The 72,089-nt window shown below is 23.6% G+C and overlaps 1 long non-coding RNA gene across 1 annotated transcript; it reads left to right on the plus strand.

Annotated features, from left to right (window-relative positions):
* Positions 1 to 38,397: 38,397 nt before the first annotated feature.
* On the plus strand, positions 38,398 to 39,156 carry LOC145847963 (uncharacterized). The gene is made up of 2 exons (XR_014371642.1): positions 38,398 to 39,001; positions 39,081 to 39,156. It is a non-coding gene; the product is annotated as an uncharacterized LOC145847963 (long non-coding RNA).
* The last annotated feature ends 32,933 nt before the right edge of the window (positions 39,157 to 72,089 follow it).

Here is a 72,089-nt window from a genome sequence, read left to right on the forward strand (position 1 = left end):
TAAAATACCACCATAAATCGAAGGGAGCACTAAGAAAAAACTGCATTTTTACAAAAAATTGCTGTAAAAAGTTTTTTTATTGAACACTAAACATTGAATTTTGTATAGATAACATGGTATTCAGCTTAAAGTAAGTCACAGAAAATCGTTCATAAACGATGCATCATATTATTGTGAAATATCTATACATAATTAATCTTTTCAGTTGAAGAATAATGTTAATTATTACTCATACTATTAGTTATTTCAGGGTTCTCATTTAAAATAGAATTAAGTGTTATCTATATTAAAATTTTTTTAATCGAAGGTTTTGATGCTTGTTTACTTGTTTTTCAGAATTATTGTAATATTATTTCGTCCACTAACTTTAACAACCATTACTTATCTAAACATATAATAATTAAAATGATTTAAAAACACCAATAACAACTTAAAAAATTTTGAAAATCATTGAATTGAAAGTTTGTACTGTGAAGTGTGAAGTCAATCGAACTGAACTGTACTGTTTGACATTAGCTATCCACTTATGTAAAAACAGGGTATATTGCATACCATAAATTAAAAGTATTACAGACTATAAACGTTAAAGTTTAAAAATATCTAAAAATTATTTTCAATACTTAAGATATTTAATTTATCTAAAAATTTCTAATACCCAGTTAATTTTGCTATATTATGTTGGGAGAAAGATTATATGTATTTCAAACTTTAGTTTCAATTTATAAAATGTTTTAAAACTACAACAAGAGACATAAATAATTTGAGTGTTACATTTAATGTTTAGAATCTAGCAGATTGTATATTAAGTATATCAATGTAATTTTTATAGCTTTAAATAAATTTTTGAATACTCTAGTATAAACTTTATTCAACTCTTTTTACTTTCTTCATAATTCATCAAATATTCCTAGCTCTTTTTTTTCAATAAAAAAAATCAAACTAAACTTCAAATTTTTTTATTTCCATGGAGCTTTAAAACACTACTTAAATTATTTTAAATAAAAAAAAGAAAACATATAGAACAACAAACACATGCTTTTTATTTTATGTTCACAGCAAAAAAAAAGAGTCGTGAAAAGAATGTAAAATAAAGAATTAAAGAAGAAACTCAACCTTAACAATTTCAGGGTTAATACACATTCAAAGCATTCAGGATAACACATAATATTAAAAAGGAAATTTAAATCTCAGGATGACTAAGTGTAATATTTTAAAATTAGAATCAGGGTAGTTAGAAGATTTCTAAAACATTTCAGATAGTTTTTTAGGTTTGAGGTAAGTTTTCTATATTCTGTTATTTAAAAACTAATTTTTTAAAGATTTGATCTTTATTCATTTTCTTTTATAGTTTACTTTTAAAAGAATTAAAAAGGATGACTTGGGACAGTTTTTTGTTTATCAGGATATATTTCTTTGGCTTATAGAATGGCAACCCTGCAATTCACATAAACTTATTAAGTTGAAAAAGTTTCTAAGTGAACCTTTTTGATTTTGTTTTAAATGTTTTTTTCATAAAAAGTGACTTTACTTCAAATATAGTTTAAAAACTACCTTACTGTTTAAGAAAATGTATAGTACTGTTAGATTTGTGTTCTTTATAACTGTTGGCAACTTTAAATTATTTCATTAGTTTAAAATATAACATAAAAAAAATACAAAGCACTTTACCACTTAACTGCAATTCTAAAGAAAACCAACTTTTTGTTTTTAAAACCGATAACAAAAAACAAGCTTTTAAAAGGTGTTAATGAAAATTTATTTTTACGAGTATGGTTTATCTTAGAAAATTATAAAAACAAATAAGATTTTTAAAACTTATTAACTTTAAAAAAAACACTCAAAAGCTTATATGTGTTCACTAATTTTTAAACTACTAAAACTTTTAACTTAATATTTGTAAATACATATATCAATTTATACTAAGTATATAATATTATAAGTTATAGTTTATAGAATTTTCCTTTCTACAAGTATAAAACTAAAGCTCAAAATTACAACACCCGTAAATACATTTATAATAAATTGATTTTTAGCCATAAAACAAGTTTCTGTCCGGTTAAAATAAATAAACTAACAATGGTAAATACCAGTGAAGACACTTTCAAATACAAGTTACTCAACTCTGGCTCGGATGAATTTAAATTTATAAAGGAGTTTTTCGATGTTGCCACACTGAATACTTCAAAACAAATTTTACAAATTTATGTAGTTTTTGAAATAAATCCAACGAAATCAATAGATAAAAAATGCAACAATTTAATGCTTTTTCATGGCACAAATAAAGAATGTATAGAGGGGATATTGAAAGAAGGTTTTAAAAAATTTGAAAATAGATTGTTTGGAAAAGGCGTGAATATGACTGACTGTTCTAGTGTTGCCTTAAGGTACAGTACAATATTTCAGAGTTATAGAAACTATAAAATAAAATTCGTTTATGTCAACGAAGTACTAAAGTCAGAGACGCTTAAAAAATATACTTTCAACCACTCAACTGTTAGGACTGCAACAAATACTAAACCCGAGCACCCATTTGTAAGACATGCATATATGGGAAGTCAGCAAATAAGTGAAGATAATTACAAAAAAGATGCTCAAGGAAGAAGATACAGAAACATTGCTCATAGTGTGTATAACTATTTAGATGAATATGTAGCAGATGAAAGTATAACCATACCTAGGTATCTTTTAATAATTAAATGCTAAAGTAGAGCTCTTTCTGATAATATTGTTTCTATTTTAGAAATATTTTTGTTTCTCAACCACTTTAAATAAAATTGTTAAGTAAGTTTCAATTATTTGGTGGAAATAAAGTTCATAATGTTTTATTAAATAAAATGAAACTAAGAAAGCTACTTTATAGTTTTAATTTCTTATATATAAATATGATTAAATCGCAGTGACTAAAAACATTCTAATAAAAATATTTAAAAAGTCTTATTTTCGGACTAGAACTTTTTAGTTGCTATCATTTTACAGACCTAATTAATTTAAATTTTTTTCTTTTTATAAAAAAAAAGTACAAAACCTTGATTTTTAACTTATTAGTTCCTAGTTGATGTAAACTTTTTTTTCTTATGTTCTGACTGAATAACAATACTTTACTATTTTAACTTTTACAATAATGAAAAGTGTTATTAGTTTGTTCTAATTATATTAAATGTTTTTTAATGTAAAACATTTTACATATTTTTTATCATTTAGCACCATTTTTTAGCTAATAATTAAAAATTGTCTTACTTTATACTTGTATTTCGCTACCAGTTGAAAAAAATAAAAGCGTTATCTAAAGTTTCTACAGTTTTAAATATTTCTCGTTAAAGTATAATCTTTTTTACTCGTTCAATTATTTGCATTCTTTAGCTAAAATAAATTTTAAACATTCAAAAAATAAGGTCATTTCTTGTTAAAATTTATTCTTGTTTTACTTGTTTATTTATTTGCATTTTTTAGCTGAAAAAGTTTTAAACATCCAAAAAATAAGGTCATGATCTTTTTTTTACACTAAATTAAACAAATTGTTTACTTTACAACAAATATAAGTATTTATATTGTAACTTACGTTTAAAATATTTATGAAAACTCTGAGGACTGTTTTTTAGACTTATAAACAAGCTACAATAAAAATTGTCAGTAACTTTACCAATGTCTAAGCTTTAATATTTAAATACAAGATTTTTAAGTTAATGTAAAGCGCTAAAGCAGTTTACAACAAATTAAAATTATAACGCTACACATTTTAGGAGCATTTAATAAGCTGTGGTACTTTATTATTTTGTATAATTTTGTAACTCGTTATCATTATAGGAAAACTAATAAAGTTTAACAAATATGACTTGTAATTGTTAAGTTTGAGTAATTAAAGAAAAATTCTATACGTTAACCAATTAAAGAATTACAAGTGTAAAAAGCAGGAAGGAGTTAAATATGCACTAAATGTTTTCGCACGAAGGGTCAATAATGTAATGAAGGGTCAGTAATGTACTTTTGCGCGAAGGGTCACTTTTGCTTGAAAGTAAAAATAAAAATAAGTAGTTTATTAAAAAAATACGATAATGATATACTAAATAAAAAATAAAAAGTTACCGACTGAGGGTAAGGGTTAGGGGTGAAAGTGATAGTAAAAATACAAAAATAAAATAAATAAAACAAAAATGAAAAACAAAAAGAAATAACTTTATTTTTTCTCATCCATGCAAAATTGATGCCGTGCATGAGTGTCTTTGTGCAAAAGTGTCCCTTAATGCATATTTTGTTCTACCTGTAAAAAGCAATTAGGTTTATTATTATTTTAAAAATCAATTCGGTTTCAAAACACTTATATTAAGATAAAACATACTAAACTTATATATTAATTTATTTTACTTATTCATTTAAACTAAAGGATTTTCAAAAAAAGTACTTTTATTTACATATTTTAAATATTTAACGCTTGCTATACAAACACACTGATCCACATAAAAAGAAGAACTACATAATAAATTATTTGTATTTAACCTAGAAAAATGTAATAGATTAACAAAATTATGTAAAATTTGTAGATTAAATTTTTATTTAGAATAATCAACTCAGAGCTGATCATTTGTTTTAAGTTGTACAAATAGTTAAACTTTTTGTACACAAGAATGAAAATAATAATCTGGTTTAAAACTTATAAACTAATTAAAAAAGTTAGTCGATACCGTGGTTTCTTAAACTTCTTTAAATGGCCCTTTCGAGGTTATTCCAAAAGTTTATAAGGCCAGGAGCAGAAAAAGGACCAAAGGGGGGACATGAGCAGTAAAAAGCCACAGGGCAGCCAGAAGGTATTAATTTGAAACTTACTATAGATATTTTGACGCTGAAAATGAAGAGCAAAAAGTTCTTAGGTGTATTTAATATCAGTTTCGAAATTTAAACTAAATATTATGCATTACGAAATTTTGAGTGCCACAAGCCGTAAAAGGCCATATTTTAAAACTTACACTAGATACTCTGGAGTTGATGAGCAAAAACAAAAAGAGCTTTAATTGGAATTTTTGTGAGATATTTTGTTGGAGGAGCTTTTCTTAGTTTTTTGTAAAGGGAGCCTTTAAAAAAAAAGTTTTATGGGGTAATTATATCTTATTAATATGACCTGCCTCCTGATAAAACTTACCTATTATAATTTTTTTTTTAAACTCCTGGTAAAACTTACTGTTTCAAAATTAGTATATACTAGCTATGATTTAAAGTAAAAAATGTTTTAATCTGTCTCAAAACTGTAAGTTACCCTTTTTCAAAGATTCATAGTTGATTTCCCTATGATAAATTAAACATAAATAAAATCAAATTATATTTGTTGTTACGAGTTTTATTTGGAAAAGATGCTTGAGAGCTAAAAAATCGTTGCTTGCAAGTGATCTCTGTTCAAAAAATAAAAATTTTATCTTTTAATTAAAAGAAGTATAAAAAAATATAGTAGAAATGCAACTTTTATTATTATTATTCATGCTAGTAACAAAAGTTTGCAACTCATTTTTGGTAAAACATGGTATTTATAATGATATTATCTTTTAATATAAAAAGTTTATTTAACAAATGTTTTATATATATGTGTACATATGTATACACTTACAAGTTAAAAAATAACACTTTTAAAATCTTTTTTTATACGAGGTTTCAACTAATTATACTTACTCATATAAATTTAGAGACTTATGTTTTTTCTATGATTAATAACTGCTTATGTTCAAATGAAGTAGATGTATATGAATTCACACTGGTACTTGTGTAAGTTCTGAATTTGGGCTAAAAGAAAATTATGCACAATAAAGACTCTACACAGGTATCACAAACTCTACACAAACATGAGAGAATTGTGTCACCAGAAATGCATCATATTTATGAGCTGTAAAGTTATGACGTCATCAAGTTTTCACAACAAACTCTTTATTTACAGTGAACCGACGCGTATATATACGAGGATTGTTACTATTCCTTTTGAATGTGTAGCTGGCTCTGTACCTCAAACATGGCAGATACAGAACCCTATACATGTTTTTGTTTTTTTTAGTGCAATCAGTTAAAAATAAAAACTAATTTATTTTCACTAGAAACCATTTTTATTTATTTTAATAAATTTGTTAAGATTAAAAATATGTCAATATTTTTTCTAAGTCATTAAAATAAAACACTAAGAGACGTAAAGTAAATCAAAGTCTTATCTTTTTTTTAACTATAAGAAAATTAAAATAATTAGTGTTTTTTTCGGAATAATCAGAAAATACAACTTTTATTGTTATAACAGAATACATATGTTTAATTTATTTTTTTTTTAATTACTTATTGTTCACTAAAAAAAAATTAATTAAAAATGAAAGAATAGCTTATTGAATTGATCAAGTAAATTAAGAAAACGTCATTTACTTTACCATACAACTAAGAAAATTATAAAACAACTGCTGCCCACGAAGGATAAATCTGCGGCCTGCGAGCACGTTTCTTTTTTGAATGGAATGCGGCCTCCAAAAGAAAATTATCCGGCCTACGAGCATGTATATGTGACCCGCTGAGTCGAATCTAAGTCAAATTGATTTCGGTAATTTGGTTAAACTTGATTAGTTCCGTTTTAAGTCCTTGTATAACAATTAAAATAAATTAGAAAAATTTCTGCTTTAACTTAAAATTTGAAACTAGACAGACTAGCATTTGACAGGTGTTTTTTTTTTCCTCAGTTTCATAATGACTTTCTTCTTACAACAGCAAGTTATCATCTGAAAACAAAATGTAAAGAGTGCATGGATTTAGTAAGATATGTGTATAATACCTACTTAGTAAATAAATTAAATGCAAATGTTTTCAGTTTTCTAACTAATTAATGTACAAGTATTAATTAAAATATCATTTCTTTACAGTTTGGGTATTTGTTTAAAATGTGTTTTAAAATTAATTTTTTAATGATTTATCACTATAATTATATTTGAGTGTGCAAAAAAACATTTAAAATAACATAATAGTAAGTAGTAAAGTTTATTTTGTTTTGGTTTGACACATTATGATTTGTTAGAAGCTTTCTGTGGACTCTAAAGTACTTCCTAAGTACACCAATGTACACAGATGCTCATTTTTTGAACCATTGTTTTATTTGATACTTAGTTAGAATAAGAACATTTTTTTAATACTAATGTTTATATAACTTATATCTTACTGTGTACAGACACGTTAAAAACAATAAATATGACATAAATTAAGACAGTTTTTGTATGCATTTCATTTTTAAACAACATAATTTGGAAAAATAAACATATTTCTATACTTTGCATACTAACATACATAGGTGCTGTTTTTTGCTTATTTAATACAAACTATATTTAGGGATGGTAATATTATTAAGTTTGTATAGCCGTGGTGTAAGGCTTGTTAACTAAAAGATATTTCGTTTATTAAGTTTCTTTGTACGACAAGTCCTAAGACCAAACTTTGTGAGCGGTTTATCATCATTCAATAAACAATATAGATAATTAAAGGAAACAGTTAAAATTAGAGCAAATAAACAATTAATGTTGTCACACTCAGACTAAGTCAGATTAGTATGAAGACTTTTCATATCTCATACCAGTTTAGGCATTATTTCAGTTTTTAGCTTCAATTGTTTTTTTACTCGATAACACCCTTAGTTTTGGATCACTGACGCTGGCTGTTTTGCTTTGAAAAGTGGAAAAGTAAACTAATGATGTATGTTTTGTTCAATTCACAGTGTTGGTTAGAACTATAATATATGTTAGTATTTAAGTCTGCAGCTGCTAAAATTTAAAATGTTATGAGTGTGAACAATAGGTGTTGCCAAAAATCTTGAACTCATAAAAAACTTGGAGTTTCACAAATTAGTACTAAAAAATTAAATTCTGGAAAAAACTGTAATTAGAAAATTTTTAAAAATTTGTGGAATTTTAAAGAAGTTTTCCGTGTAAAGTAATGAAATTTTGATTTGACAAAAAAATCTATTATACAAATATTTGTTTTTGGTTTCACCTTTTTTTATTAAAAAATTTTAAGTAGCTGACCAGTATTTTTTTATCTGGCTATACTATTTAAGACAGTTTTTTATCTTAAACTTAGTTTTATATTTATTTTAGACTCAAAAACTTGTACTTCAAAAACCTGAAAGCAATAGGAAAACCTGGAAATTTTTTTTAAAAACCTTTGGCAATCCTGGAACTGTTTACATTCTTTCAAGGGTTTAAAAAATAACACATATATTTTTGTTTGACATACTTTATGTTTATACAACACAGGAAAAACATTTTTTTAATAGGTAATAATGAATGTTTCAAGTATAATGACTAATAACTTTAATTTTATAATCTTTAGCATCCCTTGTAGGTAATCAGATTTATATGGTTTCGCAGTACAACTTTTTTTACATTGTATGTAAAACTTAATACAGAAATTATCATAAGAATCGTTGTAATGCACAGTAATTATTTATGCTACTTTATAATTTTCCTTAAGATTTTTTTGTGATCAGTCTGTAGTTACTGAATATAATCATGTCCTTTTTTGAAACTGACTTAAGCGATTTTTCTTTTTGTTGCATGGAATAACTACTAACTAATGTTTTTTTTAATAAAGGTTTTTAAGTTTTTTCATTTTAAAAGAAACATTTTTTTGCACATAAAGAATTGCCAAAATGCTTGTGAAAAAATAAGTTTTTGTACTTCATTAATGGCTTAATTAGTTTTTATACTTCTATTAAAAGTATTTAAGAAACTTAGTTGTCCAATCAAGCTGAATTATAATAACTATTTTGCTACAAAATTAATTTACTGTGAATAAACTTCGTTAATTTTCTTATTTGTCAACTTTATTTTAAAGAGGTTTTAAAAAAAACAGGCTGGTTTAAAATATTGAACAAGTCACACTAGGTTAGATCTATTTAAAACATTTTCAGAAATTCAGTTTTGTAAAATATTTATTTCAAACACTTTAAATAAATGTTAGAATTCCATAACTATTTTTATCACTGTAGTGTAGTTCATTAATTGTATTTTTTTTAGCTTATTTAATATTAATTTACTTTATTTAATGATGATATATTAGTTAGGTATTTATGCTTGATTAACGGCATTTTTAAAATATTTTCAACTTTTAATAAGCTTAGGCTAGTATGATGTAACTCAGACATTTTTACTTTTAAAGTGGCAACAATGTAAATTACTAGTATAGTACTAATAAGCTATTTTATTTAAATATTTGACTATTAATTATGTTAGAAAACATTTTTTACGATTTTTATGATTTTTACCTTACAAGTAGGTATTAGTTTTATTTAGCTAAATAGTTACTGTATTTTTTTGAGAGTGCTAACTATTTAAAACGCATAAACTGTTTTCAAAAGTTAGTACTTTTTAAAGTGTTTCATAATATAGAATATGTATAAAATACTTTCAAATGTTTTTCAAGCTTGGTCTGTAAAGAGGGTTAGGTTGTAAGTAATATAACAAAAAAAAATAGGTTTATTTGATTAAAGTATTACAGTAGTACAAATTTTTTAAGACTTTAGTATATTAGTCGTCGTAAATTTTATTCCAAAAAATATGTATATCTAGATTTGTGTAGCCATTAAAAAAAAACAAATAAAAGTGAAATTTTCTTTAGTTTTACTAATAAAAATATAAATATTATTTTTAAACCACTACAACTAAATTTTCGGCCCGCGAAGATTTTGGAATCTTAAAATTTGGCCCTCGAGCCCAACTTCTTGCCGAACCCTGGTATAAACAAAAATTTATAGTTTTTTTTAAGTTTATAGTAAAGCTATGTCTTAAAACTGAAAGCAAGTAAAGTGGTTATCATGTTGTTCATAAATTTAAATGAAAAAATATTTACTAACATTAAAAAAAGATAAATGTTTAAAAATATACTTAGTTTATAAGTTATTTAATGTGACAAATTTAGTAATCTATTCTCATAGTATAGATGATACAGAAATTTATTAAGTTAGGAGCCTTTATAGTATTTTTTTTCGATTAGTGAATTATTTAATAAAAAATAATCTTTGTTTATATCCTTTATAGAGTTTTAAAGTCTATCACCATATATACATTTTATCTATTAATATTTCTGTAGTCAAGGTTTGGATTAATAAACTGGTATTCTCGGTATTAATTTTATTTACAAAAAATTAAAGTTAGTCATTTTTATAGTTAAATTATTTTTAGATTTACTTCATTTTTTGTATAGTTATTTAATGTAACAAATTTAGTAATCTATTCTCATAGTATAGATGATACAGAAATTTATTAAGTTAGGAGCCTTTATAGTATTTTTTTTCGATTAGTGACTTATTTCATAAAAAATAATCTTTGTTTATATCCTTTATAGAGTTTTAAAGTCTATCACCATATATGCAATTTATCTATTAATATTTCTGTAGTCAAGGTTTGGATTAATAAACTGGTATTCTCGGTATTAATTTTATTTACAAAAAATTAAAGTTAGTCATTTTTATAGTTCAGTTATTTTTAGATTTACTTCATTTTTTGTATAGTTTCTGTTTTGTGCACATGTTTCTCAAATCTAAAATAGCATTTAATGAAGTTTACATATACAATTGATATGCAATTATTTAAGTTTAAACTAGTAATGGAACATTGAAAAAAAACAGCAAATGATTAAAAAAAAGGAAAACCTAAAACCATATAGTTTAATTTTAAAAATAAAAATATTTACAAACGAGTTTTGCAACAGCTCTACGTATAATTGTATTTACTAAAGTTTATTGCACTGTAACAAAATATGAAATTTGTTGTATATTAAGTGACCGCCAGGGGGCGTCAGACGATTGTTTATCAGATCAACACACAATAAAAATATCAACTCACTAATGTGTGAAACTAAGATCTAGGTAAAAAATAAATTTGGTTTAAATTTAACTTTTAAACAAGCTTTCATAGCAATGATTTTGAATCAACAATGTATGTACTACTTTATTAACAAGTTTATTATGTTTGAAGATGAAATTTAATATGACTTATAACAAAAGATAGATCTTTGTCCAATATGTTCCTACTAAACATGTTAGTTTTGACAACATGTTTCGAATTAGCCGTCAAGGTAATTTCAAAAGAATGTATTGCTTATTCAACGGCAATAAAAGCACTAAAAAAATCAATCAAGAGAACTTGTCAGAGACAGAAGCTTTCAGTTGTGGAGAATTGGTATACAAAATTAACTTATATTGTAATTTATTTTACTTTACTTGGTCTCAATGTAACATTAACATCACAAACAAAAGATCTTGTCTTTTTGTGGTGTTTTCAGAACATATTTTATTTTTGCATCAAAGCTGTCAAAATAATTATGATGTTGTACAAATTAAATACTGTAGCGTAAAAAATATTTGTTAGTTATGATTTAAAAATTCATACCTTAGTAGTTTAATAATTTTATGTCAGCTAGAACGTTCTATTTTTACACCATTATTTTTTGTTAAATATATAAATATAATAATAAATAAACATAGAATACTATTTTAAAGAACAAACTTGTTTTAAAAACTTTAATATTTTAATTTTTTATATGATATTTTTGAACATGATATAACATTTTTATATAACATTTTGTTTTCAATATTTAGTTCAGAAGGTAAAATCATAGGTTATGCAGTGTGAATCAAATTAAAACTAACTCATTTTATTTGTTATAGTTAAAGTTAATTAATTTTGTTAGTTTTAGTTTGACTTATAAAAAATTTGTAAACAGAACTTCCTCAGTTTCACATCTCAAAAAATTAATGGAATTTTCCGAAACCAATATTTGTTTTAAATTATTACTAATTTAAAACTACAAAAATTACAATATTAAGTAAATTAAAAGTAATACTAAATTAAAACTAATATAGAACTAAACTAATAGTATGTAAGTATTGTCTAACATAAAAACTAATAGCTTAGAAATATAACTATTAGCTTTGTTGGCAAACAGTAAAAACATTTTGTAAAATCAAAAAATTATAAATATATAAAAAACAATTGTTTAAAAAAGAGTTAACAACAATCTATAAGCAACACCTTTTCAATGATTGTAGTTGTGTTAGAAAATAAAATGATAGTAAGTGTAAAACTTTATATAGTGCGGAAATAAAAACTTCTTCATTAATTCAAAAACTTCATAGAATTACTTCATTTTTTGTATAGTTTCTGTTTTGTGCACATGTTTCTCAAATCTAAAATAGCATTTAATGAAGTTTACATATACAATTGATATGCAATTATTTAAGTTTAAACTAGTAATGGAACATTAAAAAAAAACAGCAAATGATTAAAAAAAAAGAAAACCTAAAACCATATAGTTTAATTTTAAATATAAAAATATTTACAAACGAGTTTTGCAACAGCTCTACGTATAATTGTATTTACTAAAGTTTATTGCACTGTAACAAAATATGAAATTTGTTGTATATTAAGTGACCGCCAGGGGGCGTCAGACGATTGTTTATCAGATCAACACACAATAAAAATATCAACTCACTAATGTGTGAAACTAAGATCTAGGTAAAAAATAAATTTGGTTTAAATTTAACTTTTAAACAAGCTTTCATAGCAATGATTTTGAATCAACAATGTATGTACTACTTTATTAACAAGTTTATTATGTTCGAAGATGAAGTTTAATATGACTTATATCAAAAGATAGATTTTTGTCCAATATGTTCCTACTAAACATGTTAGTTTTGACAACATGTTTCGAATTAGCCGTCAAGGTAATTTCAAAAGAATGTATTGCTTATTCAACGGCAATAAAAGCACTAAAAAAATCAATCAAGAGAACTTGTCAGAGACAGAAGCTTTCAGTTGTGGAGAATTGGTATACAAAATTAACTTATATTGTAATTTATTTTACTTTACTTGGTCTCAATGTAACATTAACATCACAAACAAAAGATCTTGTCTTTTTGTGGTGTTTTCAGAACATATTTTATTTTTGCATCAAAGCTGTCAAAATAATAATGATTTTGTACAAATTAAATACTGTAGCGTAAAAAATATTTGTTAGTTATGATTTAAAAATTCATACCTTAGTAGTTTAATAATTTTATGTCAACTAGAACGTTCTATTTTTACACCATTATTTTTTGTTAAATATAAATATAATAATATATAAAACATAGATTACTATTTTAAAGAACAAACTTGTTTTAAAAACTTAAATATTTTAATTTTTTATATGATATTTTTGAACATGATATAACATTTTTATATAACATTTTGTTTTCAATATTTAGTTCAGAAGGTAAAATCATAGGTTATGCAGTGTGAATCAAATTAAAACTAACTCATTTTATTTGTTATTGTTAAAATTAATTAATTTTGTTAGTTTTAGTTTGACTTATAAAATATTTGTAAACAGAACTTCCTCAGTTTCACATCTCAAAAAATTAATGGAATTTTCCGAAACCAATATTTGTTTTAAATTATTACTAATTTAAAACTACAAAAATTACAATATTAAGTAAATTAAAAGTGATACTAAATTAAAACTAATATAGAACTAAACTAAAAGTATGTAAGTATTGTCTAACATAAAAACTAATAGCTTAGAAATATAACTATTAGCTTTGTTGGCAAACAGTAAAAACATTTTGTAAAATCAAAAAATTATAAATATATAAAAAACAATTGTTTAAAAAAGAGTTAACAACAATCTATAAGCAACACCTTTTCAATAATTGTAGTTGTGTTAGAAAATAAAATGATAGTAAGTGTAAAACTTTATATATTGCGAAAATAAAAACTTCTTTTTAGTTCCAGAAATTATAACCATTATAAGTCGTGAGCTGGCTAAAGTTTATTAAACAACAAAATATTAATATCTTGTATTTATATGAATAGTCTGTTTTAATTTCTGTCACGTTTTAATTTTGTATCTAGTTTTTAGTAAACATTCTTTTTTAATTTAGTTTAACTTTTTGAATAAATATCTTCAAAGGTTTCAACCATAAAGCGTTGTTAAATGCATGAACCGAATAAATATGTTAAGAAAAAAAGTCCTTACAAAATAACGATTAAAAACGATAAAAACAAAAAAAACTAAATTTAAATTAATAAGAAACTGTTAAATTTTTTTTTTTAATGCGCGGAAATAAGATATTATAATATAGTAGAAACAGTAATTTTTATTTAAATAAATTAAAAACGTATTTAAAAAACTTTGTCAAAATTAAAAATGTTTTTTAGTTTTTATATTGTTTTAAATTTTTCTCATCAACTATAGTTTTTGATCTTTACTGATTAAATTAATTTGGTGAACCGGAAAGTTAAAATCGATTAAATCAGTTTAAACTAAACCATTCTTTTTCTACAGTTTCTACATTCTAAACCACAAAAAAAAACCTAATGGCAAATTTAAAACGTTTTAACAAATTTGTAAGCATTGCTTTGTATAAAAATCAAATAAATTTCGAAGCACATTAAAAATTACTGAGCTCGTTTTACCTGTTTGCATAAGTTATTTTTCGGAAAACAACGATTGAATTGATTTATTTAGGGTCAAACACAGTTTTATTTTTTGTTTTATATAATTTAATATAGATCAGCAACGTCAATCCGCAAGAAAGTTCCAGAAAGTTAACAGAGATCACTTGCAAGTAACAATTTTTTAGCGCCAAATTTTTTAGCTCAAAATAAAACTTGTAACAGCAAAGATTTTTAATTTTATTTTTGTTTAATTTATCATCAAGAAATTAACCTTAAATCTGTAACAAAGGTAACTTACAGCTTTAAGACAGATTGAAACATTTGTCACTTTAAATGATAGCTGGTATATACTAATTTTAAAACAGTAAGTTTTACTAGAAGTTTTAAAAAAACATTTATAAAATAAATTTTATTAGGAGGCAGGTCACATTAATAAGAAATAATTACCGTAGTTGATTTTTATCCAATAACTTGAGTAAAAAGATGTTTTGTAATGTAATATTTTGTAAATAAGAAAAACGATAAAACACTTATTTTCTCATTATTTTCAAAGTAGAGATATAAAGCAAAACACCTAGTAAGTACGTATTAGTTGTGAGTATTGAGTAAGATTAAAAAAAATAAGGTATTTACGCTAACAAAACCATATTCCTAGAATTAAAAGGTCAAAAGCTACACAACTATTGTAAAAAAAAAACATGAATAAAAAAATTACATATGTAAAAGTTACGGACTGAAAGAAATGGTTAGGGATTACGGTGAAAGTAAGAAAAAAAAGATTAATAATATCAACAATAAACAATTTTTACAAAAATAAGTACATTAATAAAAAAATCAACCCATGCAAAGTTGACCCTTTAAGCAGAGTTGTTATTTTGCAAAAGTATCTACGTGCATACTTGACACCTACACCGTCTTAAAAGGTACTGAGTCGTTCAAAGAATTTTTTAATATAGGAAAAATTGTTTGAGTATAGTTTAGATAGGTTAAATGCTTCCTTTTTTTTCCTTTACCTTTTTATAAGTTTTATTGATAATTACGGCACCTAAGGATAAATATAGCTGCGTTTGTAAACTGAGTTCTGATAACATTAAATAGAAAGAGTTTGTAGCAAAAAATATTATGTTTCATTTATATTTAGACTATTTATAAAATATAATTTAAAAACTAACATTTTTTCTTTAAGCACATTTACAAATTAATTTATACAATTTCTACAAATATATTTACTATTTAAACTAGACTACTAGATAACAAATCAAATTACTTTTAAAATCTAATTAAATAATACCTTAACTAGTCTTGTTCATAAAATTTCTAATATATTAATCATTGTATCAAACAAATTTAAATTATACATTTTGCTGTTTGCTTCCTGGTTTATCTTGTTGTTATTAAACCTAAATATATAGAACATGGTTTCCTAAAATTTTTTAAAAGGCTCCCTTTACAGAAATTAAGAAAAGCTATGCCCCTCCAACAAAATACCTCAAAAACTACCACTAAAGCTGCTTAAAAATATTTTCTTTTTTGCTCATCAACTCCAGAACATTGAGTGTAAGTTTTAAAATATGGCCTAGTGACTATTCCTTTTACGACTTGTGGCACCCTAAATTTCGTAAAATTAAGGATATTATTTAGTTTAAGTTTTGAAACTGATATTAAATACATTTAAGACTTTATTTGCTCTTAATTTTCATCTTCAGAACATCTAAAGTAAGTTTCAAAATATGACCTTATGGCTACCTTGTAGCTTTTTACTGCTCATGTGCCCCCCTTTGGCCCTTTTGGCCCTTTTTCTGCTCATGGCCCTCTAAAGCATTGTAATGAACTCAAACGGGCCTATTGAATAAGTTTATGAAACCTTGGTATCGCCTGACTATTTATTTTTTTTATTTAGTTTATAAAGTTAAAAGGAGATTTTTTTATTCTGGTCTACGAGAATGTTTAACTGTTTGTACAACTTAAAACAAATGATTAGATCTGAGTTAATTATTTAAAACCAAATTTATTCTACAATATTTACATAATTTTGTTAATCTATTACATTGTTCTGCGTTAAGTATCAATAATGTATTATGTATTTCTTCTTATTATTTGGATCAGTATGTTTATATAGCAAACGTTAAATATTAGTTTTTCTCAAGCTCCTTCATTTTGAATGTATAAGTAGAATAAATTCATTCATAAGTTTTTAATAAGTTTTATCTTAATATAACTATTTTGAAATCGAATTGATCTTTAATATAACAATAAACCTAATTGTTTTTTACAAGTAGAAGAAAATATGCATTAACAGACACTTTTGCACAAAGACACTTATGCACGGCATCAATTTTGCACAAAGAAACTACTTTTCCACGAAAGCAATTTTGTACGGTTATTTCTTTTTGTTTTTCATTTTTCTTTTATTTATCTTATTTTCGTATTTTTAACTATCACTATTACCTCTAACCCTTACCCTCAGTCGATAACTTTTTTTTTCTCTATTTATTTTATTTTTTATTTACTATTTATCATGTGGATCGTATTTTATTCCTAATTGTTATCAGTTTTTTGTTGCTTATTTTGGTTCCCATTATCACTGTTACCCTTAACTTTACTTTCGGTTGATAACTGTTTTTTTTATAATTTATAATTGTATATTTTTTTTTTAATTTTAGAATTTTTTAGTCAGTTATTTATTAACTTTTATTTGCTAGAACTGTTACCCTTAACTGTTACCCTCAGTCGGTAACTTTTTATTTTTTATTCAGTATATCATTATCGTCTTTTTCTAACAATTTATTTAGTTTTATTTTTACTTTTGTGCAAAAGTGAACTCTGGTGGGAAAGTAACCTTTCGCGCAAAAGCACAATACTGACCCCTCATTACATTATTGACCCTTCGTGCAAAAACATTTAGTGCATGTTTAACTCCTTCCCGCTTTTAACAGTTATAACTCTTTAGTTGGTTAACGTATAGAGTTTTTCTTTAATCATTCAAACTTAACAATTACAAGTAATATGTATTAAGCATTATTATTTTCCCGATAATGATAATAAGGGTACAAAATTTAAATAAAATAATATAATACCAAAGCTTCTTAAATGGTCCTAAAATGTGTAGGGTTATAGATTTAATTTGTTGTAAACTGCTTTAGCGCTTTAGATTAACCAAAACCTTATGTATTTAAGTATTAAAAGCTTAGAAATTGGTAAATTTACTGACAATTTTAATTGTAGCTTGTTTATAAGTCTAAACAACAATCCTCAGAGTTTTCATAAATGTTTTAAACGTAAGTTGCAATATAAATACTTATATTTATTGTACAGTGAACAACTTGTCTAATTTAGTGTAAAATAAAATCATGACCTTGTTTTTTGAATGTTTAAAATTTATTTTAGCTAAGGAATGCAAATAAATGAACGAGTAAAATAAGAATATACTTTAACAAGAAATATTTAAAACTATAAAAACTTTAGATAATGCTTAAATTTTTTTTTAATTGGTAGCGAAATACTAGTATAACATAAAACAAGTTTTTATTATTAGCTAAAAATGTAGCTAAATGATTAAAATGCGTAAAATGTTTTGCATCGAAAATCATTTAATCTAATCAGAACAAACTAATAATACTTTACATTATTGTGAAAGTTAAAATAGTAAAGTATTGTTTTTTAGTCAGAACTTAAGAACAAAAAGTTTACAACAACTGTGAACTAATAATTCAAAAAGCTATACAAAAACAAAAGTTTTGTAGTTTTTTTTTTTATAAAAAGAGAAAAGTTTAGAAATAAGTAGGTCTGTAAAATGATAGCAACTAAAATTTTCTATCCCAAAAAAACAACTTGATATTTTTATTAGAATATTATTACTCACTGCAATTAAACCATATTGATATATAAGAAACTAAAACTTTAAAATAACTTTTCTAGTTTCATTATACTTAATAAAACAGTATGAACATTATTTCCACCAAAATATTGAAACTAACTTAACATTTTTATTTAAAGTGGTTAAGAAACAAAATTATTTCGAAAATAGAAACAACAATATCAGGAAGAGCTCCAGTTTAGCATTTAATTATTATAAGATACCTAGGTTTGGTTATACTTTCATCTGCTAAATACTCATCTAAATAATCATACACATTGTGAGCAACATTTCTGTATCTTCTTCCTTGTGAATCTTTTTTGTAGTTATCTTCAGTTATTTGCTGACTTCCCATATATGCATGTCTTACAAATGGGTGCTCGGGTTTAGTATCTGTTGCAGTCCTAACAGTTGAGTGGTTGAAGGTAGACTTCTTAAGCGTCTCTGACTTAAGTACTTCGTTGACAAAAAGGAATTTTAATTTATAGTTTCTATAACTCTGAAATATTGTACTGTACCTCAAGGCAACACTAGAACAGTCAGTCATATACACGCCTTTTCCAAATAATCCACTCTCAGAGTTCTTAAAACCTTTTTTCAATATCCCCTCTACACATTCATCATTTGTGCCATGAAAAAGCATTAAATTGTTGCTTTCTTTGTCTGCTGATTTCGTTGGCTTTGTTTCAAAAACTTCACAAATTTGAAAAATCTCTTCAAAAGTATTCGCTGTGGTAATATCGAAAAACTCCTTTATAAATTTATACTCTTTTGAGCCAGAGTCGAGTAAAACGTAATCGTATTTGAAAGTATGGTCACTGGTATTTACCATTATTAATTTATCTATTTTAACCCGACAAAAACTTGTTTTATGGCTGAAAATGAAACGTTTTTAAATGTATAGAATTCTCGTAATACTATATACCCAATTTTACAAAATACAAAAACCCTTAAAAATGGTTTGTAACTTCGTTTTTTTACCTACTTTACAGTGATATTTGTTTAATAATAAATAAATATATGAAAATATAAAAAGAAAGTAAAAATTTATAAGCTTTTGATTTTTTTAATTTTAAGCGTATCAACTTTCAAAAACTAATCTGTTATTTAAAAGTTTCTAAGATGAAACATATTAGTGAAAGTAATTTTTATAAACGTCCTATAAAACCCTTTGTTTTTTACCATCTTTAATAAACAGAATAAAAATCTAAATAACTTAAAATTATTTATTATGTATTATTCTTTAAAATTGCAATTATGTACAAATGTGCTTTGTATTTTTTATATTAGATAATAAATTACTGAAATCATTTAACATTGCAAACAGTTATCAACAAAGAAAATCTGACAGTACTATACATTTTCTTAAATAACAACGTTGTTTTCTAAAAATATACTTCAAGTAAAGTCACTTTTTGAAACAAAACATTTAAAGCCAAATCATTCAGGATCACTTAGATTTTTAAATTCAATTTTTTTTTGAAATTGCAGGGTTGCCACTCTTCAAGAAAAGAAAAAATTGTCCTCATAGACCAAAATCTGTCCAAAACCATACTTTTTAAATCTTTTAACGAAATTATCTTTTAAAATGAATAAAGATCAAGTCTTCAAAAAACTAGTAATTAAGTAACAGAATATAAAAATTAACCTCATTCATGATCTAAAAAAAATATGGCCTACATTATTCAGAAATCTTTTAAATACTATATATTTTTATTATAAAAACTACAATGAGTCATCCTGAGATTTCAAGATTTTTTTTAATACAATGTGTTATCATGAGCGTTTTGAGTTTGTGGCAACCCTGGAATTATTCAATTTAAGTTTTTTCTTTAATTCCTAATTTTATTTTTATTTCAAGATACTTTTTTTACAGTAAAGATAAAACTAAAAGTATGTGTTTGTTTTTTTGATATATTTCCTATGATTTTTATTTATTTTAATTGAAGTACTGTGTTGAAGCTCCATGAAATTAAATATTTAGTAATTGAATGTGATATTTTTATTAGAAAAAATGAACTAGGAATATTTTATATATCAAGCGCAAATTATAAAAAGGTGAATAATATTGGTATATAAGTATTTAAAAATATTTTTGAAGCTATAAAGTTAAACTAAAATACTTAATATATAATCTGCTAAATATTAAACAATAAATGTAACACTCAAATTATTTATGTCTCACAACTATTGCTGATGTATTTTTGTTTAAATTACATAATTTTTTTTACATTGTAATCAATTTTGGAAAAGCCTGCTTTTAAATTATGCCAATAATGTTTCTAAATATCTTTTAAAATAACTTACTTTTGCAATATAATGAGTGTTTCATCTTTTTAAGTAAACATTTGACTTAATCACTAACATATAGATTTTGCTTTATGTACATGTTTGCCAAATATTTTTGGCAGATCTCTCTGGGTTTTCAAAATTTCCTCTAGGTTTTTAAAAGTACACATTTTTGGATGTATATTAAGTTTGAAATTAAGTTTAAGGTACGAAACAGAATTAAATAGTGTAAGAACATTTAAAAGATACTTAAACACTACTTTAAATTAACTTTTTCATAAAAAAAATTAGATGATGACAAGAAATTTTTTCTTTAGGATAAAATTATTGTGACAAATAGAAACTTTACTAATTAAAACGTTAAAGTTGTTAAAAACTCCAGGTTTTTCCAGTATTTTGTTTTAAAATTTCCCTAATTTCAGGTTTTTCCAGGTTTTCCAGTTTTTTGGCAACACTGTATATATAAAAAGGGGTTGTAACTGGGTTGTAACAATTTGGCCAGTAATAACACCAGTCAGATTGAGCCTATATAGAGAAAATATTAAGAAGAATGAAAATACATTGCCAAAAAGCTTTAAAAAATTACTGATGAATAAGCTTTAATATTTAAATAATTAAAGTTGCCAACCCTTTTTTTTAATATTCCAGGTTTTCCAAGTTTTTTCCAGGTTTTTAAAAGTACAAATTGTTGGGTCTATTTTTAGTTTAAAGTTAAGTTCAAGGTAAGAAACTGTGTTAAGTAGTATAAAAACATTTAAAACATACCTTAAAGGTACTTTAAATATATTTTTCAATAAAAAAAATGTTTGATGATGACAAAAAAAATTTATTGATATGATAGATTTTTTGAGTCAAATCAAAATTTTACTACTGAACATGTGAAAATTGTTAAAGTTTCTAGTTTTTCCAGGTTTTCTAAGTGTTAATTGTTTAAAATTTCAGGTTTTTCCAGGTTTATTTTTTTGTCAAAGTTGTCAAATTCTAAGTTTTTCCAGGTTTCCAGGTAAAGTGGCAACCCAGAATGAATAAAAAAACAAAACAGATTTGATATTTATTTTTTATTATCTTTTCAAAACATATTTTTACCTAAAAATCTATTGAGAGGTTACCTTGAAAACACAAACTAGCTTAAGTTTTGTTAAAACTCTAAAAACTTACAAAAAGTGTTCTAAAATATTCAAACATACTAAGTAGATTTAGTTGTTATAATTAAGATGGCTGTAAAAAGAATACAAGTTAGAATTAAGTAATTTTTGATCATATTACAATTGATTAAAAACTAACTTAGACTAAAGCAAAACATAATATTACATTATATAAATATATTCTAGTCTTAATGGTCATTGACAAATAAATAACACAACTCATTGGTTGTGGTCTGTGTACCTGTTACATTAGATACTTGGTAGTTGATAATGTTATTTGTAACTTTAAGTATAGAGATAAGTTTTTGTTTGAATTGTTTAATAAACTTAGAAATTAACCAAAATTACAAATAAAATAAATAAGCATATGTAATAAATAATATTTTAAAACAAATTTTAAGGTAATAACAAAAACTCACAACTGTAGATAAGCATGAAAAAGTAAAAAACAGTTTATTTACTTACAAAAAGTCATTGAATTGTTACTGCCTTTTTATATAATCATCAAAAATAGAATTTAAACACTATGCTGGTAATGTCTCATATATGTGTTCAGTAAGCAAATTTGGTGTATCGTCAAACTTTTAATGTTTTTAATAAAGTACATTTTATAAGAGCACAGAGCAACAAAAGATAACCTATTAAATCAACAGTTTACATTTTTTTAGTTTTGAAAATAAAACAATATCAAATTTTGGTTATTTTTGGAGAGCAATTGAATTAAAAAAAAGCTTATGAATTTACTTTAAAAACAAAAAAAAAATTACAAAGTTATTGCGTGTTTGTGTGTTTGAATATTTCTTAACGAAAAAGGTACTTTTTGATAAACCAGTATTAAAATCAAAATTTTTCTGTTAAGAAAATGTATATAAAAAATCCTTAAGCATTTAACCAAAAAATAAAAAAATAGTGTTAACTTTAAAATAATAATGATAATTTTGGATATCTGATAGTGATACTAAGGAGTGTTAATTACATATTTTATTTAAATTTCGAAAACCTTCTAACTGAAAATAAAATTAATGTTTTAAAACCTGGTTTAAGTTAATGAAGAGAAATTTTTATTTTAAGAAAACAAAAATTATGTTTAATTTAAGTTTAATTTCACATTTTTTACTTATAACACATTTGTTTTCCTTAATAAAATCCGAAATATTTGTTTTTAAGATTAAAATTTACACTTTTGTGTATTTTCTTATGAAATAAAATAAAATAAAAATGAAAACAAATATTTTAAATTTCATTCAAAAAAAAAGTTTGTACTCAACAGGAAGTGCATATCAATAAACTATTAGTCTTGAAAATTAAACTGTATTTAAACATAAAGTTAGTCTGCTAAATAGTTAAGATAAGATTTATATTATAAAAGTGTAGTAACAAAGTATTATATTGCTAGTAATAAAGTACATATGAATTCAGTACTTGTTTTTATGCTAGTTTTATCTGCATTTATTTTGCAATAAACATCAGTTGAACAAAACTAAAGTTTTAATTAAAGACTAACAAACTACAACGCAAGTTTCCTTTTGATTTATACTAAAAAAACAGCTGTTAGACCAGAGGTTACTAAAATGGGTTATTGGGAGCCATAAAGACATAAATAAAAAGCTACACTGGATATTCTGGTGTTGACGATGAAAAGCAAAAAAAAATTAGACGCATTCTAAGCTAGTTGTTTGAATGGTCTTCTTAGTAGAGCTATAACTTTTTTTTGACCGCAGCCTCTTGCAATAAAAAAGTTTGAGATGATCAAACTTGGACGTAATGTTACTAAATATGTTTTTTTTGTAATTATTTGACAAACTGCTTTATACTTAATATTTCACAAAAATTGTTACAAAAACCGTTGAAAGCTAAAATATAAAATAAAATAAAATATATCATTGAAGTTTTATACAAAAAATTATATTTAAGCAGTTGTGTTTATAACAATTTATAAATAAAACAAGATTTCTATAACACCTCCACCTGTAAAATTTCGAATGCAATATACAAAAAAAAATAAACTAAGATTTGTTGTCTATCAAACACTACGTCACTTGGATATTTCAAAATACAAACTTAAAAACTTATTATAAGATTACAAAAGTAAATGTAAAACAGTTAAAACCATTCATATTTGCAACCTTCTTTTTATTATTACTAGAATCGGTTTGAAAAGTTTAAATTGAGATTGTTGTTTATGTAATGCAGTTCTCTATTTAATAATTTAATATTTTAATAATTCTATTTAAAAATTTATTATACATTTATGTCTTACCAAGTTATCATAAAACTCTCTGTTATGAATTTTCTGTTACAATTTCTAAAAAATGCAACCTCTAACATGAGTTTAAAAAAATAGATGAAAACCCTGTTGTATTATTGTATGTAATTTCGTAATTATCAGATGTGTTTTCAGCAAATTACAACTTATTTAATTTTAGATGAAAATTTTATAAAAGTATAAATATTAATTTTAAAACACAAAGTAAACATTATCTTAAGTTTATATATCGTTTAGACTTTATTAAACAGCGAAAAAATATTTGTTTTAGTTAATATGTACTATATGTAAAGTATCTACCCCTCTTTCAATAAAAACAGGCTTGTCAAGGATTCTAAAGTAATGAAGAGTTTTAAAATAAATCTTATGTAACTATTCTAATTTGTAAAACATTCTGTAGAATATTTAGCTATAAATATTTTGTTACTTTAAGTTATTGTGTTAAAAATAAGTTATGATATTCAACGACATTTGAAAACTATGTTTAACTAACCGACATTCTGTAATTGAATAATCCAAATAATTTCAAGTTAGAAAAAGATTAAAAATTAGAAAATTATTTAAGTCTCCCTGTTGATTCAAAACTTTTCATTTAATGATAAACATTTACTAATTAAAGCTTATGTAGTTTTTCTAAGTTAAAAGATGCCAAAACGCAAACTAAAAACAATTTTAATGATCAGATTTTATTTTCAAACTATTTTCAACATTTTGTTAAAATTATAAAGTTTTAATTTTTAAACAAGAATTTCATTTAATACATTTCTAAAAACTTATTTTGAAAAGTTTTAAATCGTTTAAAATTAAATCGTTTTAAACTAAATGGTCTCTATTCATAAGACTTATGGTTTAACTAACATGTAACAATTCTTTACTGTTTTACAGAAAATAAAACATAATGCTTTGCTTGTAAAAATAATTACAAAAAACAATTTAATAAAAAACGTGGACTCTTTGATGTAAAAGTATCAAACATGTAAAGCTTTATTATTTTTCTACTAGAAAATATCAAAAATAACATCATATTATTTGTAACGTAATATACGGAAATTCAAAAACTACTCATTTCAAACATTATTTAATTTTAATACACATCTTACATTGATACTATTCAACTAATCAATAAAAAACAATGTTAAACAACTATATTAAAACTATTGCAAAAACAGTTAGAAAAACTTAAATCACATAAAAATCAAATAAAAGTAAAATAACAATAATAGTGGATATATTATACCTAAATACATGTTTAGTTGTACATTTATACACACTTAAAAACTGTAAAAAAAAATATAATATTATGTTTAGGATGCATAATGTAAAAATAATGACTAATACCGTTTGAATAATTTGAATTTTATCAGTTAAAATTTTACCCGATGTATAAACATATACTTTAATAAAACTCAATAGACAAAGTCTACCAACTTGTAACAGAATTGTAGACTTCCTGACGTCATCAAAGCTAATTACTAATGATTAATAATAACTAAAACATTTAATACAAAACAGTCCTTGAGTTTCTAGGATCAAAATCTTAAGTCTTTTTTAAAACGTTTAGTAAATGAACTTAATGTATTTATATCCTTTTTTTAGCTTTGGTTTTAAAATCTCATCTTAATCAGAATATTTATAAGGCTCAGGCCACTTAAGGTTTTCAATGTCGCAATAAAAATGTTTCTTGTGGACAAAGAGAAAAAAAAACTGGTAAGATTGTTCATATTGTTAGTAAAGTGCAAATATAAATTAATTTTTATACGTTTATACTAAAAACACGAAAACTTATAGCTTACTACAGCAAACTATACTGAAGCTACTATTAAACACAATTAAACAATAAAATACCTTAAAGTTCATAATAAGGAACATTATATGTTTTTAAATCTAAGAAGTTTATGGATAGTAACATTCATCACCACCATTTTTAAATGCAAGAATTTGAAAATAAAATTAGTGTTTTATAAATATCAAAAAATTTTATCTTTATACTATAACATAGTTTTATTCCTTAAAACAAAATGTTTAGAAAAACTTCGATACGTTAATTATTAGTTCTACTATTTTTTGCTTATTATGGTACATTTATAATATTATTAAGTTAATGAGCTTTGAATGGCACTTTTTGAAACTTTTAAAAAAGTTATTACGTCATATAGAGTCAAGAATATAAAAAAAAGAACAATTATCTACCAACAAACACCTCATCACTAGTTCTAGCTTTGGTTGTAAACATACTGATAGTGAATTAGTATCTATATTTATAATACAACTACTACATCTCAGTTCAAGTATTAAAGTTCATTAAAACTCGTGAGTATAAATAATTTTTGAAGAATAAGACGTTTATACCTTAAAACTATACAAGTAGTGGTTTTGTAATTTTCAACTTCTTAATTCAATTTAAAGTTTTTACTTTAGTTCTAATTTCTTTAACTGTGTTTATTTATAAAGCGCTTTTTATATATAATTCGAACACATGAATTCAGAAAAAAAAATCTTAACAAAAAACGATCAAAAAGCAAACACTCAAACTTTTTTACAACTTTAAACTAAATTAACAGAAATATCTACAACTATAAAAATATAAATTTGTTTGAAAGACTTTGCTTAAACAAAAAATAGAAAAACATTGTTAATTGCAAAATACAATTTATAATTTCTATATTTTTACATTAGTTGTGTAATTATTGATCTTTTTCTTTTAGTTCCAGGAATGAGATTTTTGTTAGCTTAAAACAAAATCTCGAACTTTCTTGCTCATCAATCTAAATTAGGGTGTACAAATACGTTAGTTGCTGTGAAAAATAGTAACTAAAAATCATTTATTTTTTTAAGTGTATTAAGTTACAGAACACCATTTGTTACATAAGGAGTTTAAATAAAAGCTATTTATTAACTTCGCTGATGAGTTTTTATAAAAATTTAGTAACTAAATAAAACTGCCCACACATCAAAAGCCAGTATTTAAAAGGTATCATATTGATGTGGTTTATTAACCTGTTTCATAACATAAGCAAAATGTGTTTACTTTATAATTAAAACTTTACTTTTGATGTTTTTATAAAAGTTACCAGTTTTTAAAAAAAAATTGCTTCAAAAGGTTTTGTTTTACTTTTTGTTTGGTATATTTTACTTTAAAAACTATCAATAAGTTTTAGACAACAAGTATAATTAATCTAATAGATTAACAATTTTAATTTTGTTTTTAGTTTATTTTTTTAATAATTGAAACTTTTAACAATGTTTAAAAAAATATTATATAGGACTTTTTTTTTATCTTTTAGAATATACTTTCAGTCATAAAATATTATTTAGTGTTTGTTAAGCAATTAGTAGTAAAAATTTCAAAGAATAGTAAAATAAATAAAGTAGCATTGAATGTATGCGTAATATTTTTTTTAATATTTAAATTAGTAAAATTATTTTCCAACAAGATTATTACGTTTAATTTATAATTTATTGTTTTAGCTTATTGAACGATAAAAAATCACTCAAAATATTAAGTCTCTAAGACCTGATGCATGAAGAACCTTTCGGTTATTAAGACGAACATCACTTGTATATATAATATAGTCTTTTCTAAAACACTATATAATATTAAATGAAGTTTAATAGTCAGTTTTAAAGCAAGATAGAATTAACACAATACTTTTCTACCTATAGCTTGAACAAATTTTTTTAAAATTACTTATGTTTAGAAGATATCAGTGTATAGCGTAAAGATAACGATTTTAGTTGTTTCTAAATAATCTAAATGATTATACTATTGCGTAAAGATATGAAGTTCTAAGAAATAAGTTGATTCAGTCTAACTAAAAAATATTTTAAGTTAAGTATTGTATAAGTTAATAAAAAGTTGTTTTGATTTAGTACTAAACAAAAGTTATTATATTTCCATTGTAGCTCGTTACCGACAAATTGATATATCTTTAATCTATCTAAACCATACATTTATTGCAAAAACGTAGTGAAACTAAATTCAAAAGTCATACGTTGTAGCAACCTGTTAGTACCCAATTCGAATGTACTAGCTGCTTAAGTACGAGGTTTGATACTTCGTAAGTACGTATTTTAATGGAAATGTACAATCCTATTGCAAAACACTTTGTGTTAAAAATACTTTTTTTATTAATAAATATCTTATTTAAACTTCTTGTTAAGCACACAATTGTTGTTTTTGTTTAAAATAATCAAACATTTGTTTTTCAAAGTAAAATTCATAGTATTGTTCGTTATCTAGTAGCCTTGAATAATAAAAAAGAAATACGGAATTAATCATAACTCAAACTAAACTTTTTGTTGTAAAAATATTAGCTTTTGATCAAGTACTTTAAATAACAAAAGTTTTATGATAGTTAAATGATTATCTGGAAAGAAAAAAATACATTTCTGTCCCAAATTTTATTGTCAGAAATCTATTATCGTTTATTATTATTTAAAAGTTAAGTTTAATTGTTGGTTAATAATTTTCTAACTTTCAATCTTACTTTTTGTATTTTTTTATATTTACATATTATTATTACAACCAATCATTTTTATGATATTTTATGATAATTTTTGGTTACCTAATTCATTGAATATTTTTCATTTTAAAATTTATAAGATTTAGAGTTAAAACAGTTAAAAGTAGTGTATTAACGAAACTTAAATTCTTAAAGATTTATTTATTTTTATAATTGTTACTTATTATAAAACTTCCGACTTTTAATTTCGGTTTGTGTAAGAGTATCAATTTTGTCAAGAAGTTACTTAAAGTAAAACAAAACATTAAACTATTTTTGTTCATTTTTAAAGTAACTTTCTAAAATTTGTCCATATAAGTGTTGAATCTAATTTCAAATTATTCAAAGTATGAAGTTACTATAATTTGATAATGTTTTGTTTTAAATACTATAACATAAGTTAAAACTAAAGATTCAAGAATTTATCTTTTGTGGCACTGATTGAATTTTCGCTTTGATAAAATGAACTTTCTTTAAAATACTGAAAGTTTGATGTTTCAGCAAAATTGCCAGCTCATCTAAAATATGCTAGATCACAACAAATATAATGTATAAATTATGTTCATAATGAATGAATAAAAAGGAAAATATCAATATAATAAATTTTTTGTAAAAAAACTTAAATATTTTTTTTACTTTGTTAAAAGTTTATTGACAGTGTAAGATTTTTTTACCTTATTTTTTATTTATGTTATTGATTACATATTTTTTATTTTCATTTTTCATTGTTAATAATAAATTATAAGTTTGTTTAACTATCCAATCCAAAATTTATCTTTATACTAATGTTACAAATTACTTTATAAAGTACCAAGTATCTGGTGTAAGTGGCACACATAACTAACTATACCCAATGAAAAGTCAATGACCATCAAAGAGATGACATCATTTTAAAAAATTATAACTTTTTGCTTAAGTCTAAGTCAGGGTTTTCTAAAGTAGGCCAAGAGGCCCTAAGGGGCCTTGACAGATACTCAGCGGGCCATAAGTAGCAAAGGGGTCACAGGGTGTCCATGAGGTCATAATTTGAAACTTATACTAGATATTTTGGAGTTGTTGATGAAGTGCAAAAAATGGTTATAGGTTCACACTTTCAATAGTTTTTTGAGTAACAGGGTTGCCACAATTTCAGGGAACTCTGGGAACTCTGGGAATCTTAGGGAATTTTCAAACTGTAGAAAATCTCAGGGAATCTCAGGGAATTTTGGCATTTTTCTTTTAACTCAGGGAAACTCAAGGAAATTTTGATTTGTTCTCTAAATTTCAGGGAAGTTTTTGAAAATCTCAGGGAAATTTTTTTCTAGATCTAGAATGAGGTTTAGTTAATCCAGTTTCAATATTTTGTTCAAAAGTAGTAATTTTTATTATTTAAGTGGTTATTTAGAATTTTTTTAGCCTTTCGGCTAGCTCTTCAATATTCTTAGTATTAACATTGTAGTTTTTTTAAGTTTTAAATTTATATTTACTTAAGTAAAATAATGAAGTTATTTTGTATGCATTTAAGTGAGTTCTTCATGTGAAATTATTACTGTAGTATAATTAAATTTTGTCAATTAAATGTCAAACAAATTAAACTTTATTCTTTTATGTAGAAAGTTAACTAACAAGTTTACACAAAGTTGTGCAAAAATTTAGTTTTTTATTTTTAATTGGTTTAAACATTTTAAGATTGAGTTTTTGAAAACAGTTTTTTTTCATAAATTTAATGCAGAAGCATACACATACAACCTTCCTTTTATTATTAAAGAAGAAAATGAGAATGAGGTATTAATAATTTGTGTTAGAAGAGGAAATTTTTTTTTTAAGATTTGAAAAATACTCAGGGAAACTCAGGGAATTTTAAGGTTACTCAGGGAAATTTTTGGTCACTCAGGGAAGATTTTTTGGCTCAAAGAGTGGCAACCCTGAGTAAGCTTGTTGAAAGGGGCCACAAATTTTTTTCTTTAAAGGGGGAGATTTGGAAAAAGGTTTGGGAAACCATTGTCTAAGTTAATTATCTTGTTCAATTGCAATGTGATCAATAGTTACTTGATTTTTACTTTTATTTCTTTTACCCAACTAAAACTCATAACTGGGTTGCTAAACACTCAATCTACTCGGGGTAGTTAAACATTTTAGAAAAGTTAAGCTAATTTTTTTATTATTTGCATTTTTTTTTTACAAAAATTAGGTTGGTTTGGATCATCAAGTAATTTCTAATGAACTTTAAATCGTTTTTTTTTTCATACTTTAACTCTTTAAAGCTTTTGGCTCTTAGTAAATATTTTTGTTAGTTTTTTTCACTATGCAGGCACTTACAGATTAGGCTAGATTATGGTCATCCAGGTTTATTTGTTATAAAGATTGTCCACTCAGTTAAAACCTGTTGTTGTATATAAAGCAAAACTATATGTTACTGGTCAAGTAAAGGAATTTTTTGAAAAAATGAAAAACTAATTAATTGCAAAAAAAAACATTGAATAAGATTTTGACAAACATTATTGGTACAATTTATGAGCAAGGTTTCCCAAAATGGATCACAAAATTTCAGAAACTTAGAGACCAAAGAAGGTGGGTGTAACAAGTATAGGGGCCAAAGGGAGGCCTTATTTTTAAACTTAAACTTTACATTCTAGAATTGATGATGCAAGGTAAAAAAAGGTTTTTAGCATATTAAATTGTAGTCTTGAAACTTATATTAGATGTTTTGGAAAAACTTCAGAAGTTTAGCCATAAGTTGTAAGAAGAGGAGCCACAAAGCTTGCATTTAAAAGTTGCATTATATATTCTTGAGATGGTTATGATCAGCACAAAAAAACATTACCATGTTTTTTTTATATTTTTAAAACATAGGGCATTTCTTTTTTAAATTTCTTTAAAAGGTTTTTTATAAATAAAATGATTTAAAGAAACCCTGATGTGTAATTGCTAAACAAAGTAAATATTATTTTTTAAACTGTTTAGTATTTCATAATACCAAAAATTTTAAATTTCTAAAATGCTTAAGTTATACTTTTATGTCAATAGTGATTTTTATAATTATATATAACTTCAGACTTTTTTCTCCAGTTAAAGTAACACATAAAACTTTATTAAATGTAAATTTTAAACTACAACTCTTTCCATTACATATTAATAACATTAATGTTCTTAAAAATTTATTTAGTTGTTATCAGTTACTTTAATCACTGCCTTTTCACATGAAACCAAGTTACTTTAGTGAATACACATGAATAAATAGTGGTTTTGACTGAAAACAAAATGTTACAATTATATTAACAACACGGTAAAATTTTCATATGACTATGACTCTTAAATTGGTAGAAAATTAATAATTAGTTCAAACAAAGCTTTTTATAAAGCAAATATAAAAAATGTGTAGTAAATTTATAAGCAGTTATAACATTACATACTTAATTTAGAATTGAATTTATGCATAAAAATAATCAACAAGCTTAAGCATACTTTGCATAAACATGTAACTATTTTAACTTGTTAACTAAAATCACCTGTTTCAAAAAGCTTTTTTAAGTAACAGTACTAAAATTTTGTTAGTATAATGATCAAAGACTTTATAATAATAAATATTGTTGCAACTATTGTTAATTTATATTAACAGTTATTAAATTTGCAAATGTTTATTGTTTAATATATGAAATGTTAAATTAATAAAAAGTAGTTTCATTATCATTTTATTTCCACTAATGGAAATTGAAAACAAATGGTGTGGTCCATTTATTATAAGGTTATCAAGTAATTTTATGAAAACTTTGCAAAATCATTGTAGTATCTACTGTTTTATTACAAAAAATATTCTTTAAACAAAGGTTTACTTAATTATTGCTAAACTGTTGTAATTTTCATAATAATTTGTTATTCTTATAAATATTCACTATATAAAGTAAAGAGTTTTAAAAAACTGAAAAATAATTTTTTCAATTACTTTGAATTGAAAAACAAGTGGTGTGTAGCTTGAGGACCAATAGTGTTCCTAGACACTTAAACATTGGCCATAGTTGTAAGCATTCAATTTTTTCTTTGCAATACTTATTTATATAGCTTACTAAAAACTAATAATGTAACCTATTGTTATTATCAAATAATCCTTATGATCTATTAACATTTTTTAAACATTTTAAATGATATTTTGTACTTGTCTTTATTTAATTTATAATTTAAATTTGTTTCAAATAAAGAAATCCTTAGTTTGAAGTATTTGATCGTTACTATAAATATCAGAATTAAACCTTTTTTTTTAGCATTAATATACTTGATACTTTATAAGACAATATTTCAATTACATAACTAAAAATATTTCTATAAAAAACTTCATTATTCAAACTAAAATTTTTCACATATTTTTTTAAATAAAACAAAACATTTTCTAATAAGAACACGACATTAAAAAATACAAATTAAGTTGCAGGATATTTTTAAAAACAATGCACTATTTTAAAAAAAGTATTAATAGTTACTTGATCTTTTCATTTAAAAAAACATTGTAAACTAATGCAGGGTTGCCAATTCAAAACAAAATTATTTAAATATTTTCAATGGCTAAATTGGAAAATCTTATAACAATAAATTTTGATTCTTGTTTCATAGTTGATCAAAGTTATTTTAGTTACTGTCTTAAGGTTTTCATGTATTAAATTTACAATCGTTTCTTTAATTAATTTTTTAAGACGGTAATTAAGCTTGTTTAAAATACCTAAAACATCTGAAATATTAAATAAAAAATTATTTAGTTAAAAATATGTAATTTATTTATTTATATCATCAAACTTTGACATCAAATATCCACATAAACTAAAAACAGATTATAGCATAAACAACAAAATAAAAGTATTTCAGACCATTAACAAAAAAAAATAGTACTTATTGAAATTACATTTCCTTGGCTTAAGATATTATAAGATCAATTAAAAAATTTTAAGACTGAACATTACTATAATATGATATGATTTCAAAGTCCCATACTTTAATTATAAAGTAATATTGTATTTACAACAAGAAGCAGAAATAGTTTAAGTATTAAACTTGTTTTTTTTGATATTTTCTTCAGCAGAATGTTTACAAAGCAATAAATTTAGCTTTATACCTTCAAAAAATCAATAAATATGTTGGTAAAAAATTTATAAAACCTTTTCAAATTTGTTGATAACACATAAATAAAAATCTACTCATTTTTAAAATGAAAATTTACACTCAACAACAATATTTGTTCTTTATAGCATAGTGTATGATTCCATAGAGCTATTACATAATTTATGAAATAAATTTAAAAACAAACAAAAAAAAACAATACATTATAGCAAAAATATATTCATTTCAATAATGTTTACACAAAAAAAGTAAACTAAAAAAAATATTATAAAAATAAGATTTCCTAAAACAAATTAAGAACTGAACATGACCAATTCAAGGATTGCCGCACACTCAGGATAACTCACATCATTTTGAAACTTTTGAAAATTAAAACATGACTCTGTATAGTTTCTTTTTTATAAAAAAACTTATGGTAGGAAAACATCTCAAAAATTTCAGCCCAGGTATTTACAGATTATAAATGAGATTCTATTTTTTATTTTGTTTTTTTATAACAATTGTTTTTTAAACTTTGATCTTTATTAATTTTTATAGATGATGAAATTTTTAAACAGTTTGAAAAAGCTCGGAATGACCAAGAAGGACAGTTTTTATACTTTCAAGATAGTGTTTTCAGAGTAGCTACTAAACCTGGAGTCCTATAAAAACCTTAAATGTGCCTTAAGCCTAAAAACTTTGAATTTCAGAAACTTTGAAAAATACTCAGAGAAACCAGCAATTTGAACAAAAAAAGTATGAAAAAAGGACTTTTAAACAATTTTTACTTATTAAGTAGTAAAATTTTGTTTTGACACAAAGAATATATAATATAGATAAATTTTTTTTATTACTGTTAAAAAATTTTTGTATAGAAACACAATAAAGATACTTTACAGTCTCTTTTTATTGTTATTATAAAAAAACACCTACTTGAAAAACCTGGAAGAAACTCAGAAAACCTATAAGAAATTTCTCAAAAACCAGTGGCCACTCTATTTTTTTGACTGAAAGAGTGGCAACTCTGCAATTCACAAAAATTTAAAATATTTTAAGTGATCTATTTTAATTTGGTTTTAAGGAGTGACTTTAATACAAATATACTTATGAAAATAAAATTTTCATTTACAAAATGTATAATGTTTCAATATTAACTTTGTAGCTTACTGGTTACTAACAGCTAGTAAGATAAAAATAATTACAATTACAGTAACTTCTCTCTTATTTATGCACATTGTGTCCACAGAAAAAGTGCGTAAATATATGAGAGATCGTAAAGATACGAGAGGTACCAAATATATTTACTGTATTGGCTGTTTTTTGATATTTGTTTACTTTATTTATAAATATGAAAATAAAACTATACATATATTAAATAAAAGGATTTAAATTTATAAAAAATAATAGTATGGTAAAAAAAATTTACTAATTAAATAATATGTATATTTTACCTTTATCTTTATTTATATGTGACTTATTTGATACTTAACATTTGTATTCTATTTTACTTAGCAAATTCAATTTATAATTAAGCATTTGTTTTCAATTAAGAAATGGTGTTTGCAAGAGTGTTGTATTATGTTTTTGTGTTTTAAAGTCTCATTATTTCATTATACTTTCATTATTTAACACAGTCATATTTCTTTCAGAATATTTTTTAATTTCTTATTGTTAACAAAATTTCTTATATATAGAGGTATAACCAAATGTTTATTACTTATTCAAGGAACATAAGTTTACTAAGTCTAAATATGTTAAGTGGTGAGTTAGCATTTAATAATATTTTTTAAATTAAAATTATACAATAAACCTAATTTGTGCAATATTATAAAACATTAGAATTTTTGTTTTTTGAATTTTTAGAATTCTAAAATGCGTAACTAAACGAGAGTGCGTAACGTCACGAGTGCGTAAAGATCCGAGAGGTTACTGTAACTGAGTGGTGGTACTTTTAAAGTTTACTTTAAAAGTAATTCTTTTGTTAATGAGTAGATTTTATTATGGTACATCTTAGTTGAACATATCAAACAAAGTTAAGATTTAAAAACCAATCCAATTTTGTGGCAACATACTCAACAAATTTGCAAAATAAATATTTAATTATGTTAAAATTAAGCTGCCAAACTTTTATACATAGTTCATAGATTATTGCAATTTCATTACGTTGTACTTTATGTAGTGAGGCCTAACATTTTATTGATAGCTGTTTCTTGAAACTCAGAAAACCTATAAGAAATTTCTCAAAAACCAGTGACCAATCTATTTTTTTGACTGAAAGAGTGGCAACTCTGCAATTCACAAAAGTTTAAAATATTTTAAGTGATCTATTTTAATTTGTTTTTAAAGATTGACTTTAATACAAATATACTACTATAAAAAAATAAAACTCTCATTTGAGAAAATGTATATTATTTTAATATTTACTTTGTAGCTTACTGGTTACTAACAGCTAAAAAGATGAAAAAATTACAAATAACTAAGTGATGGTAACATTTGTTTTACTTTTAAAGTAATTCTGATTTTAATGACTAAATTTTGTTATGGTATATCTTAGTTGAATATACCAAACATATATACTTTAAAACCAATTCAACTTGTAGCAACATAACTGGTTGTAAATTTGCAAAACAAATATTTACTTATGTTAAAATTAAGCTGCCAAACTTCAATACATAACTCATAGATTACTGAAGTTTCATGAAGTTATACTTTATTTAGTGAGGCCTAACAGTTTATTGATAATTATTTATATACAGTATATAAACTAAAAATAAATTACTAGTTATAAATAAATATATTTTAAAAACCATATGAAATCATCTTTATACCTTCAAAAAATCTGTTTATACAGCTGTTTATAGTTTACTTTATAAATTGATAATTACTAGATATTTTTAAATTATTTATTTAATATTACAATAAATAGTTTTGTTTTTTGAAGTTAAAATGTGTTTTGTTTTTTGAGGTATATTTTTTAAGTACAGTTTTTTATTTATAAAGTTTACAATTTAATAACATAAGAAAAAAAATCTTTCCTTTTGTATTGTTATATTATTTTAACAAACCAAAACTAAACAACTAATGTAATAACTAAAGAAACAAATAAGATGTTATTTATAAAACTTAAATTTTCTTTAAACATAAAATTTCAAAAAATTATATCTTAATGATAAATACTTTTGTTTAGTACCCTAGAAAAGTATAAATTACATTACCAGTGGGAAAACTTTTCAAGTGTGCAGTTGAGGCTTTGGTGTTGTTACCTTCAGATGTAAGTTAACTACATGTATTTTCTTATGCAAAAGTTAAGTTTAAATTAAACATAACAAAAAATGTAGGCTATGTTTATTTTTAATCTATAACCGCATAGTTTTATTTTTTTAAAGTATTTTTAAAATTTGTTTGGTTCAAGCAATAAATAATAAAAATAATAAACAATTTAAAATTAACTAAAAATAGTTTGAACTTAAAACACTGTGCTTTAATGTGTGAAAGCTTAAAAATTACTTGGTTTTAATTATGAAGAATATAAATATTTTGTTTCAAATAACTTTAACCAAAATGTTTTTTTTTACTTTAACTAAATTATTAAAGCTTGATTTCAACTTTGCTTGTACTGTTGCTAGTAGTTTTTACAGTGTTACAATAATCCATTTTTTAATTTTGTTTAGTTCAGTTCTGGAATTCAAAAAAACTTGTTTACAAGATATTTATTCTACAGAAAATAAATTATTGAACTAATTAATTTAAACTCTAAAAAGAAATATACTGTTACAGTTTGTTTATAGTTTTATTTTATCAATATTTTTTTAATAAATGTACTTTATAAAAATATAAACTCACTGCTAAAATCATTTACGTTAACAACAAGCTTAATTTTTTATTATCGTTATTCTATAGTTTTTTGCTTTTTGTCATTTTGTTCATTGGACAAAAGCTTTAAACCTATTAAACTTTAATATTATTTTTTTTTATAATTACATCAAAAACTCAAAATTTTTTGTTAACTTTACTACTCTTATTTTATTATAAAAGTTTTCTCATGTAAATGAAATTATTTTAAATTTAATACTATTAATATTGTAATTACTTTGAATTTAAATGCTTGTTAAATCGTTTGATTTTTCTCAAGAGTTTAGTTATTTGTTTTTAACAATAAAGAAGTTATCAATACTATGTTTTATTTTCTTGTTCTACAACTGTTTTTATAAATTTTAATTGTGCTTCATTGAGATTTAAATCAAATACAATATAAATAAAAGCTTTTTAGTATATAATTGAAAATTGAGCAAAATCTTTTTTTAAAACTTAAACAAGTATTTGATTTCAATTATTCGAAATAATATTTTTTTTTAAGTTGTACATCGTAAGTTCATATTTGGCAAACATTATTTATTAAAGCAACTGTTTAAAACAGTTCAATTAACAAGTACATGAGAAATTTATTGTAATTTTAATATACAGTTTTCAATTATCAAATCTATTTAAAGCTATCTGTAACCAAATTTTATTAACTTTTATTGGTAAATGTGACTTAAAAAAAAAAATTATCCCAATCATAATTGCTAAAAAATAAATAATCTGCATTTTTTTTTATTTTACAAGATTCAAAGATTTTTTTATAAATTTGTTTGTTGAGATTTTTTTATCTTCAAAATTTTATGTTTTCATAAAACAAATTTTAATTAAAAAAAAATTATTTGTTTTTTCATTAGAAAGTTTGTGACTAAGTTTGATATAAAATATTTTTTCTGACTGATGTTAGTTTTGAAATTTTAATATTGAAACATTTGCTAATTACTAAATTTAGTATTTTTTTTACTGTTAAATAAAATTAAAAACGACTAATAGGGAAATTAGTTGATTTATAAGGATGTCTTTTAAAAGAAAATTAAATCAAGTAAGTAAAGTTTTTATAACAAAGATTTTTATTTTTATCTTCTGAAATTTGTGATGTACTAAGTTTATATTATATTAGTTGTGAACCAAAAATTTTTGCGATGTTGTCTAAAATGCAGCGATCCAAATTCAACGATCAGCTAGGATCAATTTCCCAGCGACAGTTAGAGCTCCCTGATTTCCTGAAGATCGACGACAAAAAGTAGCAAACTCCACAGCAGCAACCGCACACAGCGCCACAAGTATCGACCCCCATCCTTGCTAACAAAATTTTCCCCCTGTCAACTCAAACAACAACAACCTTATCCCCGAAAGCTCCTCCACAACATCGAGTTTCCCTCCACTTTTAAGAATGAAGATCGACGAAAAAAGCAGCAAGCTCCACAGCAGCGACCTCAACCATATAAAGACTCCGCACACAGCAAGTGTCGACCCCCATCCACCAACTCAAACAACAACTACATCCAACTCCAACAACAACACCCTCAAATGTTCCCGACGGCTCCTCCACAACATCGAGTCCCTTCCGCTTTTAAGAGTGACAAGTAGGTCTTCCAAGTATTTTATTCAATATCCACTTAAACTAAGAAAAATTCGATACATACAAAAGCTTTTTTTTTTCAGATATTTGCAGTCAAATATGATGAGTGCAAATTGAATGTCCATCTCTGTTCATTGACACAGATTCTGTTTTAGTAGGTAAGTTAAACTTTTTCTTCCCTTATGAACACCATCTTAAAACAGATGAGCCATACGTTAATCACATTTAAGCCATTTATACTTATAACACTTAATAACAACTTATCATATTAAAAAAAGTAACAAACTATCTTTGTGTTTTTGAATTATAAATACCTACTGGTTTGAGCAAAAAATTTAAAATTTAACTTTACGCTGAAAAAATATAAGTGCTTAATACTTATTCCTTTAATAATAATGATTTTTTTAAGCTTTAAATTCAATACGAACAAATACAAATCTACAAAATTGGCAAATTAGTCATTTATAAAATTAGTTTAAATAAGTATCAGTCCCAACAAGATTGTATAAATTAGCAAATGAGTCAACTGTAAAAAACCTATCTATGTAATAGTAGAAACCCCTAATAAAATTGCTCAAATAGGCAATTAAAAACTTTATTTTATTTTGAACTGGTAGCTAACTGCTAAGTTGAAATTCAACTGTTCAAAATAAATATAGAGTTTGTGTTCAAAAAAGTAAAAAGAAAAACAAATTCCAATCAAATAAGCTGTAAATGGACTGATACCAACATTCAAGTCCATATATAGGAATTTGTGTCCAAACAAGTAACAAATCCAAATCAAGTAAGCTGTTAGTGGACTGATACCAATACTCAAATCCTAATATAAAACAGTAACCAAACGACACAGAAGTGACTGCAAGCCAGTAATAAAAAGGGTGTTATTGCATCCTCAATCCAGTTTTTATGCATAATAGTGATAGTTGATTAGCCAATTAACATTGTGCTGATTATGATTGGCTGTACAGTTTCATTTTGATATTCAAAACTTAATATCAGGTATACATTATTAATGCACCACATTTTCCCTGCTTACTTTTTTTTTATGATATATAATAGTATTTTTAATACTCATTATCTAAGTCAGTGGTCGGCACGCTACTTCGAATCCGTGAACCCTAAATCACAAATTTAAAATTCTGTGCACCCCAATTTGCATTCTTTAGCGCCGCTAGTGTTTAAGAATATGTAAACACTTTTAATCTTTTTTTACTAATAACTTGGTAACACCCGGTTAGTTTTTACACTTTAACTTTAAATTTACCAGTTTACCCTACCCTTTTCAATAACCTTTTAATATTAATGATCGAATTTTTACAACAATATTTAACTTGTATCACCCAGGTCTAAAATACTAACTAGATTAATTTAATACATTACCACTACCCCAATTAACAATCAGTAGTCTTGGTACTTTTTATTGAATGGTAAGTTTGAATATTTAGTTAAGTTAACTTAATATTTTTTTATTAAGCAATTACTATCTGTGTTTAACAAAGGTATTGCTTTAGTTTCTGCGCAATGAAAATAATTCATGTACCCCAAAATAAGTTTCATGCACCCCAAAAGTCTCGTGCACCCTAAAATAAATTTCATGTACACTAGTGTGCGCCAGTGTACACCGTGCCGACCACTGATCTAAGTAATCAGAATAATGAACTTTAGTTTCCCTAATTCAAAAACAATAGTTATGTTAGCAGTCTCATAAATGTAGTCATTGGCTTCTGAAGATTCAAACCAATTTGCCAATTAGTTTTGTCAAATAGCAATGTGATTTGCCAAATAGCAATGTGTTGATTATGATTGGCTGTACAGTTTCATTTTGATATTCAAAACTTAATATCAGGTGGTGCATTATTAATGCATTACATTTTCCCTGCTTACTACATTTCTTTTAATTAATTTTTTTATATCACATGTTAACAACATTTTGATACTAATTATCAAACTACTGAGAATAGTGAATTTTAGTTTCACTATTTCAAAAACAATAGTATTATTAGCAGGCTCATATTGTAGTCATTGGCTTCTGAAGAGTCATAATTAAGCAGAGTCTTGTTCATAAACTTTAATTTTTTCACTTCATATCTTAAGGTTCAGCTTATGTTTGAATACTTTTCCGTGTCTCTGCTGCTTCTTAAACTGCTTTTGATAGGTAGGCAAATTATCTATCTTCTTAATGCTTAATTTGAACTAAATGCTTGCCAAGTATTTTTTTAAGGTTCAATATTTTTTGGCTTTGCCAATGTCGAACTAATAGACTTGCCAATTATATGTGCTTGATTAATATTTTTTGGCCTTAAGACGTTACTTGATGTCGAACTAACAGGCTTGCCAAGTGCTTGTGCATGATGACAAAAACTACTTGTCCACAAGCCTGTGCTTAATTTTTTATACTTATACCTTTGAAGACACTTGCTTTTGGAAACTATTATGTTGGCAGCTTCTGGCAAATTTTTGCTAGCTAGCACTATATCAAAATTAACTACAGTACCATACACCATAGACTTCAGGAACTTGGTTTTATACTTTTTCATAATGGCAGACTGGTGAAAAAAATATCATTCTGCCGTTTGTCACAATTAACAAAACCATAACTTTTGTGATTATAGAATTAAATAACTTGACCAGGTGCTCAAAAAGCTATTGTTTTCTTTGTGGCTGGAGACTTTTGCTTGGTTTTTTGTGACACCCTTTAGATTCACAAGATGTAATTTGAGGCTAGAAAAACACACCACTTTTTTTCTGGTGAAAAAATTGACTGTTTTTCAGTGTGTATTCATGTTACCTTTTTATCAACAAGCTTAGTAAGATGTATGATACACCCATCTTCTAACCCTCTCAATTTTTTGAACATAGGGGCAGGTTTTTTGGTTCATAAGGCTCAAATCAGCCATGTTACAACTTTCAGGCTGATTACCATTAAACATTTTTCTTTTCAGCTTTGATGTGCTGGGAAGATTTTTCTATTTGATGAATTGTACATAGTTTTATTGACTTTGTCATTATTGCTGAATTTATGATAATAACCATTGCTACTATCATACTTTACATTAGCTTGATACATTCTGTGCTCATAGTCAAGATTTTAGGTATTGGTTTGATAATATCTATATTGTTTTTTTTTCCTATGAAAACCTTTAAAATGTTTGTTGGGGCTTCTCCAATAATTTAAGTTATTACTCTCGTCCCTTTCTTTCTGTTGTTTAACATCACAAATATTTTTACAACAAATTTTGAAATTTCTTTTATTCATCTAGGCACAATTTTCTTCTCTGTTTAGTTTTCAACTCGTTTGGTGCTAAATTTAGATAGAGGAACTTAGTTAGGTTACTACCCAGGGTTGCCACTTTACCTGTAGACCTAGAAAAACCTGGAATTTTGAAATTAGGCTAAAATAACCTTGAAAAACCTGAAATTTGAAAATAATGAAAAAAAAAACTGGAAAAACCTAATATTTTGATCAAAAACCCTAGAAAAACCTTTTTTTTTATTAATTTTAATATTTTCAGTTGTAAAATTTTGATTTGACACAAAAAGTCTATCATATAATTAAGATTTTTTGTCATCATCAAAAATTTTTTTAATTAAAAACACATTTAAAGTCACTTTACAGTATTTTTTCAATATTTTCATACTATTTAACACAGTTTCTTAAATAGAAATTAACTTAAAACTAAAAATAGACCCAAAAATGTGTACTTTTAAAAACCTGGAAGAAATTTGGAGAAACGAGTGGCTGCCCTGACTACCTTTATTGAGCTTGTTCTCCCGTTTTGTACCTCAATGTCTAATTCTGACCACTCACTGATGTCCATTCCGGTTTAGGTTTGAATACTCTTCCAAAATGACCATCTTTTGTGAATAAAAATTCTTTCATGGATTGATATGATTTATTTTTCCCCTAAATTATTGCCAAATAATTTTGATGTCTTTTGCAGGTCATACTGCCGTTAATATTTTAATTTAATTAACAAAAATTTTATACTTGTCTATTGGGTTTTGAATGTCGTTAACGTTAAATCAATCTTCGAAAAAATTGATTTCGTCTCTAGTTTTATTTGTTTCGTCTGTTTTCAAATTGTTCTTAAGCACAGCAACTTTCTGGTTCATATAATGCTCGTGTGAATTAATTTAGCTATTAATTGGTGGACATTCCAAACTTCCAGTGTTTAATGAGTTACTTTTCAAACTACTACTATACTTATTCTTAATACCCAATTTTATGCTACAGATTTTATTAGTTAGTGTATCCAATAAAGTCTGTTTTTCCCTTAACTGTTAAAAATGTTTTTTTTTTTTAAATCCAATCTCATGTTGAATTTCAGATATTTGATTTGTTGGCAATGCTTTTTATACATATTTTCTGCAACAGGTTTTTCTGACTGACTCAAATTTAGCTCATCTGGACCTTCAACTTCTGTTTGTCAACGAAGCTCTTCGTGTGAGCCGAGGACGATTGAAAAGTAATAACAAAGAGGTAAATTTACATAAACTAATAATAATTTTTAACAATAGGGAGATTAGGTAGTTTTAAAAAGCACTAAATATAAACTTTGAAATTAAAAATAAAGTTCTTTTCCGATACCAAGTTTAAAGCACAGTTATTGAGTTTTAAACACAATTTTTCTGTAAACTATCAAATACAAATAGTTTTACAAACATTAACTATATTTCTAGTTTTATTTTATCCTTGATTTGTTCGTTGTGGTTTGTTTACCTTTGTGTAGTTACAATGATAAATATCTATAAATTACTATCAAAAGTACTTTTTACTTATTGTTTAGTTTTTTAAGATTTAAAAGAGTCTCTTTTATGATTTCCTTTTTAAGTATTATAGGTTATGGTTGATATTGCTGTTTTATTTAGTTTTTTTTTACTTATGTAAGTAAAATATTATCTTTATTGTAAGCCTTATGTTTTGTTTTCAAAATTTATTTTTGATTCCTTACAATTATAAAGGCCTTAGAGGGGTCCAGCACTTTTTTTTCTATAAAATTAATTTTAGCTTTTATGTAAAAGCTTCAAGTACAAACTACAAGCCAGCTTTTTAAGAATTCAAAAATATCATTTAACTTCTGAGATATTTTATTTTTTGCAAAAAGTTTCCGATACAAACGTATGACCAGCAAGTTATTTTAGGTCAACTTTCTTAAAAGTTTTTAAAATCATTAAAAACTATCTCCTTTTTCATTCAACAAGCAATTTTCTTCAAACTTTCACAAAATGTTCCTTATATTGTAAAAAAAAAACGTTACTTATGAATTTTAAAATTTTAGAAAAACTAAAGATTTTATGACTAAATTAAAAAAAAGTATTTTGAATTGAAATTTTTAAAGTCCAAAGTATCATTATTTGTTATTGTATAACGATTAGATTGTAAAAGTTTGAAGAAAAAAAGTAAAAGGAGATAGATTTCCAATGAGAAAGTCTTTTTTTTTGTTTTGTTTTAGTTTCCCTTCCAATAGGGAATCTATTATTCAGCCGACTTTGACCTGTCATGTCTCATAAATAAAAAGATTTTTTTAAAACGGTAAAAAGCAACTTGAAGTCAACTCGATTTGCTAAGATATTTCTTATTAATATCTGTTGGCAGGGATTCACTAACTTTGTTAGAAATATGAAGCAATAATATTTTTTGTTAAAACAAGTATCACAATTATTTTTTAAAACAAATAAAATTTTTAATTTTACTTTTAAATACATAAAAAAGTTGTTAAAATTTCAAATAAACAATTAATTTTATACTTGTTAATCAGTAGTATTATTTATTTTATTATAGGCACACTTCATTGTAATAACTATTTTGTTTCTAACTATTTCTACAACTTTTATTTTTATTTGAAATACTTAAAGATGTGTTCAATTTCCAAAAGTTGTTTGCTATCTACAAATAGGGTTTCAAACATTTAGTTAAAGGTGTTCTGTTTGATTATGTTTTTTAATTAAGAGCTAACATATCTAAGGATCTGCTGTGTTTAGGGCTCCTAAATTTTTTTAATTTCCGACTGTTTATTTTTTTTCTATCAAAATTTAGTTAAAGCCATTATCTTATTTTGTACCTACACTATTTTTTCACATTCAAATATAAAAATTACAAAATTAACTATTTTTCAAGTTTTTAATTCAAAAAAAATCTAAAGCGAAGAATTTTAAAATGATAACTTTATCAGAATTGTTAATTTTATAAATATGAATTACGATCATTTTCTGTTTCGTGAAATTATTAACAAAAACAAGTTTAATAATTTGCATAGCAGTTCATCAACATTATTATTTTATTTCAGCCTTAAAGATTATAATGAAAGCTCGTGTCAATAATGGAACAACATGGAAAATTTTATTGTTACATTTGGCAGGTCTGTTTTATTGCTTTTCAATCTTACTTATGTTCATACAAATAAAAACTGTAAACATAATAACTTTGAATTTGTTTTTAACATATTTCTAAGTTGTTCATGTATAGTATTTTTTTAAGTTGTCTAAAGACGAAGTTAGTATAGTACAACTGTTTCAACTTTCACTAATAAGTGAAATAGCAATATAAAGCTTTCGTAGTTTTGTTATAAACAGTTTTGTTATAACAACAAAATTGTAATCGCAACAAAATAAAAGCTTAAATACCAAAAAAACGTTAATGAGTTATAAAAACACAATTTGTGCGAAATATTATAGCCGTATGTATTACTGCACTTTATATATACATCTATCTGGTATTAGTGAATCACTAATATAGGATAAACTTTTCAAAAGCTTAGTATTACTTTGCTCGTGATTTTTAACTTGTCTAGGAGCTGGTTTTCATAGTTACTTTAAACGCGAACTAGTTTTTATTATAAAAAGGTACAAAAAAGTTAGAAAATTTATTAGGTTTATTTTAGGGTTAATGGGATAAAGTTAAAATGATAAAAAGAAATAAAAACCTAAAAAAAATAATTTTTTTTACACAGTCTTTAAGCAATTATTCTCAAAGTTTTGCAGTTAGACCAACATTCTTATTCAACGGTTTTTATTTTATTTTTAGTATTTTATTCTTTTTTTTTTAATACTTAAGAATACAATTTTTTAGCTATGATTATATAACGCTTATTTTTAAATGAAAAAAATATTTTAAATATTCTTTGTTTTATGCTAAAGTTCACTTACTAAAATTTTAGCTTTAAAAATCAAAAAAAAAGAAGGAGATTTAGAAACTTTTTTAATCTGAAAAAACTATTAAAAAAATCTTCATGTGTTTATACTGAAAGTTTTTCACTTTATGAGCCAAATATCTAAAGCTAATAACAATTTTTGATTCATAAGTTTTTTATGTCTTTTATTCGAATAAGGGCTAACATAAGTTTTTGTTTACATTTTTAAATGTGAGACTCTTTGTGTTATTACCACTAACATATTTCAAAAGAAAATTTTTTATAAGCTAACTCATAGATGCTGTTTTATGAAAAATAAGCAAGCAAGCCATAAATAAATACTCAAAAATAAGTAATTGAGTAAAAAAAATGACTAATTAAGCATTTTTTTTTAATTTACCTTGAAGCATAAAATTTATTGAAATACAAACACTTTAAATATTTAACGATAAATCAGGTATTAAGTATGTTGTTTTAAATTTAAGCTTGAATTAAAAATTAATATCCATTTATATACAATTAAATGATTTATTCAAGTTTTTGAAATCTCTTGTGGAAACGAATCTTGAAAAAAAAAGCCTTTGGCACTGCAGAATTTTAAAGTATTTTAAAACAAAAGTTTTCAAATAACTAAGACTTCATCAAAACTATTAGAATTGTATTTACTAGTAATCTTTTAAAAAGAAGTTTACAAAAGTTTAAATTTGATTGTAAGAATTATCTTAATGTTGTATTTATTACTTAGAACATAGTTTAAATCATTTACTCATTTTTGGTATTTTGGTATCACAGCTGTTTATTTTAGTTCTCTTTATACAATTTTTGTTGGCCTTTTTAATTGTCCTTAAAACATCATAAAACTTTTGATTTTAAAAAACACAGTATTTTGTACTTATAACCTGATAAAATTACAAATAAGCATTATTATGTTATACTTAATTATACTTATATATAATATACTAATTAAGCATCATTTCTCTAGAAAAAATAATTAAAAGTTCCTTATAAGAAAATAACAAAACATTTTTAGTCTACCCAACTATTTTATCTACCAAAAATATATGGTCAGTTTTAAAATCAAGTTTCCTTTTGCTTGGTATAATAGTAGCTCATTATTAATTTTAGTATTGAAACCTTTTATATCTTTATTACTGTTTTGATAGACCAACTTAAAGTAGTTTGTTTCAATAGATATATAACTTCGCTTTTATAAAAAGTTCAAATTCTAAAATCTTAAGTTTTTATATACTTACTAGAAAAAAAAAACTTAAAAACAAACTCAATAAAACGTTTTTATAGAATTAAAATAAAAGAAGAATGTCCATTCTGATCCGAGAAACATACATTGGAGCTAATATCATCACGCTTGTTAGTTATAGTTATTTTTATATGTTTTATCTATACTGTAAGTTATTTTTTAGTTGCCTGATAGTTTGTATTTTATATTTTATGCTATTTTTGTTTAAGTAAAATATAACTGATGATGTTAATATTCGTTAATAATATCGTTTGCACAAAAGATACGTTGTCATTTTTAAAATTTCAGACTAAAAATCAATTTAATAACCTAATTAGTTTTTTTTATGCATGATATACTTTCTATATAAAATTATTTTATCAAATGTCAAACATACAAAAAACTTAAATTTACCATGATTAAGTGTAAAATTATTTAATAAGAATTTAATTTTACTTACAGTATGTGTAAATTAGTTGTTAAAAAGTACTCGATTAAAAGTAAACTGTTTATAAAGTTTTTCATGCTTGTGGTTTATTTTTACCTACACGGAAACAATCGTTTTTTTTTTTTTTTGCATATTTCTTTTGATATTAGAATTAGGGTTTTAAAGTTTTTGAAAAAAAATAAACTTGCATGTTTGAAATCAAAATATTTATTTTGCTGTAGTTTTAACAAATGATTTAGCAAAAAATTAATCGACTTTCATTTAATATATTTGTATTGAAGTTTTTGAAATAACATTTGTACTATTCTAAGTATTTATAGTAAATCTAAAATATTCGATAGTTTACGTATTTTGATTGTACAGAAGTTGATTAAAGTAGTTGATAATATTTTGTAAAAGATTTAAGTATTTAAAAAGTAAAATTATTTAAAGTTGTCGAATTATAGGCAAAAAACAATTATCGCATTTTAAACAATTCTTACTTTTCCTTTAGTCAATCACAGCTTTTAAAACGATTTAAAATAAGTTTGTTCCTTTTTTTTTTTTTTGTTGAACTAAACTTATGAATAGTTTTGATTCTTAAATAAACTTTAATAAAAAGAGAGTAAAATCTGTATGAATTTTATAAAACCTTTAGCAGCATAAAAACAATCATAGCCATATATTCTTCAAGTTTTTGTAATAGCAAATAAAATAGGTGCATAATTAAAACTGTAATTATAATTTTTAAGTACAAAAGATGTCATTGGTTATTACTAAGTGATTTTTTTATTAGAACATTTTTTTGCTTTTATACAGATCAAAAATAAAATCTAATATTAAGTCAAAAATATATAATATATTGCAGATAGTCAAAAAAAATCTCAAAAAACCAATATGTTCAAAATTATGACTTGTTAATATACTTTTAGTTAGTTAATGTTATTTATTGTTTCTAATATAATTTATTAATGTATAAAAATCATAAAAGTAGCTTGAAGGTTTGAATTTAAGTTTAAAATACAATATAACCAATATCTTTTTTATAAAAGTTAGTTATAAAAGTATTTAGTTTAAAGTAACATATTTTGTGTTAAAAATATAATATGATCTTATTGACATTAGTAACGAATCAATAACCCATAAATTTTTGATTTAAAATATTTTTACTCATAAAATATTTTTAAAAGTTTGGTATAAAATTTTAACAAAAACGTTTAAATTATAGGTCAGTTTCTAAGCTTTGATAAACAGTTTCCAAAAACTATAAAAAACAAATTCACTTTTGTAACATACTGTTTAAAAACTTCTTTTGTAAAACTTTATGATTTTGAAATATAGTTAACTTTAGTCCATTTTATATTTATTCAACAAATGATCTTAAACTTTTAAAGTTATTTAAATATTATACTGTTCTTAAAAATAAACATCTTGCTTATAATTAACACATAATTTATACATTGTTTCCTTTGAATGTTCTGAACTAAACTGACGAAAAGCAATTATTTGTTGTCTTAAAATATTTTATTATTAATATAATTAGTTTATAAATACATAGTGTTAAATACAAACAAGTTTAAAATTTTAACGAAAAAACTTTGATCGACCTTTTATGCTGTTAAATAATTCATGCGATGAGATTTCCTTCTTAATTGATGCTTAAACCCGAAAATATTTATTGTAGTAACATTGTAAATATTAAATACAATTTCTTTAGAATAAATTTACACAGTACTGAAACCATTGCAAAAGAAAACGATTAAAAAATTTTATTTTGTATTTCTAGAAGAAGTGTTAGTCAACTTTTATGGTTGAAAATTGTTTGAAAGTTATTTTATTTACATGATGGTCATTGCATTTCTAAGAGAGTCATTGTATTTGATGCAAAGTTTATTTATAAACGCTCGCATTTAGTTACATTTTTTTTACAATTAATGCTCGCATATTTTATTTGTATTCTAGTAACGTCATTTAACTTTCTAGCGAAAACTCATTTCATTAGTTAGATTAAGTTTCAATTCAAATTTATTTTTTCAACACCATCCATTTTTCCTGCAGTATCGGCAATATTTACAGTGCTTTTAAGAAAGCGCTTTTCCAAATATTTTTAATAATTAAAATTTACTAAAAAAAGCTTACTGTATTTTATAAAATTTTCGTTATGTGTACAGCAATTTGAAATTTATTAGCATTTTTTAACAAAACTTAATTGCTTTTGAATATATAATAATGTCAATTTTAATACTGTTAACGATATAATCTTTCATGAAAAATACAGACTTAACAATGTTTGAAAATAAACATTACTATAAAAAAAGTCTATCTATCATTAGATAAAGTATGTTATTCTTCTTAGCACTCTGTGTTTTTGGAAATTTTATTCTGGTTAAACTATTTTATATTCAAACTTGTAATTGAAGACTCAAAACATGATAATTTTTGTTTAAAGAGGTGTAGTCTGTATTTTTACTATTTTATTAACATTTTTGTTTTGGTTTAACTCTAAAGTTTTTTTTAAATCTGAGCATCAATAAATACTGTTGAATATTGAAAACTTTGGCCTACAAAAAACCATATTAAATTTCTGTTGCAATTGAATAGTTGTAATGACTGTTTTTTTCGTGTCATTATTAATGTTTTAATTTCTGAGTTTTCTAGAGTTTTTTTTTAATTGTGTAACAGAGCTTGTAATGTTAAAAATAGTTATTATTTTTGTGTAACATTTTTATAGCTTAGACTAAATTTTGATAAAGATTTCATATTATACTAAAATATTAACTACAAAAATAAATAAACGTTTTAATTTCTTATCTAAAATATTTAGTGGTTTAACTCAACTAAAACTTTAAGCACTTATTGAAACTAACGCAAACTAATATTGTTGCATTTTAAACAAATAGTTAATCGAAATGTACATTGAAAATTTAACTTATATTTTTTAATCATATTTTTGTTTATTAAATTTATAGTTGTAAATTTCATATAAAACATACAAGTTTTGTCAGTTGTTATAGCATTAAGATAAATTAATAAATAATTATGCACATATATTTTACTGTTTTTTTGATTAGTTAATTTTTTTATTATAAACTGACAGTACTTGGTTGTTATTAAAAATACAAACTTTTCAGTGGAATTGACAGACAATTGATGACACTCCTGTGCTAAATTTGAAACTAAAGTTTAGAAAAGCTGCTCTAAGAAATGTTTGTACTTGTTTTTATTTTGCTATAACATATTTATTCAACAGTTCTAACAAAATGGGCAAAAATAAAAAATGATAAGTTAAAAACTTTATTAGTTCCAGAAACAGTTTCAAGCATAAAACCTAATTCCTTATTTAAATGTTCATAAAAATTATTTAAATAAAATTAAAATATAGTTTTTAAAATCATTTGATTTTTTATGTACTACTTGAATATTGACCATTTTTAGTTGTTGAAGTTTGTCTTATTATGAGATCTTTAAATTTCTGTCTTGATTGTTCAAGTACAAATTATTTAATGTTATAAATTTCTAAATTTCAAAGTGTTTTTTCAAAGTCGTTAGTTCAATTATAAAGTATTTAAAAGTTATTTAATAAAACAACAAATCAAATAGTTAAGTTTTCAATTGACCGATAAAAAACGCAACAAAAACAATATAAAAATGTTTAAGGTATTTTTATTTATTAGTGTTTTCTGTTAAGTTTCTATGTAGATATAGTTGGATTTTTTACGAATGCAGTTTGAAATACAAACAAAAATGTAAACATTTAAACTTATAATTTTACAAAAAGTATTCTAACTAAAATTTTAAGTTTCTCTCAACATTTTTTTACTATAAGTTATTCATAGATGTGTTTGTATATTTGAAAGTATGTAAGTACTTAAAAACAAAGTATTTGTTACTGAGATTTTATTTTAATCAATTATTAAATTGTGGATCAAAAATAAAATAAAGAAAATTTTTCATAGACTCATTAGAATTGTTTAGTTTATTTTGTTTACTTTTAAGCTGATCGAAAACAAATTTAAAATAATAAATTAATAAATAATTATGCACATATTTTTTACTGTATTTTTGATTAGTTAATTTTTATATTATAAACTGACAGTACTTGGTTGTTATTTAAAAAAACAAATTTTTCAGTCGAATTGACAGACAATTGTTGACACTACTGAGCTAAATTTGAAACTAAAGTTCGGAAAAACTGCTCTATCAAATGTTTGTACTTGTTTATATTTTGCTTTAAGATATTTATTCAACAGTTCTAACAAAATGGGCTAAGATAAAAAACTAAAAAGTATAAGTTAAAAACTTTATTTATTTTAGAAATAGTTTCAAGCATAAAACTTTATTTCTTATTTCAAGTGGTCATAAAAAGTATTTAGATAAAGTTGAAATACATTCTTTAAAACCATTTGATTTCTTATGTAACACTTGAATATTGTCCATTTTTAGTTGATGGAGTTTTTTTATTATGAAATCTTTTAAATATTGTCTTGATTTTTATAGATTCATTGGGATTATTTAGTTTATTTATTTGATATACTTTGAAGCTGATCGAAAACAGCTTTAAACTGTAAACATACAAAAAAATAACTTTCTTTAAAACGATATAAAACATTTACTGTACTGAAATTTTTATATTTATGAACTAAAGTTTTGATATAAATATATAATAATTGGTTGGATGTTTTTCTGTGTTAATTAAAAACTAACTATGTATTTGATTTACTTTTAGTGTTTATTTTTATTTTACCAAAATTTCTAGTGTAACTTATTTCTGCAATAAGTTTTACTAGTACAAATTATACACAATTTTAAAGATTAAATTTTTATTTTATTTAACAAATTAGCTGAAAAAATTATCTATTTTTCAAAATGAACAAGCTTACAACAAAAAAAAAATCGATAAAAAAATTTAATATTTTAAATAATGTTTTATTGAAGCTTAAGATTAATAACATTACTTTTTCGAATTAAAAAAAAAAAAAATTAAGCGATTTTAGTTTGACCGCTGTACAAACAAAATTCAAGATAATTTCAAATCGTTTAAATTTCTGAAATAATATAGAACTAGATCTTCTTAAATTTATATTTAGAAATATGTTAGAATATTGAAAATTAAGTGATTTAACAAGTTGTCTCTATTTTCTTTATTAATATTTTCAGTGTCTTGAAGGCATTTAAAATTTTAGTTTACAATATAGTCTAAAAATTAGTTTTTTTCTGACCTATTTTGATACAATATCTGTGTTTCAATTACTCAGGACTGCTACTTATTTTGTAGTTTTTTGACAAATAATTAAATTAACTGAACCATGATAAAATATTTAGCTGCTATTTTTCACTCCTAAAGCTATTGTTTTCCTTGTGGCTGGAGACTTTTTCTTGGTTTTTGTGTCACTTTTTGGATTCACAAGATGGAATTTGAGGCTAGAAAAGCACACTACTTTCTTTTCTGGTGATAAATTTGACTGTTTTTTAATGTGTACTTCTGTGACCGTTTGATCAACAGGCATAGTAAGAGGTATGTTAACCCATCTTCTAACCCTTTTAATTTGTTGAACATATGGGTAAGTTTTTTGGTTCGTAAGGCTCCAATAAGCCATGTTACAACCCTTAGGCTGATTACCATTAAACATTTATCTTTTCCAGCTTTGATGTGCTGGGAAGATTTTTCTATTCGATGAATTGTACATAACTTTAATGATTTTGTCATTATTGCTGAATTTTTGGTAATTACCATTGCTGCTATCATACTTTACATTAGCTTGATACATTCTGTGCTCATAATCAAGATTTTGGGTATTTGTTTGATAATATCTATATTGATCATTTTTTTTTGCTATGAAAATCTTTAAAATGTTTGTTGGGACTCTCCAATAATTCAAGTTATTACCCTCGTCCCTTTCTTTCTGTTGTTTAATATCACAAATATTTCTACAGCTAATTTTGAAATTTCTTTCATCTAGGCACAATTTACTTATCTTTTTTGTTTTTAACTCGTCTGGTGCTTTATTTAAATAGAGTAACTTAGTTAGGTTACTATCTTTTTTGAGCTTGTTCTCCCATTTTTTTACCTCAATGTCTAATTCTGACCACTCTCTGTTGTCCATTCCGGTTAAGGTCTAAATAATCTTTCAAAATGACCATCTTTTGTGAGTAAAAACTCTTTTAAGGATTTATATGATTTATTTTTCCCCTCAGTTAAAGCCCAATAATTTTTGATGTCTTTTGCAGGTCATACTGCGTTAATATACTTGTCGATTGGGTTGTGAATGTCGTTAACGTTACATGAATCTTCGAAAAAATAGATTTCGTCTCTAGGTTCATTTGCTTTGTCTATTTTCAAATTGTTCTTAACCTCAGAAATTTTCTGTTTCATATAATGCTCGTGTAAATTAATTTGCCTATAAACTGGTGGACATTCCAAACATCTAGTTTTTAATGAGTTACTGTTCTAACTTCTATTATAATTATTCTTAATCCCAAAGTTCATGTTACTGATTTCATTATTTAGTGTATCCAATATAGTCTGTTGCTCTCTTAACTGTCTAAGATGCCTTTTTTTAAATCCAATCGCATTTTGAATTTCAGATATTTGATTTGTTGGCAATGCTTTATACATATTTTCTTCAACAGACTTTTCTTGCTGACTCAAATTTAGCTCATTTGGACCTTCAACTTCTGTTTGACTGTCAACGAAGATCAGCACGTCGTGTGGGCCGAGGACGATTGGCAAGTAATAACAAAAAGGTAAATTTACATAAAATAATAATAAATTTTAACAATAAGAAGATTAGGTAGTTTTAAAAAATACTAAATATAAACTTAAAAATTAAAAATAAAGTTCTTTTCCGATAACAAGTTTAAAGCACAGTTGATGAGTTTTAAACACAATTTTTCTGTAAACTATCAAATACAAATAATTTTACAAACATTAACTATATTTCTAGTTTTATTTTATCCTTAATTTGTTCGTTGTGGTTTGTTTACCTTTGTGTAGTTACAATGATAAATATCTATAAATTACTATCAAAAGTACTTTTTACTTATTGTTTAGTTTTTTAAGATATAAAAGAGTCTCTTTTATGATTTCCTTTTTAAGTATTATAGGTTATGGTTGATATTGCTGTTTTATTTAGTTTTTGTTTACTTGTGTAAGTAAAATATTATCTTTTTTTGTAAGCCATATGTTTTGTTTTCAAATTTTTTTTTGATTCCTTACATTTATAAAGGCCTTAGAGGGGTCCAGCACTTTTCTTTATAAAATTAATTTTAGCTTTTTTGTAAAAGCTTCAAGTACAAACTACAAGCCAGCTTTTTAAGAATTCAAAAATATCATTTAACTTTTGAGATATTTTGTTTTTTGCAAAAAGTTTCCGATACAAACGTATGACCAGCAAGTTATTTTGGGTCAACTTTCTTAGAAGTTTTTAAAATCATTAAAAACTATTTCCTCTTTCATTTAACAAGCAATTTTCTTCAAACTTTCAGAAAATGTTCCTTATATTGTAAAAAAAAACGTTACTTATGAATTTTAAAATTTTAGAAAAACTAAAGATTTTATAACTAAATTAAAAAAAAAGTAATTTTAATTGAAATTTTTAAAGTCCAACGTATCATTATTTGTTATTGTATAACGATTAGATTGTAAAAGTTTGAAGAAAAAAAGTAGAAGGAGATAGATTTCCAATGAGAAAGTCTTTTTTTTGTTTTGTTTTAGTTTCCCTTCCAATAGGGAATCTATTATTCAGCCGACTTTGACATGTCATGTCTCAAAAATAAAAAGATTTTTTTTAAACGGTAAAAAGCAACTTGAAGTCAACTCGGTTTGCTAAGATATTTCTTATTAATATCTGTTGGCAGGGACCCACTAACTTTATTAGAAATATGAAGCAATATTTTTTTTTGTTAAAACAAGTATCACAATTATTTTTTAAAACAAATAAAATTTTTAATTTCACTTATTAATACATAAAAAAATCGTTAAAATTTCAAATAAACATTTTATTTTATACTTGTTAATCAGTAGTATTATTAATTTTATTATAGGCACACATCATTGTAATAACTATTTTGTTTTTAATTATTTCTACAACTTTTATTTTCATTTGAAATACTAAAGATGTGTTCAATTTTTGAAAGTTGTTTGCTATCTACAAATAGGGTTTCAAACATTTAGTTAAAGGTGTTCTGTTTGATTATGTTTTTTTAATTAAGAGCTAACATATCTAAGGATCTGCTGTGTTTAGGGGTCCTAAATTTTTTTAAATTTCCGACTGTTTATTTTTTTTTCTATCAATATTTAGTTAAAGCCATTATCTAATTTTGTACCTATACTATTTTTTCACATTCAAATATAAAAATTACGAAGTTAACTATTTTTCAAATTTTTAATTAAAAAAATTCTAAAGCGAAGAATTTCAAAATGATAATTTTATCAGAATTGTTAATTTTATAAATATGCATTACGATCATTTTCTGTTTCGTGAAATTATTAACAAAAACAAGTTTAACAATTTGCATAGCAGTTCATCAACATTATTGTTTTATTTCAGCCTTAATGATTATAATGAAAGCTCGTGTCAATAATGGAACAACATGGAAAATTTTATTGTTGCATTTGGCAGGTCTGTTTTATTGCTTTTCAATCTTACTTATGTTCATACAAATAAAAACTGTAAACATAATAACTTTGAATTTGTTTTTAACATATTTCTAAGTTTTTCATGTATAGTAATTTTTTAAGTTGCCTAAAGACGAAGTTAGTATAGTACAACTGTTTCAACTTTCACTAATAAGTGAAATAGCAATATAAAGCTTTCGTAGTTTTGTTATAAACAGTTTTGTTAAAACAACAAAATTGTAATCGCAACGAAATAAAAGCTTAAATACCAAAAAAACTTTAATGAGTTATGAAAACACAGTTTGTGCGAAATATTATAGCCGTATGTATTACTGCACTTTATATATACATCTATTGGTAATAGTGAATCACTAATATAGGATAAACTTTTCAAAAGCTTAGTATTACTTTGCTCGTGATTTTTAACTTGTCTAGGAGCTGGTTTTCATAGTTACTTTAAACGCGAACTAGTTTTTATTATAAAAAGGTACAAAAAAGTTAGAAAATTTAATAGGTTTATTTTAGGGTTAATGGGATAAAGTTAAAATGATAAAAAGAAATAAAAGCCTAATAAAAATATTTTTTTTTACACAGTCTTTAAGCAATTATTCTCGAAGTTTTGCAGTTAGACCAACATTCTTATTCAACGGTTTTTATTTTATTTTTAGTATTTTATTCTTTTTTTTAATACTTAGAATACAATTTTTTAGCTATGATTATATAACGCTTATTTTTAAATGAAAAAAATATTTTAAATATTCTTTGTTTTATGCTAAAGTTCACTTACTAAAATTTTAGCTTTAAAAATCAAAAAAAAAGAAGGAGATTTAGAAACTTTTTTAATCTGAAAAAACTATTAAAAAAATCTTCATGTGTTTATACTGAAAGTTTTTCACTTTATGAGCCAAATATCTAAAGCTAATAACAATTTTTGATTCATAAGTTTTTTATGTCTTTTATTCGAATAAGGGCTAACATAAGTTTTTGTTTTCATTTTTAAATGTGAGACTCTTTGTGTTATTACCACTAACATATTTCAAAGAAAAATGTTTTATAAGCTAACTCATAGATGCTGTTTTATGAAAAATAAGCAAGCAAACCACAAATAAATACTCAACTGAGTAAAAAAAAGAATAGTTCAGCATTTTCTTTCATTTATCTTAAAGCATAAAATTTATTGCAATACAAATACTTTAAATATTTAACTATAAATCAGGTATTAAGTTTGTTGTTTTTAATTTAAGTTTGAATTAAAAATTAATATCCATTTATATGCAATTGAATGATTTATTCAAGTTTTTGAAATCTCTTGTGTAAACGAATCTTGAAAAAATATAGTCTTTAACACTCTAGAATTTTGAAGCATTTTGAAATAAAAGTTTTCAAATAAATAAGACTTTGTCAAAACTATTAGAGTTGTATTTACTAGTAATCTTTTAAAAAGAATATATATCTTGAACTTTTATTTATTACTTTGAATATAGTTGTAATCATTTACTCATTTTTTAGTATTTTGTATCACACCTGTTTATTTTAGTTCCCTTCATACCATTTTTGTTAGCTTTTCTAATTGTCCTTAAAACATTATAAAACTTTTGACTTCAATAAAAAAATATGTTAAGCTTATAACCTGATAGAATTACAAAGTCAACTTTAATTTCTCTAATTCATCATTTCTCTAAAATAAATAATTGAATGTTCCTTATAAGAAAATGTCAAAACATTTTTAGTCTGCTTAATTATTTTATCTACCAAAAAAAATAAATACAGTTTAAAAATTAAGCTTTCTTTTGCTTGGTGTAATAGTAGCTAATTATTAAGTTTAGTATTGAAACCTTTTTATATCTATATTACTATTTTGTTAGACCAACTTAAGGTAATTTGTTTCTATAGATATATGACTTCGCTTTAATAAAAAATTTAAATTTTAAAATCTTAAGTTTTTATATACTTACTAGAAAAAAAAACTTAAAAACAATCTCAATAAAACGTTTTTATAGAATTAAAATAAAAGAGGAATGTCCATTCTGATCCGAGAAACATACATTGGAGCTAATAACATCTAGCTTGTTAGTTATAGTTATTTTTATATGTTTTATCTATACTGTAAGTTATTTTTTAGTTGCCTGATAATTTGTATTTTATATTTTATGCTATTTTTGTTTAAGTAAAATATAACTGATGATGTTAATATTCGTTAATAATATCGTTTGCACAAAAGATACGTTGTCATTTTTAAAACTTCAGACTAAAAATCAATTTAATAACCTAATTAGTTTTTTTTTATGCATGATATACTTTCTATAAAAACTTATTTCATCAAATGTCAAACATACAAAAAACTTAAATTTACCATGAATAAGTGTAAAATTATTTAATAAGAATTTAATTTTACTTACAGTATGTGTAAATAAGTTGTTAAAAAGTACTCGATTAAAAGTAAACTGTTTATAAAGTTTATCATGCTTGTGGTTTATTTTTACTTACACGGAAACAATCGTTTTTATTTCTGCATATTCATTTTGATATTAAAGTTAGGATCTTATAGTTTTTGAAAAAAAAATAAGTTTGCACGTATGAAATCGAAGTATTTATTTTGCTGCAGTTTTAAAAAATAATTTAATCGACTTTTATTTAATAGATTTGTATTGAGATTATTGGAAATAAAGTTTGTATTATTTAAAGTATCTAAGGTTTGTCATATCAAACTTAAACCTTACATCTTAATATTATATAATTTTAAACCAGTGTGAATCTGAAAAGTTCAATTGTTTACGTATTTTAAATGTGCAAACGTTGATTAAAGTATTGATAACATTTGTAAAAGACTCAAACATATAAAAATTAAAATTAACTTAAGTTGTTGAATTATAGACAAAAAACAATTACTGCATTTTAAACAATTCTTACTTTTCTTTAGTCAACCACAAGTTTTAAAACGACTTAAATTTTTTTTTTTTTATCTTTTTATTTCTGTTGTTAAAGTAAACTTTTGCATAGTTTTGATTTGTAATTAAACTTAAAAAAAAAAAGAATATAATCTGTATGAAGTTTTATAAAACCTTTAGCAGCATAAAAACAATCATAGCCATAAAATCTTCAACTTTTTGTAAACGCAAATAAAATAGGTGCATAACTAAAACTGTAATAATAATTTTTAAGTGCAAAAAAGTCATTGGTTATTGCTTCGTGATTTTGTCTTAAAACATTTTTTGCCCTAATACAGATCAAAAGTATTAATTTAATACTAATCCAAAAAAATAAAATACTGCAGAAATAGCAAAAAAACTCAAAAAACCAACATGTTCAAAATTATGACTTGTTAAACATATTTTAAATTAGTTAATTTTATTTATTGTTTTAATATAATTAATTATATATAAAAATCATAAAAGTAGCTTAAAGTGTTTCAAATTCAAGTTTTAATACAATATAACCAATATGTTTTTCATATAAATTAGTTAAAAAAGTATTTAGATTAGAGTAACATGCATAATTTTATGTTAAAAATATAATTTGATCTTATTGACATTAATAAGGAATCAAATACCCATAAGTTTTTGACTTAATTTTTTTTACTCATAAAATATTTTTTAAATTTTGATACACTACTTAAACAAAAATAGTTAAGTTATAAAACAGTTGCTAAAAACTATAAAAACACATTCACTTCTTTTGTAAAACTTTATGATTTTGAAACGAAGTTAACTTTAGTCGATTTTATAATTTTTTTACATATGATCTTAAACTTTCTAAGTTATTTTAATTTTATAATGTTTTTAAAAGTATACATCTTGCGTATAATTAATACTTAATTTATACATTGTTACCTTTAAAAGATTTTAACTAAACTGACGAGAAACAATTATTTGTTATCTTATCATATTTATTATCAGTAAAACAAATTTATTAATACATAATGTTAAATACAAACAAGTTTAAAATTTTAAACAAAAAACCTTGATAGACCTTTTAAGCTGTTAAACAATTTATGCAATGAGATTTCCGTCTTATTTGATGCTTAAACCCGAAAATAATTATTACAATAAGCATAGTACAAGTTAAATACAAAATTAACTGAGAAACATTTACACAGTATTGAAACCGTTGCAAATGAAAGGGTTAAATGCTTATTTTTGGCATTCAAATAGAAGTTTTAATCAATCTTTAAGTTATTTGATAATTACTATGATTACATGATGCTCTGATGCATTTATAAATGCGCGTTTAGCTGTGAGTTTAAACTATAAACGCTCGCAAACTTATTGGTCTTTTTTTAATTTATGCTCGCATATTTTAAATCGTATTGTAGTGACGTCATTGTACTTTCTAGTAAAAGCTTATTTTATCAGTTAATATAAATTTTAATGCAAATTGGATTGTTTAATACTACTCCATATTGCGACAGTGCTTGCAATTTTTACAGTGCTTATAATACAGCGCTTTAAAATTATTATTTTAATTAGTTAAAATCTTACTAAAAAACTTACTGTATTTTATACAATTTTCCATAAGTATACAGCAAGTCAAAATTAATAAGCATTTAAAATTATTTAATTAAAATTTAATTTATTAAAAGATTAAACTTAAAATATTACTTTTGAATATATATTAATGTCAATTTAATACTGTTAAAGGTATAATGTCTTATGGAAAAAATTAATAACGATTTTACAACTTTTGAAAATGAGCATTATTATTAAAAAGTTTTATTTATCATTAGATAAAGTATATCATTCTTCTTAGCATTCTCTGTTTTAGAAAAGTTATGTTTTGGTTATGAAATGTAATTGAAGACTCTAAGTTTAATAACTTTTGTTTAAAGACGTGTAATATGTATTTTTACTAGTTTTTAAAATTTTTCGTTTTGTCTTTACTCAAAAGTTTTTTAAAAACTAAGCACCAATAAACACTATTTATTATTAAGAACTTAGGCCAACAAAAAACCATAACAAACTTCTGTTGCAACTGAATAGTTATATTGACTGTTTTTTCGTGTCATTATCAAAGTTTTTATTTCTGAGTCTTCTAGAAATATTTTTTGAGTTGTGAAACATAGCTTGTACAGTTAAAAAATCAAGTATTTTTTTGTTTTTTTTTTGTAGCTTATACTAAAATTTGATAAATAGATTATATTGAAATATCAACTAGAACAGTAAATTAGCGTTTTAGTTTCTTATCTAAAATATTTGTTGGTTTAGCTCGACTAAAACTTTAAGGACTTGTTGAAACTAACGCGAACTAATATTGTTGCATTTTGAATAAATAGTTAATCGAAAATGTATATCAAATTTTTTTGTTTAACCTATATTTTTTAATCATATTTTGTTTATAAAACTTTTATAAAATAAAACATTAGTTGTAGTTTTAGATATAAAACCTAAATCTTTTGTCAGTTGTTGACACTACTGAGCTAAATTTGAAACTAAAGTTCGGAAAAACTGCTCTATCAAATGTTTGTACTTGTTTATATTTTCTATAACATATTTATTCAACAGTTCTAACAAAATTGGCAAAAATAAAAAATGATAAGTTAAAAATTTTATTAGTTTTAGAGTAGTTTTAAGCATATAACGTATTTTTTTATTTAAAATGGTCATAGAAATTATTTAATACAAGTTGAAATATAACATTTAATATCATTTGATTTCTTATGTAATACTAGAATATTGACCATTTTTAGTTGTTTAAGTTTGTCTTACTATGAAATCTTTTAAATTTTGTCTTGATTGTTTGAGTACAATTTACTTAATCATATAAATTTCTAAATTTCACAGTATTTTTCTCAAAGACGTCTGTCAATTATAAAGTATCTTAAAGTAATTTAATAAAAAAACCAGACAAATAATTAAGCTTTCAATTGACCTATAAAAAACGCAACAAAAACTATATAAAAGTGTTTAAGGCATTTTAATTAATGTTTTCTGTTAAATACTAGGTAGAAATGGTTGAATTTTTTAAGAACCTATTGATAGCAGTTTGAAATACATTCAAAATTGTAAACATTTTAAGAACTTATAACTTTATAGAAAGTTTTCTAAACAAAATTTGAAGTTTCTCTAAACATCTTTTACTTTAAATTATTCAGAGATGTGTTTATATATTTTAAAGTATATAAATACTTCAAAACGAAGTATTTGTTACTGAGTTTCTATCTTAGTCAATTATTAAATTATTGAATAGAAATAAAACAATGAAAGTTTTTCATAGATTCATTGGAATTATTTAGTTTATATTGTTTATATACTTTGAAGCTGATCGAAAACAGCTTAAAATTATAAACATACAAAAAAATAACTTTCTTTACAACGATATAAAACATTTACTGTACTGAAATTTCTATATTTATGAACTATAGTTATGTTATAAATATATTATGATTGGATGGATGTTTTTCTGTAGTAATTAAAAATTAACTATGTATTTGTTTTACTTTTAAAGTTTATTTTTATTTTACAAAAGTTTGTAGTATAACTTATTTCCGTGATAAGTTTAACTAGTACAACCTATACAAAATTTTTAAGATTAAAACTTTTTGTTTTTAATTTAGCTAAAAAAGTTATTTATTTCTACACAGCGAAGCTTACAACAAAAAACAAATTGATAAAATAAATTTAATACTTTACATTATGTTTTTTGGAAGATTAAGATCAATAACATTACATTTTTGAAAAAAAAAAAATTATAATTTATGTGATTTTATTTTGTAGGCTGTACAAACAAAACTTAAGATAATTTGTATTGGTTTAAATTTCTAAAAGAATATAGATTTGGATCTTTTTAAACTTATATTTATAAATATGTTGGAAATATTGAAAATTAAGTGATGTAACAAGTTGTCTCTATTTTCTTTAAAAATACTTTCAGCGTCTTGAAGGCATTTATAATTTTAGTTTGCAATATAGCCCGAAGTTTAGTTTTTTGCTGACCATATTTATACGATTTCTATGTTTTAATTATTCAGAATTGCTACTTATTTTTTAGTTTTTTGACAGTTTTTTAAATTAACTAAATCATGATAAAATATTTAGCTGCTATTTTTCTTTAATTTTCAAGTAAAACTTTCAAATTTTTAATTTACAACTTGTAGTTATCAAATTTAATTTATTATTAATAAGTTCGTATTGCTGCAAAACTGGTGGTCCTTTCATCTTCTACCTTATTTTATATTTACTTAGATTCTTGGTTAAAAAATATTTCTTCTTATAAAAATTGTTAGTTTCAAAAATTTTACAGTTTAAAACTTTGATGATGTTAAAACAGTAAGAAACTATATTTTTTAAAAGCTAAAAATTACCTTAAAGTAATACTTCTTATTATAAGAATAAAAAATAATTGTACAAATTGATACTACAGGTGGAACTAAACACATCAAAGTTCCTAGTCACTCAGAGTGTCTTTATTGTTTAGTGTCAATCAAATTAGGTTTGTTAGTTACAATTGTTTTTAACGTGTATGGCTAATAGAGCAATAGACATTTGAAGAATAAGTAGTTTACAATACATAAAACTATGAATCTAAGACACTCTAATTCATATTTTTCTGATTTTTGAATTAGATAGAAAGACATTTTTCACATTCTTTTTTTTTTTGTTATTAACCGAAAAGTGTGTAATAAACTAATAAAATCTTACTAGTAACTGCTTGCATACTATGGTTTCACAGTGACTTCATTTAGTTTTCAAGTGAAACTTTATCTAACTAATTAATTAAAGTATATAATAAATATTGATAAATAGTTTAAATTTTTCATTTTCTTTAAATAGTTTTAAATTCCATAAATTAAAATTCCGACAAATCAAACTACTCAAATAAAAGTTTGAAAAATATGATAATGATTAATAAATAAATGAAAAAAAATCAACATGTAGTAGAAATTAATAATTTTGGAAAAATAATATATGTGAACATTGTTAGATAAATTTACATGATCAATTTTCTTAATTAAATTTTAATAAAACTTGTATTACTTAATTTGTTTTTAATATTGGTTTCGTTACACAACGACATTAAAAATAATTAACAGATAATTTTTTATCTTTGTTTGCCAATAACATAATTTTAGCTGTAGTATAATTTATCATTAAAAGTATGTATTTAAAGTTTTGTACTTTAATATTTGAAATAAATACTACAGTTATGTTCGACATTTTCTTTAAAAAAACTAAGTTATTACTAGCAATTTTTTAAATTAATATATGACGAAAATTAAAATATGAAGATTGTTTGGTTAGAATTTCTATAATATCTAAATAATAAATGTAAAACTGCTTTTTTTTTGAGTTTTTTTTTAGTATTTATTAAAGACTATTTGGAGTTGAATTAAAATGCATCATTTTTAAATTTAAATATAAGGTTCGTCAAAAATAACTTTTAATTTTTTAAACAAACTTAAAATTAATACTAATGTCTTAGTAAAGCTGGTGAAATAAAAACTGTAACATAAACAATTATTGTCAGTTGTTTTGATTTCTTATCAGTATATTTGCTTTTTATTTTGTTTAACTTTTTGAAATGTCTACTTTAGAATAGTTTTTTTGAACAATTAAACTTTTAATTTTTTTTTTCAATTGTATTTAATAGTAATAATTTTTAGTTATTAAAATTATAATTAAGTGTTCTAGTAGAGTTAAAAAATAGCTTTTATCTTTAAATCATAAATACTTTTGAAATTATAATAATTATCTTATCACTTTATAAAATTTAAAAAAAAGATCCATTCAAATAGTAACAAATTAGTTGCATTTCTCACTGTCTATTTCAAGCTGGAACTTGAACATTTTGCGACAAAAATAAATAAGTTTCATAATTGCTCGCATTTTTTTTAGTATCATAGTAACGTCATTTGAATTACCACAAAAAGATATATCAATAAAATACATATTTAAATTACAATATATCAAATAGTATTTCTGAGGTACCAAATAGATTTCTAATATTATCAGTGCTAACAATAAAGCGCTTAAAAATAAATACTTTTTTCGACAATTTTTTATTTTTCATAAGTTTTGTACTAAAACAGTGACTTTTAGTTTTTCAATCGAAGTTAAAAACTTGTGTTGCTTTTAACTTTATACAAACTTTCTAATTAATTTTCAGAAGGTACACCAAGCACAGTTGCTACCTAATTAAGACTAAATTCAACAATATCTTGAACTCAATAACTTTTGCACCAACTACACTCTACAGTCGCCTTCAACTTAGTTCGCACTTAAAACAAAACCCAAATTGCAACTGTAAGGGAATTATAGAAAAAATTCACAAGATAAACAATTTTAATATGTTAAGAGCAAACTGTGTTATAAAAATAAATAAAATTTAAACTCCCAAAATGATTTTTTTTTAAATTTAAAAATATAAGTGTCTGAGAAACTAAAATTGATAATGACAATGTTTTTAAATGTTTTCTAAGGCATCTACGTCAAACGAATTTTACTAGTTCTCATTTTTATTGAAAATGTATTAAAGTTTTTTTTTAAGTAGTTGAGTTGATTCATTCAAAAGTGTTTACGCGTATATTTGACCTTTTCCCTGAGTATTCATAAGGCTATATTTAAAAAAACGGCAAAAATTTTGTAAAAAAGTCACGAAAATTTCATGTAAGATTATTAAAGCATTATTTTCCGGTATTAAATGTTTGCCACCAACTGTAGCTTCATATTAAATATTTAATATGAAATTTTAACAAAAGTCTTAAAGGTTTTCAGCAGTACTTATATGTATTTGATCATACAAAAAACTATGAGATCTTAAAAAAATGTTTATCAAAATAAGTACTTATTTCAAAGCGCTATATTGCGCTGTAAAAAAAATGAAATGATTGTAATAAGCAAAGTTATTTTTCTAAAGTTTGGAATGACTATATTTATTAAATTGAATTAAGTTTTTGCTATAAAGACGAATGACGTCACTAAGACACTAAAAAAATGCGAGCAATTATTAATTATTTTATTTCTATCGCAAAAATATTCATGTTTCAGTTTAAATTAGATAGTGAGAATTACAACTTATATTAGCAGCAATTTAGTGTAACTAATTCAATTCTATATTAACTTTATACAATATTAAAATATATATTATATTACATAAAATACCATGGCTTAAGGATGATGACTAACTTTTAACTCTACTCGCACAACTAATTATAATTGATAATAATTAGTCATAATTATATTATAATCCGTATAATTTAATTTTGTTAATTTTATAACTTATAATTTTAAATTTTTTAGAAAGAGTTTTTGTTTAAGCAAATGTTTTCTAAAGAGTTAAAGATATTTTTATGAATGTTTAAGACGTAGTAGTCCGGTTAACTTAAACTTGACATCAAATTCTCTTTAGAGACGTCACAAGTTTATCTGGTTAAATACTTAAAATTATTTCTTGTTTATTTTGTAACCCGTAAGTATAACAATTTCTGAGAGTGTACTTACAAACTGAACCTTATTAATTAAGTATATAAAATAAAATAAAGCAATATGTTAACATTTTCAGAGTAAGCTAACTAATAAAAAATGTTTACTACTTTGCAGTAATTTTAATATTTTCGTAATTACAGCTTTTCTCTCAAAAGATAAATTTTAAAGATTTTAAAAGAATACTTTTACTGCTGATAAAATGACTTAAAGTATAGTTTGAATAAATTTCAAAGTATAATATTGTATAATTTTTTTAATGTTTATTAATTTTTATCTGTGTTTCTCTATGACTATAAAAAAAAGCATAAAAAAGTTTAAAAGAATACAAGAATACTTCTGTTACTAAAAAAATGACTTACAAAACCTTAACAAAGTGCCTAGATTTTAGTTACAATTTTTTATGCTAACATGTTAATGAAGCTTAAACTTGAAGATGCTTTTTTTAAAACTTAACTAATCAATAGATTATCGAAAAACATAAGTTATTTTCAATTCACGCACAACTTTGCTGAATTATCTTAGTAAAGTCACTCAACTTTCAAGTAAATCATCTAATAAAGTATTAATATTGCAATTTAAATATTTTCAGTATGTTTTTCTTATGTGCAACAAATTTTTCATGTTCTCAGCTCACTGTTATGCTCACTAGCGTTTTATAAGCAACATTTTCTCTAGTAAAAATCTTCAGTTAAATTTATTGTATTTAATCTTTAAACATCCATATTACTTAATTGTGCGGTAGATAAAAGCCTAAAAAACACTTTACGAATGATTATTTGCATTTTAAATTCTGGTTAAAAAAAGTAAATATAAACTTAAACTTTAAAAAGCTTAATATTAACTTTACACTATTTAGTTTTTATTTTCAAAATTATTATAACATAAGTTTTTAACATAAGTTTAAATAAATCATTTAGGTGTGAATAAGGACAATAAGGCCCTTTAATACCTAAGATAGTTCGTTGGTGTCAAGTGAACCACAAATGATAGTTTACTTTATTTTTATCGTAATTAATTAATCAAACAATACATGTTTTTTAAAGTTTTTACTTATTACATAAAACAATTATAACAATAATTGACTGGTAAACAGCGAAATTTAATTTGAACTAGATAACTTATAAGTAATGTAAAAATTAGTTACTTGCTTTTTATATATGCAGACAAATTTATTTTTCTCCAACATGTTTTAAAATCTTTATTAAATTGTTATTTTATGCCTTTTTATAAAATCCTTTAAACAAATTGAATTAAACTACTTTGTAAAAGTTGATCATGGTTTCTTGAATTCGTACTCTTTGGTCATGTTAAAAGTGCGAATTTAAGAAAAAGTAATTTTTAGTTGTAAAAAAACTTTATAGTTTACAAATTTTATATGTAATTAATTAATAATTTTTCTAAAATAAACAATCAGTGTCTTAATTAAATTCTATAGAAATTTATATTCGATTTAGCAGAATATTTTTTTAAATTTTACCATGTAACAATCGAAAGATAGTATGTAATACAACGTTCTTATAAAATATTATATTTTTCTCTAAAGTTTGCTTTATTCATACATAATTTGACATTTTCTTTTTTTTTTTAGTTTTAATTTAATCATGTACTTTAATTAAACTAATATATACAATATATGTTATTGTTTAATTTTTTTCCGTTAAAGTATTTAAATTAATTGATAACATTATGTATGTATGTATGTATATTTTGTTATCTATATTAGGTTGTTTGTAACTTAAAAGTTGAACAACTCTGTTAATTAACATCTCAGTTTTTGTTTGAGCAAATGTGTTGTAAAGGTGTTAAATGTTTTCTATTTTGAAACATTTAGTAACATAGTGAACCGGTGAACTTGAACTTGACATCAAAAACTTTTAAGTGACGTCACAAGTTTATCCGGTTTACTGTGTTCTGTGGTAAAATACTTAAAACCAATAGTTTTTAATGTCATTTTATTTAGTTTAAAGTTGTTAAATATTTTCTTTTTTGAAACATTCAGTGACGTAGTAACTTGTAGACTTGAACTTAAAAGTCTCCTTAGTGACGTCATAAATTTAACCAGTCTCTTATTTATGATACTGGTAAAATACTTAAAATCGAAAAGTTTGTTGTTTGCTAGTCAATATTTTTCAATACTCAACATAACACTTATGTACAATTAAAAGTCATTTTATTATTTTTTATTTTTAAAGACCTTTTTAAAGCGTCTAGCTACGTTTTATTAGTACATTAATTACAAAAATTAATATGTTTGTTTTTTATAACATTACACTTTAGTTAGTGACGTCACAGGTTTAGCCAGCTTACTTTGATCTGTGGTAAAACACTTAATTTTTAACATTAATTTGTTTTTTTGTCCTATGGCATTAAGTTAGGTTGAAATGTATTTATTAAAATAAAATTTTATGTTTCAAAGTTAGTAGAAAAATGTACTTAAAATAGTTTTGATTACCGTTATCGGTTTTATCTGCACAAATACTACAGTGATTTTGTTCTATTAATTAGGTGCTTGTTGGTTTTATTAATTATATAACCATGTTGTAGGAATTGTTAACCTAGTCATGTATGAAATGAAAGAAAAAATTTTAACGAAAAATAAATAATCTATTTAACAATTTATATTTAAGTTGTACTTAAACTAGTTTTGTTATTATTATCTGTTTTAACTGCACAAAAGTTCTTTAGATATTTGTTGGTTTTATTACTTATCAATCATTCAGTCAGAATTATAAAATAAACTTTTGGTAGTGAAATATAAATAATCTGTTAATTGATTAATTTTTTTTGTAGTTTGTAACAACTTGTTTGCTAAATACTTTTACCAGTTATTATTACAAAATTCAGTGTAAAATAAATAATAACTTTTTAAAATATCTTAATTTCTAAAGTATATGTTTACTTATTCTAATAAAGTTTAAGCGTGTAAATATACTTTATAAATTTAAGTATTTAATTTATGTTATTAAAGCTAATTTGTTTGATTTTTAAATAAAATTGTTTACTGATTCATTTATTTCTTTAATCTCTATTAAAATAAAAAAAACGTTTTAATTTTTTTTTTGCAAATTATTGGTTGCAACCTTTAATGCTGCTATTTAAATAAAAGTAGTTTTTGAGTAAAATTAGGCAAAAAAATAAAGAAATTAGAATTTCAATAACTACACAAAAAAATGCGGCGATTTTAACTGTCAAAATCTCAAATTAACCTTGCAACTATCTAGCAAAAATAATGTAATTAATTCTGCTCGCACATTTGTAAGATTTTTGTGACGTCATTTAAGTTCCAACGAAGAATAATTTCACTTAAATAAATAATAGCTTTTCAGTTTTGTAGTAATGAAAGTTGATTGGTTGGATTGGTGACTATTTACAACGCTTGTTATAAAGCGTTTTATTTTTGATACTCTATATTACTTAAGATAGTTACTTTAACTTGTTTTGCTTCAAATATAGGACTTTGACTAAATTTTTTAAGTTGAAAAAATTATATATTATTGATTTTTTAACTTAATATTTTGAGGAGGTTGATAGCATTTTAACCTATAGTTTTCAAAAGCTAAGATTTAACTGTAAAAATAATTTAAGTATAAAAGTAAAGTGGAAATTAGTTTTGTAAGATTGGTTCAACAGAAAAAAAGATTAGTACCTTAAAAAAGTGTTTATTTTGTTTTTGATGTCAATAGCATGAAAATTAAAAGTTAGATTGACTGTTATTGTCAGTTATAAACACAGATACTTTGCTAGTTTACCAGATTTTTGGTAACCATGTAAACTTGTATCATTTTAATTGATTATTTTTTTTGTCATTATTTAAAAATTTACTCAAATTAGCATAGTATTCGTGATTATTTAACTATATAATAACTTTTTTTATGTAAATATATTAGTATCAATAATATCGTTTAAGTTTTAAAGAAGTTTAAAAGTTTAATTAGAGTTAGTAAAATAAAGAATTTAATTTTTATCATCAAAATTTAGTCTTTTATTTTTATTACAAAATAAACTATTTCTTTCATGTTTTTTGAATTAAAAAACTATATCAAAATAAAAACTTGAAATTCAAAATGCTTAGATTTTAGTTGCAATTTTCAATGCTACTTTCCCAATAAAACTTGAACTTGAACATGCTTTTGTTTAAAAGTTGATTAGAAATTGCTCGCAAACTGACTACGTTTTATTTTTGATGCTCGGAAATTTTTACTTAAGTTTCTTAGTGACGTCACCTAAAAAACAAGTAAACGCTAGTTTCAAACAATTTAATAACAAGATTTAAAGTTTTTGATAATTAACATTTTTTGAACTTAAGTTTTTGGATTTTTTCAGCGCTTTATAGCGCTTAGCAATAATCTATCTCAAAATATAATCACCTTTTTAACTAAAATTAAAAACTTACTGTATTAAGTTGCAGTTTATAAGTATTTTCTTCTGAAAGCAAAAATTACTATACAAGTATTTTACGAGTTTAACATTTAATGATATTATAAAATTAATTACTTTAACTTTTAAAAGCATAAAGTAATTTAAAGAGTTTTAATTGTTTTAACTATAAAAAATATTACACTAACTGTGCAAATAAATCTTTTAAACTTAGCTATATAGAAAAATCTCTAATTAATAAAATGTCCTTAATACTGCTTTGTTTATTATGACGACAATTAAATTAAGGTCATTAGCTAAAGTTTTTTTATTTAAATTACTACAAAACTTATTCATACTTGCAAACTACTAAAAATTTGTTAAAAACGTAAATATCATTTAAGTGCTTAGATTTTAGTTACAAATTTTTATGCTAACATCTTAATAAAAGTTAAACTTGAAGATGGTTTTGTTAAAAACTAAACTTATTAAAAACTATTGCAAAATAAATAGTATTTCTTCAATGCTCACACAACTTTGCCTAATAATCGTAGTGAAGTCACTCAGTTGTCAAGTAAATTATCTTATAAAATATCAATATTTCCAATTAAATATTTTAAACAAATTTTTCAGGTTATAAGTGCTCACTAACCTTTTTTAAAAAACAATATTTTCTCTAGTAAAAGTACTCAGAAAAATTTATTTTATTTTACTTTTAAAACGTCTATATTACTTAATTTTTTTTTGGGAAAACACTAAAACAAAAATTTATGATTGAACATTTACACTTCTAACTTTTGGTTAAATGGAATAAATATAAACATTAACTTAAATAACTTAATATTAACTCTAAATTTTTTTTTCATAATATTTGTAACATAAGTTTAAATAAATCATTTAGGTGTGA

The sequence above is a fragment of the Thalia democratica genome, chromosome 1 (genome assembly GCF_965202585.1).
Source record: "Thalia democratica chromosome 1, ktThaDemo2.hap1.1, whole genome shotgun sequence".
NCBI classification, from domain to species: Eukaryota; Metazoa; Chordata; class Thaliacea; order Salpida; family Salpidae; genus Thalia; species Thalia democratica.